Here is a 72089-nt window from a genome sequence, read left to right as displayed (position 1 = left end):
GCTCTAGGGGAAGTGTAGGGCTGGTGGGTGCTCGAGTTGAAGCTCGGGGCCCCTATTTATAGGCAGATCGACGGGGTGGCCGTGAACGGAGAATCTCCGGCGAGCGATTACGGCGGAGCAGTGGGTTGGCAGAGGGTTTGAGCGGTCGGGCAGCATCAGTGGATGTTATGGGACTCATTTTGCAGCTAAACGGAGCTGGCCCTGGCGTAATGGCGTCTGTCCACGGTGAGGTGACCGCACGGGCTCAACGGCGGCAGAGAGCGTGCTCCGCGCCCCTGCGGTTCACGACGAGAGCGGCAGCGCATTCGGGGGAGTGGAAGGCCACGCGGCGGGCTCCGGTGGTTTGGGCGGCGCTGGGTGGAGTCGGCGGCGCCGTGTCTCCCGCTGGCGTCCGCAAAGCCGCCGCCGGCGTCGGTCACGGGGCGGCGCACCTTCTGCTGCTCGTCGCCGACGCCCGCAAGATGCGAAGGCACTCGTGCGGTGCAGGGACGAGAGGGCGAGGACGAGGAGCAAGGCGACGCGATGGCACTGGCGAGATCGATGCCCGTCTCTGAAGAAAACGACAGTGAGCACTGACTAAACTCTGAAGTTAACTGAAGCTTGACAGTGACCAAGCATTGCAGGTGTTCGACAGTAGGTTTTGGTAAAGAGATAAATTTTTCTGGGGCTGTAACTTGGTGAGATGATCACTCAAAGCACCCAGGGGCTGCATGAATTTACTTGGAATCTTTGGAGAAGGTTTTGAATGAATTTCACCAAATTTGGCAAATCTGGTCCAAACTTGCAGCTGATGTAGTTTGAAATTTTTGAACTGGAGACCAGTGGATCTTCATGGTTCTAGGTTGAGGGTTCAAAGGACTAGGATGGGAAAGAAGTTTGGGGCCAAAAATCAAAACAGAAAAAGGGGTTCCTTTTTAAATCTCCAAGTGGTAGAATAGAAGACAGAAAATATTTGAATAGAATTTGAATGGAAAATAAATACATGGGGAGGTTCAACTTGCTGGATTTGATGCAAATCATGATCCAGAGGTGAGGGAAAGGTTAGGAGAGAGGATTTGCACTTATGCCATGGCAAGAAGGAATAGTTGAAAGTGGCAAAGGACTTTCCAAAAGCCATAGTGCATTCTCAAAAATATTTCAAAGGTTATATTCTCAAATGAAAAACATTTTGTCTTGAGTCCAATGAAAAGCAAGAACCTCCAAGACCAAAGGAAGATCTTGGGTGAATCCAAATAAATTTTTTGCCATAAAGAAAAATATTTGAGAGTTCTCTTGAAGAAAATTTTTAAATCACTCCCTTCAAGTCAAAAAAATTCTTTTTGAAAAATTCCAAATAAAAACTTGGGTGTCACAACGTTGCGGCGTCGGGCGCCTCCCCTTTAGAACACGAGATAGTGCGGTGGGTGAGGCGTAATGAGGAAGCTCCTTCGAAGAAGGTGTCTCTTGATTACTTACATGTGAAGCAGGGAGGAGGCCGGGATAGTCGGCGATGATGGAAACTTCCATGCCATCATAGCTCGCCTGGTAGAATACTCCATCCTCAAGCTCCACAAATATATCCAGATCCTCTTTGAATCCGGGGTCAAGGTCCCGGTTGTGATCCTCTGGCAGTGGGGCGGGGCTATGGATCCCCTCGGTAACCTTCCGCCATTCCTGTTACAAATGGATGGATTGATGCTCGTTAAAAGTGACTCAGGGAGAGAAGTGAGGAATGTGGTGGGATTAGAACTCACCCAGCTAGGAGGACTGTACATGGAAAATCCATCTCGACGCTTGAGTCGAGTGAACTCCTCTTTCTCCCCTTTTTGGACAAAGCGGCAGGGGTGTCCGGACCCTTCCGACCGCAGTGTGAGGCGTCATCTTCCCCATTATAGTGCCACATGGGAAGCCCTCTGTATTGGAGTGGCTGGACCCCCCGCACTCTGGAAGTCGCCATTACCTCGATTATTGATAGTCCAGACTGGGCAAGTGTCCTTATCTTGCTCATCAATTGACGGACTTCTGCACTATCTTCCTCCTCGAGGCTTCGAGGGCGCTACCTGTGGCGTTTCTTCAATGGAGCATTTGAAAATTCGGGAAGACCCATTTGAATTGGGTCAGGTAGAGCGATGTCCTCAATGTAGAACCATTCGGAGGGCCATTCTTCGGGCGCCTTCTTCAGCATGCCGGACAGGTATCCGGTCCCGGCTATGCGCCATACTTCAGCACCGCCCACCTCGAATATCGACCCCTCTTGGCTGCGAGGGACGAGGCAGAATATCTTCCTCCACAAATCGAAGTGGGCTTCATAGCCCAGGAAAAGCTCGCAGAGGGCAACGAAACCCGCGATGTGCAGGACAGAGGCCGGCGTCAGGTTGTGCAGTTGGAGGCCGTAATACTCCAGGAGTCCTCGGAGGAAAGGGTGGATTAGAAACCCAACGCCTCTCAACAAGTAGGGAAAGAAGCACACCCGTTCACCCCTAGCTGGATTGGGGAAAAATTTCGCCAGAACTTCGCCTGTGGAAGAGTTCAATCCTGCTCGGATAGGGACGGGATCCACGGGGGGAAGGAATCCCTGTGTTTGGAGCTTAACCAACTGCTCGTGGGATACTGAACATCTCTCCCAATCGCCTTTTTCTGAGCCATGAGGGCGGGAGGAAGAACTGCGGACGCTAGTCATGTTAGATGGTTTCCCCTGGCAAGAATCTAAGGATTTTCCGCTAGATGTGGAATGGATCAGAGATCCAATCCCTTTAAATAGAGGCCTTTCTTGCATGGCCGGGGGGGTTATGTGCAAAAAATACCCCGACCTCTCGTATTCGCTCGACACATGGAAGCAGAAGGTGTGAAGGCACAGAAGCCGATGGGTGCGACATTAAACGGAAGGACGAATACAACTCTCTAAGTCAGGTACATTGAACTAATCGAAGGAGGAACCCGCCTTGCAATGCCGAAGACAATCTGCGCGCCGGACACCTCGTCATTGAAGCCTGGTTCAGGGGCTACTGAGGGAGTCCTGGATTAAGGGGTTCTCGGGCGTCCGACCTATTGGACATTGGCCGGACTGATGGGCTAAGAAGATACAAGACCGAAGACTCTCACCCGTGTCCGGATGGGACTCTCCTTGGCGTGGATGGCAAGCTTGGTGTTCGGATATGAAGATTCCTTTCTCTGTAACCGACTTTGTACAACCCTAGTCCCCTCTAGTGTCTATATAAACTGGAGGGTTTAGTCCGTAGAGGCAATCATAATCGCATAGGCTAGACTTCTAGGGTTTTAGCCGTTACAATCTCGTGGTAGATCAACTCTTGTAATACTCATATTCATCAAGATCAATCAAGCAGGAAATAGGGTATTACCTCCATAGAGAGGGCCCCAACCTGGGTAAACATCGTGTCCCCAGTCTCCTGTTACCATCGACCTTAGACGCATAGTTCGGGACCCCCTACCCGAGATCCGCCGGTTTTGACACCGACAGCGGAGACGAGCACAGGAGCGCGGGTGACGGCGAGCACAGTGGCACGGGCGCACTAGGTGCTTGGACGCGTCGCGCCTGTGCCCGCTGTGGCGAGCTCCGGTATCGGCGAGTTCCAGGGGAGAGTTAAGGGCGTCGGGACAATGATTGTGGGGAGGTTTGGCAAGGCACGGCGAGTGGGGAAGCGAGCACGAGCTCAAGAGAGGCTCGGGCGTGACGCAGAGCGCGTCAGATGCATGCCAGAAGGCTTGGACGAACGCAGTCACCGCGTGAACTCTGGCATCACGCCACGTAGTTCCTTGAATTCCTGTCTGGCGTGTAGTCCTTAATGGTTTGGGTTGAGCCAAAGCTATGAGTTGATCACAAGTGTACTATGTGCGACTATATCTTGCTGGCAAGTTTCTGGACAGAAACTTGTGAGGTTAACTGAGAACAATCTAGAAGGAGTTTAGGGCTGATCTTTGGGGGTTAGTAGTTTCTTAGGAGGGTAATGAAGCCCTAAAAATCTCATCTTCATTAGATCAAGGAAAAATGACTTCCTGTAGAAACTACATATTCTGTCCAGAACAGAAATGATTTTCTGTATCGGAAATATTCCAAATGACTATGAAATATTTTTGCACAGGGAGGTGTGCCAAGGTCTAAGGTGTCGGATTTCGAGTTCTGGCAAAACCCTAGAGGTTCGAACACTGGGGTGCGCACGAAGATCTCTCCTCCCTCTAGCTCATGCCCTCACCGCGATCTCAAGGCTCAACGCGTCGAACTCGTAGAACAAAGGGACACAAGATTTATACTGGTTCGGGCCACCTATGTGGTGTAATACCCTACTCCAATGTGGTGTGGTGGATTGCCTCTTGGGCTGAGGATGAACAGTACAAGGGAAGAACAGCCTCCTGGGGGGAGGTGCTCTTATGCTTGGTGAGCTTGTGTGTATGAGGATGATCTGAATGGCCCCGGATTAGTTGCCTCCTACTGTGGTGGCTAGTCCTATTTATAGAGGCCCTGGTCCTCTCCCCAAATGTTAGGCGGGAACGGATCCCACAACGGCCAAATTCGAAGGGAGACAACTAGTACAAGTTATCCTGACTAAAGGTGGTCTTCGCCTGCCAAAGGCTCTAGTGGTGACGCCGTCTTGGGCGCCACGGTGACCTCCGTCCCGTCGTCCTGCTGGTCTTGGTCTTGTTGCACCAATATGGAAACCTTTTCCTGATGCCTCGGGACTCCTCGCCTGCGCTTGCCTCTTTAGCACCAAAGAGGAAACGAGGACACTGCACGCGCTAGCGCCCGCCTGGCCTTGGTCGTCATGGCTTGCATCAAAGGAACCTCGCGAGATGCCCCTTGCCTTGATCTCTCCACCCCTCGTGAGCCAGCCTGATGAGGCCGCCCTCGAGGAGGTCTTGCATCGTCCGCCTCGCGAGGGTCTTGAGTGTTTGCTGGTGAAGATGGGCCGTACGGGGACGCTGGTGGAGCCACGCCGTGGGCCGCAGGCAGGCAAGTCTGGGGACCCCTGTCCCTCTTCCCAGGAAGCCGACAATAGCCCCCAGGCCCAAGGCGCGCTCGGACTTGGCTTCGAGGCGAACCCAAGGGGCAAGTGCGGAGCACCACGGGCCCCAACAGCCTGCGGCCTCGGTTGACGTGTGGCGATCGATTGGACGTGGGCATCTCCCCTTCCCCACGCTGCCTTGGCAACTGCCCGACTCGACGAGTCCCTGCTGCATGTAGAGAAAAATCATCATTACCTGTGATCGTGGGGATCGCCAGTTCGCCTTCTCCCGCTATAAATGCGAAGGGGGGGCGGAGCCCCCATCGCTCATCTCTTCCTGCTCTGCCCACTTCTTCTCCCTTGCTTCATTGCTAGTAGCAACACCCATGGTGCCCGCGAAGAGGTTCTCAGCCACAGAGAAGGGCAAGGTCCGCCAGGAGGGGCCTGGCTCACCGCCGCCAAAGAGGGGGCGCGGCCATCCCCGTAAGCACACCGCGACCCCCGCCGTGGCCCCTCGCGGCCGCGGCGGCGCCTCTTCGCATGGTGGGAGTCATCCAGGTCGTGGCAGCCCCGTCGATGAAGGGATGCAAGCCATGGTCACGCGGCCTCCCTGGCCGTGCTTCCACTCGGCGGAGGTCCTGCCAGAGTTCGTCGTGTGGTCGGAGAACCCGGCCGGCGCGTGGCTTTAGCTCTCGCGCTTCTTCGCCAGCGAGCTGCCGGCCACGGGTCCAGGCGGGCTCTGGCTGCAGGCTGACTGCTGCTATAGCAAGGCTTCGTGGGTCATGGTGGAGGTCTTTGTTGCGGGTAACGCAGCCCTGGCCCGCAGCTGGCAGACATTTACCCTCGCGCGTGGCCTGGGCAGGCGGTGCACCCTCCACTTCAAGTACAACGGCAACGCGACCCTCTATGTGAGGGTACTCGGAGAAGACGGCCGCCGTGTCGGGTGCTGCCTCGAGGAAAACGATGGCGGCAAGGTGCTCGGGCTTGGCGACGCTCGTGACGAGGGTGAGGATGATGTTGCCCCCAGCACTGGCCGCTGCTCGTCCAGCTACGGCCACTCTTCTTCTGGCGGCAGCTCCAGCAGCCGCGCCTACGACCAGCCACCGCGCCCGCTTCGAGGGTGGTAGCAGGTCGTCTTGTCGCTGTGCCCCAGTGAAGCGCGAGGAGGGGTCTGGCTAAGCCCGGGAGAGCGCTATGGGCCCATCCTCGTGAACTGCTACGGGAGCGCGCGCCACTTTTGTTTCGTTCTTCCTTTTCTTCCTGCATTAAGAGAGAGACAAGTATGGGGCCCTGCAGGGGCGTGCAATGAACCATGATTTCCAAGTTGCTATGCTATGTTTATTGTTTCTGTGTCATGTTACAGCATCGATGTTTTATGTAGGCGCGTAGAAATGACTTAGCTTGACGCGCTCGAAGTAGTTTCCGCCTCGTGAGGCCCGCATTTTCCGGTACCTGGCGAAGCCTCCTTGGCTTGGGAGGCGTCTAGGAACTGCAAAAATTCGCTAGGAAACTCTTATTCTTCCGAGCCCTTCCGAACCCTGGTCGCAGGCGTAGCTGGCCATGAGCCAGCGCTTCACATCGTGGTATGTGAGGGGCACTGTGGCACCCCGATCCACATGGAGCAGGGGGCCTTCGCACGTCAGCCCAGGATAACACCTGACTGTCGGAGTAAATGGCCACGGGTAGCCTAACCGACTACCCCTGGCTCTTCAAAAATTATCAGGCCATTTGAGCCTTCAAGTATTCAAGGCATTGGGCCGCCTTCCCCCGGCCGGCTACCCCCGGAGCCGACTCTCAGAAGGTGACCCAGCCTCAGAAACCTCCCCCAAGATAACTACGAGATGGCCGACTCCAGGAAGCCGGCCACGGAGAACGCCGACTCCCAAGAGCCGGCCATGAAGAGCGCCGACTCCAAGAAGCCGACCAAGACCGCACCCACCAAAACTACGCCCACATAATGGTGACAAGACGGGGCGTGGCCACAGTGCGGCCCACTACCCCCGAATCCCGAAGCAGGCATGGCCACAGGACGCCGTACGGGTCGGCCATCTCCCGTCCGCTCGGCACTGTAGCCATGCTGGCCTCAACATCATCCACGACAGACGCCAGTACGGCCCACGGGCGGTGGGCCCCTTTAGCCAGAGAGAGGCACGAAGGCGGCTCAGCCTCCCCCAGTCGGCAAGGGGCGTAGCCGGCCCCCAGAAGCCGGCTACCCCCTTCCCTCGAAACATGTGCCACATTAAGGAGACAAGACGAGGTAAGGCTACAATGAGAGCCCTCGAGGCGGCACACTATAGCCACGCTTACCCCGACGAAGCCCTCGTCATCAGAGGCGAGGCTACAGTAAACAGCCGCCGACAAGACACCCAGGCGGTGGGGCCGGCCTATCGACCAGGAGGCCGGCAGCCGGCGGGACCCACCAGTCGGCGGAGAAGCCGGCGAGCGCAGGCACTGACGACTGGGACCCGCGCCCAGCCGGATTACAATTGTACCCCCGGGGGGTAGGCCTATATAAACCCCCGGGGCACCCATGCAAATGATTGGCTTCTTAGAGTTACACACACCATATAGAGAGGGAAGTGAGAGCTAGAATTGCTCTTCTTCTCCCTGGAACCAGACAGCTCAAGGAGCACTTGTAGCTACTCGTTCTGATTTAGTGATCATGCGGAGACCCCGCAGAGCAGGACTAGGGGTGTTATCTCCACGGAGAGCCCCGCACCTGGGTAAGATTCGCCGGCGAGCATGTCTTCGCCTCATCCCGTTTCTAGGCACCGGCGACGTCTTACTGGCTCCCACAATGATAAGCCACCCGTTGGCATATGTCGCACCTACCACCCGACACTGACGCACGACAGGTCCATGATACAGCATTCCAGGTACAATAATATTCATCAAATACATGTGTATATGATTACATCATTGATGAATACAATTATCTGGCATAGCCCTAAGGCTATATAAATGGCAGCAGAAGTCTATTTAAATGGCGGCGGAAGTCTTGGTTTGGGAGCATCTCACTTGGGCTGGGCTCCACAACTCACAGGACTGGCAAGGTTACGGCCTAGCATGACGGAACAAGCGAACAAGTTTGGCACGACCTACAAAACTAGCATGACATGCCAGGTCAGTACATTGAATGTACTTGCAAGACAACCAAATACATAGCATCCAAACAAACAGATGACAACGCAAGAACCAAGCGTCTGAAACAACCTACCTCATAGCAGAAACTAAGCATGGCAATGGCATATCAAACATACTTCTAACATGGCTACCACCAAGCATAACATATCAAAATATGGCATACCAAAACATGGCATAAATTCAGTCAAAGCATGGCATGGCATCATGAAACTATGCTGAAAATAAACTACCAGTCATATCCGATGCAAACATAACATGTTAACTTTATGCAACCATCTACTGTTCTACCATAGTTCTTTAAATGGAAATAACAACCTACTACTCATGCAATGCAAACAAAATGTGCACCGAGTCCCTTGGACTCTCTGACCAGTGGGTTGCCTCGCAACCAAGCGATGATCATGCACGGATGACCAACAAAACCACACTTGGTTAAACACTCACCGAGACCTTGTCTCGTGATCATACCAACTCATCATCGTGATTACTCACGACTGTCTCACAGTCCAAGTCATCACATTATTTCACATTATTCATCAACTTAGTTATATTAGGTTTATCCTCCATTTCTACCAAGACTTGATAGTGTGACCTACTACGAACTTGTGCCTATGACCGAGGACGCGGCTATCGATAGATTTAACACACACACACTCTACAGAGCTAGCGCACTGTACCCACACCACGAAACCCATGGCCTCGCACTCCCATTCAGGTGGACCAACGGCGTTCCGACAAAACCGATATATTGTCATGACACTCTCCCGGCCACTCCGACCAGCACCCCTTTTGGGTTCAGTCCTGGGTGACCCATGCCTACCAAAGGCAAACGGCTACCGTCGTGGCAAAAATGGTCCCAAACAGGGACAAAGCGCGCAAAACAACTCAGGCTCACAAGGTTCATGTCCGCCTACCTGATCAGGGTAGCGCGTGCCCATAACCTTCCCTACGTTGGAGGCACCGGCGAGAGGCATGACAATAGACCTGTTAGGGCCTTCCCATACCAAGGCAAATGTGGCTACACTAGAAAAAGCCCGATTTGGTGGCACTATAACATCCCGGTGATGACGGAGGGGGTTTGTTATTAAGTCATATTATTAACCTCTCCATCATCGATCATTATGCGAGCATTATTAAAATGAATGCGACAACTAACATGCAACATACCGATGCAGTAATAAAACATCAAGCATTTCAAATAAACAATGATACGATGCGAAACATAGCAATACCAAGTACTAGCAAAACTTATCAGTGCAACAGAATTATCATAGCATCATTACTACTAACATGAAACTAAACTAGACAGAGGCATGATATTATCAGTAACAACAACAAACTAGCATGTCAACTTATTCCATGAGAGCACAAACATGCAAGACAGATTGAGGGAGTCCTGGACTAAGGGGTCCTCGGGCGTCCGGTCTGTTATCCATGGGCCGGACTGATGGGCTGTGAAGACATGAAGACCGAAGACCATACTCGTGTCCGGATTGGACTCTCCTTGGCGTGGAAGGCAAGCTAGGCGGCCAACTGTGAAGATTCCTTCTTATGTAATCGACCCCGTGTAACCTTAGATCTCTCTGGTGTCTATATAAACCAGAGAGCATAGTCCGGATAGGACACATTCATTACCATATACACATAGGCTAGCCTTCTAGGGTTTAGCCATTACGATCTCGTGGTAGATCAACTCTTGTAATACTCATATTCATCAAGCTCAATCAAGCAAGAAGTAGGGTATTACCTCCATAGAGAGGGCCCGAACCTGGGTAAACATCGTACCCCCCGTCTCCTGTTACCATCGATCATAGATGCACAGTTTGGGACCCCCTACCTGAGATCCGCCGGTTTTGACACCGACATTGGTGCTTTCATTGAGATTTCCACTATGCCGTCGGCAAAGGATTCGATGGCCCCTTCGATCGTCAGTAATGGCGCCCTTCAGGGAGAAACCTTTCTCCCCGGACAAACCATTGTGTTCGGCGACTTCGTACTGCGGGCCAACTCGCTTGCCCATCTGGAGCAGGTCGATAGTCATGCCTCTGGCCAGCAGGTCAGATCTGGAAGCTTGAACTGCATCACAGATACTCGCGGAGACTTGATCTCCGATGGATTCAAGACTGCGGCAGTCGCTCCCCCTCTCTACGATGAACATGACTGAAATCTGTCATCGGATCACACCCAGGAGATGGATCCTGTTGCTGCGACGACCTCAGAACCGAAGCAGATCGTGCCCTTCGAGGCCACAAAGTCCGCGGCGTTGGAGCCTCATATGGACTCGACATCCTGCAATATTTGCGTCAATGGAACTCCGAACTTGTTTTCGGCTACACGTTGCAGATCAGACGCGCCTGTGGACAGTGAGCTGGATCGGTTATCGATTTTCAAATTTGACGCCGCAGACTTCTTCCAGCTCGCCTTTGGGTGACATACTAAATTCTTTAAAGAACTTATCCTTGGAGGAGGACTCACAGCCGAACTATGTTCGGGTCGAGCTAGAGACGGATGACGAGGAATTTTGCTTCCCACCCACCACCAACTTCATAGCCACTGTCGATGACTTAACCGACGTGCTTGACTATGGCTTCGAAGACAACGACGATGTCGATATGGAGCAAGGCCAAGCCCGCCATTCACCGGACGTTGGACGGCTACCTCTTTGTACGACGTGTACATGGTTGATACACCCAAAGGATCTGGCGACGACAACGAAGAGCCAGATGTGAATAAAACCTCTGAGACGCAGTCCAAGCGCCGACGCCCCAAGCGCCGTTCTAAGCCTCATCACTCAAAGGACGGCAACACCGGCACCAGAGAGAATAGTACTCCAGGCGACGCCGAAAACAATGAAGACCCTATGGGAGCTACATCCGAACAGGAGGAACATGACAACAGGCAAGACAACCCTGAGGAATAGGGCATAGAAGATGACTCGGAGGACGACGGCTACCGTCCACCCTCCAAAGAGGAGACAAGCCTCGACAATGAAGACTTCATCGTGCCTGAGGATCCTCTGGAGCAGGAGTGCTTTAAGCTTCAGCTCATAGCCACTACAGGGAGCCTGAAAAAGAAATAGTAGCAGCTTCAAGCTGAACAAGATCTGCTCGTCGACAGGTGGACTGATGTCCTGACAGCCGAAGAATACGGCCTCAGGCGCCCAACAAACAGCTTACCGAAACGCAGATTGCTACCTCAATTCGACGAGGAAGCACCAGAGCATACATCTCCCATGCGTAATGCGGAACGACCACCACGTGGTTGGGACAGGGTGGCCGACCAGCCACCCCGCGGCTGGGATAAAGCGGCAACTCAGGCCGAACAGCAGCCTGCCCCACCACCTCGTGAAAATAGATACGGAAGAGTTCGGGGTCACACATATCACCTCCGGCAAATCCTGGACAATAGAGCAGGACATACAAGATCGATCTACAGATCGCGAGGGCGTGCCTCGAGGCACGATGTCAGCTACGTATTCGGACGTGATAAATCTAACCACGCTCGGGCCGAATACCGGAGACGGACTCCGTCAGAGCTACGCCATGACGCGGCCCGATATAGAGGCGATGCACACCCTCTCTGCTTCACAAATGAAGTACTGGATCACGAATTCCTCGAGGGGTTCAAGCCTGTCAACATTGAATCATACGACAGCACAACCGATCCAGCAGTACGGATCGAGGATTTCATTCTCCATATCCATATGGCTCGAGGAGATGACCTCCATGCCATTAAATACCTCCCACTAAAGCTCAAAGGGCCAGCTCGGCATTGGCTCAATAGCCTGCCTGAAAATTCTATCAGCAGCTGGGAGCACTTGGAGGAAGCCTTCATGGACAACTTCTAGGGAACGTATGTCCGGCCACCAGATGCCGATGACTTAAGCCACATAGTTCAACAACCCGGAGAATCAACCAGAAAATTCTGGACTAGGTTCCTAACTAAAAAGAACCAGATCGTTGAATGTTCGGATGCCGAAGCCCTAGCGGCCTTTAAGGACAGCATCCGAGATGAATGGCTCGCCCGCCACCTCGGCCAAGAAAAGCCAAGGTCCATGGCAGCCCTCACGGCACTTATGAACCGCTTCTGCGCGGGAGAGGATAGTTGGCTGGCTCGCAGTACAAACACAGCCAACGAAACAGGCCCCTCCGAGGCCAAAAGCAGCATCGACAAGCTCCGGCGCAACAGACACAAACGCCGAAGCAATGGCGATAACACCGATGACACTACAGTTCACGCCGGATTCAGTGGCTCCAAGTCCGGCCAACGAAAGAAGCCCTATAAAAGGAGCAGCGGAGGACCATCCAGCTTGGAGCGCATGCTCGATCGTCCTTGCCTGATACACGGCACCCCAGACAAACCGGCCAGCCACACTAACAGAGATTGCCGGGTATTCAAACAAGCTAGCAAGATAAACAGTGGAAATAAGGAAGGGGAATCACAGAGCGAGGACGATGACGAAGAGCCCCGGCAGCCGAACACCGGAGGGCAGAAGAAATTTCCCCCTCAAGTCAAAACGGAGAACATGATATAAGCTACGTACATCCCCAAAAGGGAGCGTAAGCGAGCTCTTAAGGACGTCTACGCGCTAGAGCCAATCGCCCCAAAATTCAATCCGTGGTCATCATTCCCGATCACCTTCGATAGTCGAGATCACCCAACCAGTATCCGCCATGGCGGTTCAGCCGCACTAGTCCTCGACCCAATTATTGACGGGTTTCACCTAACACAAGTCCTGATGGACGGTGGTAGCAGCCTCAACCTGCTCTACCAAGACATAGTGCGGAAAATGGGCATTGACCCCTCACGAATCAAACCAACAAAGACTACCTTTAAAGGAGTCATACCAGGCGTAGAGGCCCGTTGTACGGGCTCAATCACGCTGGAGGTGGTCTTCAGTTCCTGGGCAATTTCCGAAGCGAAGAGTTAATCTTCGATATCGTCCCCTTCCGCAGCGGCTATCACGCACTGCTCGGACGAACGGCATTTGCTAGATTCAACGCAGTGCCACACTATGCTTATCTCAAGCTCAAGATGCCCGGTCCACGCGGGGTCATAACAGTCAATGGCAATACGGAACGCTCCCTCCGAACAACGGTGCACACCGCTGCCCTAGCAGCAGAAGCACAGAACGGCCTTCTCAAGAAGCACCATAGTACGACTGTCGAGCCCTCGGACATCATTAAGAGGTTCCGGACTATGCTGCAACAGGACGGCGCGGCTCGTCAAGAGCTCGACTAGCAATTCGGCCTCCGTCCCATCTCAACGAGGTAGTGGCATTCGCACCACGCGTACGCAATCACGCACTTGAAACCCCATGAGTACCGATGGAGGCATACCCCGCTCGCAATACACAGTACGGCTTGACCGACCCTGGGATTCGCATGCTTTTACTTTTCCTTTTTTTACGGGTTTCCTTCTCTTTTCGAGGATTACACGGACAACCCGCCAGCAGAACACAACAAGGAGGCAGGGAGCTCTGGCTTACAAGGGAATCCCCAGGTGGTCTCCACTAAACCATTGCCATAATTGCTTTTCATACTCGCATGTAGCTCGCCCTTGGTGGCGGCGTGTTAAATAGACTTACTTGCTTATCGCATTACTTGTACAAAGTACGCCGCGACGTACTAGTTACATAACAATGGTGAATACACGGTAGCGTCAGCTTATTACTTCATTTTCCCGTTTCCTCACCTCGGTATTAATTACTCATTGCACACGTACACCATGGTACGTATCACTACGCCAGGGGCTTCGTTACACCCCGCATCACGGCAATAAAAGTCCGAACACTTTTACAGTATAGTTCGGCACCCCGAACTTATAGCATTATATGCATCGGCTCCGAATCATGTCTTTGGTCAATAGTTGGGATTCCCGGCTCCTATGCTTACTACCTTACGTTCCGCTACATCGGCTAGTGTAGTAAAGGGAGAACTACTGCGATTGTGTCCCGGTTCTTCCGGATGAGCACCTCGGTAGAGAAAGCCGAAAACTGACTGTCATGATGCAGCGAGAGTCGGTCAGCTGTTCAAGAGGTTCCAAATCGTTGGAGATTTTTTCCGCTTCTTGCGAAGAATCGGTTCTTCCGATTAGGCATGTATAACGCCCCTAATTCGGCCTTCCGAACACTAGGGGCTTCGCCAACTTTATTACTTGTCAAACTCCTATGGCCAAGTGAGGGCAGTAAAGGCCGCATAGTCTGATTGCCTTGTTCGTTGTGCTAAACACCTCCTTTAATGACCAAAATGTGGAGTAAAGAGTGTTTAGATTTATCCCGAACACCCCCCATACTTTCTACATCAGGGCAGAAGCCGACGACTGGTCAACCCTCAGATTTAATAAACGGCCGCACAGGAGGTAAAATTTAGATCATAAACATTATACTACATAATATCATTGTTCCATATTACAGAAAAAGGTAATACACATGTTCTCATGAGAATATAACATCCTTCGAACATTGCTCCGCCACAAGGCGTGACCCCTCCAGAACACCGTCAAAATAGTGCTCAGGCCGACGATGCTCCTTGCCCTTCCGCGGTCCCTCGGTCATCAGTTTCTTGGCATCCAGCTTTGCCCAATGCGTCTTGACGCGGGCAAAGGCCCTACACGCACCTTCAATGCAGACCAACCGCTTCACGGCTTCGAGCCGCAGACAGGCACTCACCAGCCACTGCACAAGTTAGAAGTAGCTGCTAGGTATAGGATCGGCAGGCCACAGCCGGACTATCAGGTCCTTCATGGCTAGCTCCGCTAACCTATGCAGCTCGACCAACTGCTTTAGCTGGTCGCTGAAGGGTACCGGATGTTCGGGTCCCAGATGTTGGGACCAGAATAGCTTCTCCGTAGGCATCCCTTACTCGGCTCGGTAATACTCGGCAACATCTGATACACTATGCGACAGATCCGCAAACGCGCCTGGAAAATCCAAATTCAGGATAAGTACAAGGAACGTTTCTTCTATATACTTGCTATGCATGATGAAAGACTTACCCGCTGTAATCATCTTGGCCGCCTGAATATCCTGGAGGCCGCTCTGGGCTTCGGCTCGTGCATCCTGTGCGCTTTGGCGGACCTTCGCCAATTCGGACTCTTGCGCCTTACAATCGCGCTCGAGGGACTCAAATCTCTCTATCGCGCCCTGGAGCTGTTGCTGCGCCTCGCCAACCCGGGCCTCGTGCTTCTCGCGCGAGGCGCGTTCCTTGGCCGCTTTGTCCTTGGCCTCGGCTAGCGCCTTCTTAAGGGTCGCCACCTCGGTCGCGGCCCCTAATAAAGTTTATGACAATTTAGTCCACCCGGACTATTCATTTTGTAGAAATATACCTACAGGTTACCGCATACCTTGGTTATCCTCCAGCTGCTTCTTCACGAGGCCGAGCTCCTCCTCGGCCCGCTCCAGTTTCCGCTTCAGTCCGAAGACCTCCGCAGCATGAGCAGTGGCTGCATTAAGCAATCCCTGCTTATTCACATAGACAACTCATGTTAGACTCCTGCGATATTTCTTCTCGATCCTCTATTCGGCTTTTCTTCACGAACACCAAACAGAACATCAGGGGCTACTGTCTATACTGTGATATTTTTTACAATCACTTACCTCAAAGCCCGTTAGAAGGCTAGTGCAGGCTTCGGTCAGTCCGCTTTTGATGAACCGAACCTTCTCTATCACCGTGTCCATAAGGACACGATGTTCATCCACAATAGAGGCGCCTCGTAGTGCCTCCAGCAGATTATCCGGCGCCTCTGGTTGGACAGAGGTCACCGGGGGAACAGGCACATTCCATCCTCAAAGGGAATGCCGTTCGTTGGACTCGGGAGCCGTGTAGATCTCCGGAATGGTATCCAGCTGAGGTCCAAAGGGAACTCCGGCCCCGTCACCAGTTCCCATGGGGACTTTTTTTCCCCATTTCCGGCGGCCAAAAAATCATCCTGGGATGTCACCCCAATGATCTCCGGAATCTGCCCCCGGCCTGGGAAAGCCTTCTCCTTCGAGCCCAGCGAATCCTTAGTCGAGGACTGGGGGGAGCCATCGCGTGCCGGACTACAGTAACAAGGCTTACTATATTTCAGTACTATAAAACAGGAAGGCCGTACATTTGCGGATTCTGGTACTTACGAAGCAGCCCGAGGCTTGGTCCGGCGTGGTCGTTCCGGACTGCTATCAATATCCCACACGGAGTTATCCATTTGGGAGCCTTTAACCTTCTTGCGCGCTTTCGCCTCCGGATCCGGGGGAGCCGCCCTCTTCTTTCTCCCCACCTCAGGTGGGGAATCGTCTTCTTCTTCTTCTTCCTCTTCGTCGTCATCGGATGAAGATGAAGTCTCGTCCTCGGACGACATGTCCGGAGCGCCCTTTCGGCAAGGGCCTTTCTTGGCCCCTTTGGCCGCTTTCTTGGCTGTCTTCTCTGGCTCGTCATACGGCGCCAGAAACAACATCTTTGTCAGAAGTGGGAATTCCTCCTCCTCAGGAAGCGGAGCCGGACAGCTAATCTGCTCCGCCACCTCGATCCATGCCTGGTGAATTAGATGGAGGAGCTCAGTATCCACCCTCAAAATATGCTGGTGAAGGATATACCTCGAAAGCATGAAAAGACTTACCGAATTGGCCTGGCACTGTGAGCTAAGCCCGCGATTTTCAGTTGTGGGCGGGGGCGTCTCGCCCGCCTTGAAGAGCGCTTTCCAGATGCCTTCGTGCATTGTGCCAAAGAGCCCTCGCAGCGTCTGGTGCTCGGCGCGGTCGTACTCCCACAAATAGCAAGCCCGACGTTGACACGGAAGGATCCGGCGAATAAGCATGACCTGGATCACATTCACAAGCTTGATCTTCTTGGTTATCATGTTCTGGACGCATGTCTGGAGCCTGGTTATCTCGTCCAGGGATCCCCAGATCAGGCCCTTCTCTTGCCAGGAAGTGAGCCGCATCGGAACTCCGGATCAGAATTCGGGGGCTGCTACCCAATTGGTGTCATGCGGCTCGGTGATGTAAAACCACCCAGACTACCATCCCTTCACCGTCTCCGCGAAGGAGCCTTTGGGCCAGGTGACGTTGGGCATTTTGCCCACCATGGCGCCTTCGCACTCTGCTTGTTGATCGCTCACCACCTTCGGTTTCACGTTGAAGGTCTTCAGCCATAGGCCGAAATGAGGCAGGATGCGGAGAAAGGCCTCGCACACAATGATAAATGCTGAGATATTGAGTAGAAAGTTGGGGGCCAGATCATGGAAGTCCAACCCATTGTAAAACATCAATCCACGGACAATGGATGAAGGGGGAATCCCAGCCCGCGGACGAAATGTGTGAGGAACACAACCCTCTCATTGGGCTCGGGGGTAGGGACGATTTGCCCTTTCGCAGGGAGTCGGTGAGCAATCTCCTTAGCTAAACAGCCGGCCTCCCGGAGCGCCGTGATGTCCTTCTTCTTGACGGAAGATGCCATCCACTTGCCTCCAGCTCCGGATCCGGACATGATTGGAGTGCCTTCTAGAACGAGGAAAAACTAAAGCTTGGGCGCTAGAGCTCGAGGACGGAAGGACTGGAGATAAAGAAGGGTGTGGGAAAAGGGAGAGTATCCTTATCCCCTTATAAAGGCCGCGAATGTCAAGCGCCTCCCCACTCGTCCTAAAAACTTGCCTATTCCCAAGGGTTGTATAAACGGCACGGTTGAGTTACCCATGCCCGCATTGATGAGAATCCCGCAATAAGGGGACACAGTCTCTGCTTTGACAAGACATGCCAATAGCAACCGCGTCTCGAAACGTGGGATGGCAGAAGAAAAACGGTTCGAAATTATAACCGGACAGACGCAATGCCGTGTTGTAAAGAAACTGTCAACAGATTAGATCCGTGCAAATATTATATTCTCTCTGCGGTTGTGTGTGGTGTATAACAGGTCCGGATACAATCATCATGTCCGAAGACTATCTTGGAGTTCAGAAAAAATGGGAACCCACCTTGCAATGCCGACGACAATCTGCGCGCCGGACTCCTCTTCATTGAAGCCAGGTTCAGGGGCTACTAAGGGAGTCCTGGACTAAGGGGTCCTTGGGCGTCCGGTCTGTTATCCATGGGCCGGACTGATGGGCTGTGAAGACATGAAGACCGAAGACCATACTCATGTCCGGATTGGACTCTCCTTGGCGTGGAAGGCAAGCTAGGCGGCCAAGTGTGAAGATTCCTTCTTATGTAATCGACCCCATGTAACCCTAGATCTCTCCGGTGTCTATATAAACCGGAGAGCATAGTCCGGATAGGACACATTCATTACCATATACACATAGGCTAGGCTTCTAGGGTTTAGCCATTACGATCTCGTGGTAGATCAACTCTTGTAATACTCATATTCATCAAGATCAATCAAGCAGGAAGTAGGGTATTACCTCCATAGAGAGGGCCCGAACCTGGGTAAACATCGTGTCCCCCGTCTCCTGTTACCAATGATCCTAGACGCACAGTTCGGGACCCCCTACCCGAGATCCGCCGGTTTTCACACCGACACATATACCAAAAGCATATAGCACAAATGAAATACCAACAGGCGGAACAAACAAGAAACTACTGCAACTAAACAAACACACGAGGTGCAAGCAAAGTCAAAATGCAAGTTCGGGACTCATGATAAGAGGTTGGCTTGCCTGGGGGTCGAGGATTACTCCAAAAAAAGTGCGAAACGATTGTGAAAGGATTTACCGGAAACAGTTCTCTCTCGGAGGGGGCTGTTTACGTGCAAGGGAAAAATGGTCATTTTTTAGAATGTGCAAACATGGTGAAAATGATCCCATCAGAACGGGTTCAACGAAACAAAGACGTGGGCTTTGGAATCACCTGATTTGGAGCTACGGTTAAATAGATACGACCGTTTAACTACCAGGGACCTATCTATAACGAAAACCATTACAAACTGGCCCCAGACAGAAAAACATATCGCGCCTTTCTCAGGAATACGCTTTCCTGAGAGGAAAGCGCATTCTGGCCCGAAGAAGAGGAGGAATACATTTTCGTGTGGGGTTGACGTATTTCACAGAATACGCCTCCACTTATCCACGCCAGCGGGGCGGGGTCAACGCGGGGCCGGCTCCTGAGAGTTTGACTTGCAAGGCCCGCGCACCTCTCTCTCTCCTCCCATCTCCTTCTTCTTCTCCTTCCGACGCGGCACAGAGCAGAGGCGGGGCCAGGCGCGTCGCCGTCGATGGACAGGCCGGCTCCGGCCACCTCTGACCAGGGCGAAGAAGGTGGAGGACTCGGGGAGGGACGCCGTGTCCATCCCGCGGGGAAACGAACGCCGGGGAGGACCACAGCCGCGACGACCATTGGAGCAGAGAGCTCCGCGGCGGAGGCCTCTAGCGATTATGGGCTCCAGAGGGGGAAATGGATGGGCGGCAGGTCCGGGATGGTCGCCGGAGCAAGGCGCATCCGCCCATGGGTTGTACGGGGTGCGGGGAAGCTCGGGTGAGAGGTTGGGAGGCGAGGCAGAGGGGCGGGCTCACCAGACATCTACGCGCTCCGGCGATGGATTCGGTCAGGGCCGGGGACTGGACAAACCAGAGAGGGAGGGGAGGGGGTTGCGCTGCTCGCAGAGGGCTCGGGCTGGCTATATATAGCCGCGAGGAGAGCTCGGGAAGGAGGGGGCGAGGTGGCACACGGCATGCGACGTGTCCGTGCGCTGGCGAAGTGCACGCGCGGCCAAAGGTCACGAGGAGCGGCGGCAAGGCGACGAGGGGGACGCGGACAAGAGCCAGGAGGTCACGGAATCGAGCGGAGCTCAAGGTCAAGAGGGGGAAACGGACAGGAGGGAGGAAACGATGACGAGCTCACGGACAGGGACTGTTCGGCGATGGTGACGGATCGTCGAGGAAGCAAACGAAGGGGGCAAGGAGTCCAGAGGGAAGAGGACGTCGAGGGGGAGCTGTGTGACATGCTAGGACAAGCCAGAATCGGCCGGAGCGGCGTTGCTGTTGCCAACAGTGGCGAGACCACCGATTTGGATGGCAATGCCCCGTGGTCACCACCGACAATGCATGCTCGGGTCGTCTACATGGTGCCAAATGATGTCTACAGCATAGTCCTTCCAAGGCTCATTAAATGTGAGGGGATGTCACAGGCAGAGGTGTAGGGAGCAGAGGGAACCAAGCTCGACAAGTTTGCTGTTGCAAACTTGGCCACATCTTGGTGATCAAACCAGATAGGTTAAGGGCTAAACTTGATGTCCTGGAGGTTTAGGCTAGCAAGGACTACGGTACTGGGAAGTTGGAGGGGATTTGTGCAAGGATTTAGCATAGCTGCAGTGCAACTAGGAAATATGGCCCAGAAAACAAATGAGGAAGAAACACTCACTAGGAGTGTTGGATAGTGTCAGATGTGGGGTTCCGGCAAACCCTTAAGGTTCGAACTCTCGGGTTTGCGCGAAGTATTTTCCTCCTACCGATCCACGCCCTGGCTCTCTAAGATCTTGCGGACGAACTCGACGAACTCACAACACAGAAAGACACGAGATTTATACTGGCTCGGGCCACCATTGTGGTGTAATACCCTACTCCAGTGTGGTGGTGGTGGATTGCCTCTTGGGCGGATGAAGAACAGTACAAAGGGAAGAACAGCCTCCTGAGGTTGAGGTGTTCTTGTGGCTAGGGTTGGCTCTGACCGGATTGGATCCCCTCCCCCTACTGTGGTGGCCAGTTCTACTTATATAGGCCCTGGTCCTCTTCCCAAATATCGAGCGGGAAGGGAGCCAACAACGGCGGGCAAATTTGAAGGGGAACAGCTGTACAAGCTATACTGACAAAAGCGGTCTCCGCCTGCAAAAGGCTCTGGTGGTGACGCCGTCTTGGGCTCCACAATGACCTCCGTCTTGCCGTCCTCCTGGTCTTGGTCTCGTTGCACCGATATGGCAACCTTTGCCTGATGCCTTGGTACTCCTCGCCTGCACTGGCCTCCTTAGCACCAAAGAGGAAACAAGGACGCTACGCGCGCTGGCGCCCGCCTCGTGCCGATCGTCATGGCTCACGTCACAATAGCCTCGTGAGGTTTGCCCCGCCTTGATATCTCCGCTCCTCGTGAGCCTGCCTGGCTAGGCCACTCCTGAGGAGGTCTCGCGTCGTCCGCCTCACGAGGCTTGGCCCCTCGCGAGGGTCTTGGATGCTTTGCTGACGAGGATGGGCCATACGGGCCTGCTAGCTTAGCCACGCCGTGGGCCGCAGGCAGGCAAGTCTGGGGACCCCCGTTCCCAGAACGCCGACAGTAGCTCCCGGGCCCGAGGTGCGCTCGGGCTTGGCTTCGCGGTGAAGCCAAGGGTCAAGTAAGGAGCGCCACGGGCCCCCAAAGCCAGCAACCTCGGTTGACACGTGGCGGTTGATGGGACGTGCGCGTCTCCGCTTCCCCACGCTGCCTTTGAATCCGCCCGGCTATGCGGCCCCCGCAACCTACACAGTTATTCCTCCGCCGCCTGCGCCCTGCTTCCCCAATCTCCCTGCTTCCTCGAGACTCTACTCCTCTTCTCCAATCCGACCTGCCCTCTGCCCGCTTCGTTACCATGGCGCCGAAGCAAGCAGATAAGGGAAAGAAGCCCTTGTCTTCGCCAAGCGCTCCTTCGGCCGTCGAGCCAGCGCTGGGTCGATCCCGAGTGCTCAACGACGAGGCCATGGACAAGGTGCGTCCGATGCTTGCTTCCAGCTTCAACGAGTGTGGAGAGACGGTGGCTTGGCCTGCGTCTCGCACTCGCATGGCGCGGGTGGCCACTGAAATCCCAATCTTCATAGATGCCCTCTCGGCTGGCTTGATTCCTCCCTTCTCCGCCTTCTTCAATGCGGTGCTCGAGCATTATCAGATCCACATGCTGCATTTTGACCCTCAATCAATGACTCTTCTCGCCGTCTTCGCCTTCGTGTGCGAAGCCATGGTGGGCGTCGCCCCATCTGTGGCCCTCTTCCGCCATTTCTTCTCATTGCATCTGATCGACCCTCAGCAAAGATCGGGGTGCGTGAGTTTCCAGGCCGTGGCCGCGTCGACGGGCATGGGGATTGACTTCAAGCTTCCTTCATCCACGAGCGAGTTCCGTACACGATGGGTGTTTGTTGACGCCGGCATGTTTAGCCCCTGCTCCAAGCTCCGGCGGGGCCTGCTGTTCCAAACTCCGGCTTGGGAAATCAGAAGCTCACGAGCCCCCGACTCGCTCCTGTCTGGTACAGGTTGGGGAAGCTCAAGGAGCGAGGCGTGACCATGCCTATGGTGGTGAAGGAATTCATCAAACGCCGGGTTGCTCTGCTTCAGCGCCACTCCCGCCTGATGTGGACCTTGCTCAAGAGTCAGGACCACATGAGGTTTCAGGAGTCCGGGCTCCCTCTCGGGACGCGGCAAATAGTGCTCAAGGTCTTGACGGGCGTCCCTTTGCCGGCCGAACTGCCTAGGATGAATTGCGTACTGTATCGCTGCAAGAACAAGAATGAATTTGTAGAGAGCATGCCTCCCTTAAATGAGTGGGGGCTGCGACCGCTCGGCCTGGTGGGGCCCAACGAGAATCCTGTCATCGTGGCTCCCTTCCTCGCTGCCGGTGCCGAGCTCACCCCGAGTGAGGGTGCATGAGGCGAGCTCCGACGGAGGCGGGTGGCCCAAGTGCCGAGGAGCACATGCCGTGTGGTGATCCTGGAGCGTCGTCTTCAGGATTTCGTGATTCCTCTCATGAGGCGTCGGTTGCTGAGGTGGCGCAGCAGGCGGCTCCCGAGGCCAAGGCCCTGGGTGCCTCGCGAGGTTGTGGTGAGATGGTGCCCGCCTGTTTGCCGCAGCCGGGCACCCCTGAAGTGGTTCCTCCGAGCTCTTCCTCAGCCTCGCCCCGCGGTGGCCGCCATGTCCAGCACTTCGGTCGGCTTTGCATGGACTTCGAGGAGCTCCGCAAGAGGAAAGGGTCCCCAAGCGGCAACAGCATCTTTGGGCCACTGAAACGAAGGAAGTACATCGCCGTCGATGTGTAAGTACCGTATCGCTGTGGCTTCTTGTGTGCTGTTTCCATTTCCTGACATAAGTTCTTCAGGGCTCCTTCCGTCGAGGCGGCTACGCCTTCTGAGAAGCGGCCTCCTCATTCCTCAACTCCCCCATCGGCCCTGAGCACCTCGGTTCCACTTGCAGTCCCTGGAGCAGGGTTGCTTGGAGGAACGATCTTGCTTTCACGGTGCACCGAACCCGCGGCTTGGTCGCTCATCCGCCCTGGTCTGGTGTGGAGCTTGTCGGGCGTGCCCAAATCCCCTCCTTTGGTCATGGACAGCAGCTGGTTGGCTCCGAACTTTGGTTCCTTTGCAAGCAGTGAGCCCCAATTGGCCTGGGCTCCTTGCGAGGACTTGTTAACGTCAGGTGCAGCGCCGGCCCCCAGCCCCCTGCCGAGAGGTGGCGCGCCGCTTGATACCCCGCCCGCAGCCCCCGAGGCGGTGGACGAGGCGGGTCGTGCGTTCGAGTTCGAGCGCGGGCGGAGCGTAGTCCGCAATGAGCTCTTTCAAGAGGCAATGGGCGCAATGAGCCGACTTGGTGAAGAGCTCGCGGGTGTTGACTCACGCCTTGAGGCTGAGGGTCTTCGGCTGGTGGAGGAGCGGCGCAAGATGGGGGTGGCTATCAACCTCGGCCGCTATCAGCGTGACCTTGAGAATGCGAAGGCCGAGGCGTCCCTCCAAGTTTCCCGTGAAGCCCGCTCATGAGCTTTGGAAGAGGCTCGCGAGGCTGACCGCCGTCGCGAGGCTGCGGAGAAGCGCGTGTGGGAGCTCCAGGTTTGGAGTGCGTCCCTTGAGCAGCAGGTGGAGGCGTGCAGAGCCGCTCTTGCGTCGCTGAGGGGGATGCCCGCGGAGGAAAAGGAGGTCCGGAAGCGCGAGGAGGCGCTAGCCCTGGAAGCCGTGGAGCGCAACCTCAAGCTCGAACAATTGGAGATGAGGGAGCGTCAAGTTGTTCAAGCAGAAGATGTCATCGGGGCTCGCGAGGCCAGGGTCCAGGAGGAGGTCGATCGCCGGGTTGCCGAGGTTCGCACAGACCTGGAGGGCAGGTACAACTTGAAGCTGAAGCTCGCGGGTGCAGAGGATGCGGGCAGGGCCGCTGCTCTAAGGACCAGGTTGGATGAGGCTCGGAGGCGTGCGGAGGCCACGACCGCCGCCCTGGTTACGGCGCAGGTGGACTTTGTCGGCGTTCTGGGAACGGGGTTCCCCAGACTTGCCTGCCTGCGGCCCACCGCGTGGCCAAGCCAGCGGGCCGTACGGCCAATCTTCCTCAACAAGGCATCCAAGACCCACACGAGGGTCCAAGCTTCGCGAGGCGGACGACGCAGGACCTCCTTTGGAGTAGCCCAACCAGGCAGGCTCGCGAGGAGCGGAGATATCAAGGCAGGGCAAAACCTCACGAGGCCCTCGTGACGTGAGCCATGACGAACGGCACTACGCGGGTGCCAGCGCGCGCAGTGCCCTTATTTCCTCTTTGGTGCTAAGGAGGCCAGCGCAGGCGAAGAGTACCGAGGCATCAGGCAAAGGTTGCTATATTGGTGCAACGAGACCAAGACCAAGAGGACGGCAAGACGGAGGTGATCGTGGAGCCCAAGACAGCGTCACCACCAGAGCTTTTCGCAGGCGACGACCGCTTTTCTAAGGATAGCTTGTACTAGCTGTCCCCGTCAAATTCGCCCGCCATTGTTGGCTCCCTTCCCGCTCGATATTTGGGAAGAGGACCAGGGCCTCTATAAATAGGTCTAGCCACCACGGTAGGAGGCATCGAATCCTCACCCGCACAAGTTCGGCAAGCACAAGAGCACCTCAACCTCAGGAGGCTGTTCTTCCCTTGTACTGTTCATCATCAGCCCAAGAGGCAATCCACCACCACCACACTGGAGTAGGGTATTACACCACAATGGTGGCCCGAACCAGTATAAACCTCATGTCTCTCTGTGTTGCGAGTTCGTCGAGTTTGTCCGCGAGATCTTTGCGAGCTAGGGCGTAGATCGGTAGGAGGGAAAGACTTCGCGCGCACCCCAGTGTTCGAACCTCAAGGGTTTGCTGGAACCCCACATCCGACATTTGGCGCGCCAGGTAGGGGTGCGCCGGAGCTTGTTCTCCACCAACCAGCTCGCCGACGCTCCACAGCCATGATGTCCGGCGACTCAAGGGTCGGATCCGATCGCTGGGCAGCCTGGCCAGCCCGGGCAGCGCCGCGTGCCCATGAAGACCTCGACCCCGCACTCCAGGCGGCGTGAGCGCTGCCAAACTCCGCCGGGCGCGGATAGTGCGGCCAGGCGTCATCCACCCTCACCCCGCGTCAAGTACGAGCCGCGGCCAGAGCGGCAAGTCATGCTGCAGCAACGGCGCCGCACTCACGGTAGGAGCAAGCAAACATGCGGGCGGCACTCACGGTGGCAAGGGAGCTGATGCGATGCAGGCTAATGGAGAGCGGCCGGGATACGCTGCTGGAGCGTGTTGCCGAGCTGCTGGATGCAGCGGCGTTGGGAGCGTCGCCCTTCTGCTATCCACTTCCTCCCCAGGCCACTGCAGGGCCGCGCGGTGAGCCTCACCACATCCGTGTGCCATCGACTACGCCCGGGGGCTTCGTCAACATAAGCACGGCCAGTGGCATAGGGGGCTCCGACTCCCTCATGCCGCCTGTGACAAGCGCGAGCGCAAGCATCGCCCTTCATGGTCCCAGCAGGATGCCATGCTACAATCCTCAAGCCGCCACCCCGGGCCAAGCAACATGGAGCGTGGGGCACCATGGCGTGGTACTGTTCGGGGTGACGGCCCCGGAAGCCTACGTGCCCCGCATGATGGATCAGGGATACGCACCAGAGGACGACCTCGGCTCATTCATTGGAGAAGATTGGGGAGAGGGCGCGCTAGGAGCCGAAGCCTTCCAAGAACCAACAGAGAACCACAACGATCGTGCCGGCAACGGCAACTACAGGGTACCGCTAATCTCTCAGGAACAGGCTTATGCTAACCATGGGCTGCAGATGAATCAGGTTGCAGCGTCGATCGACAACCCTGGCATGGCGGCACCCGTCCCAACAAGGGAGACACCCTGGGGGCCGCCGAGAGGGAGCCAGGAGCAAGGCCCCTCCCCGCGGCATGCGACGCCTGGCGACACCCGGAGGTAGGCCCTCTGCCGGGGAGGCCTCGCCAATCCTTCCCCCGGCAGAGGACCTGTGGTCACCGAGGGAACCGCTGGCGTCCTCTTTCCCTCCTTTGTGTCGTCCTGGTGACCGGTCGGCTCAGAGGAGGTGGTGCAAGGCGGGCCCTCGTTTGGCGATATGAAGCAAGGCCGCTACCTACGAAGAAGGCCCAGTGCATGTGAAGCTCGCCGCCCGTGACACTCTCACGTAATAATGAGTTGGGGATGTACACGCCCCGGAGTCTCAGGTGTGCCGGCCTCAGGCCCTGGGGCTCCCTCCCACGCCTAGTGACATCACTTAGCTCCGCGCTGTTGAGAAGACTTGAAGACCAGAAGACTAGACTAGGTGCCGGACGCGGCCTTTCGCTTTGGATCTCTCTTTCTCAGTAGCTTTGCTTTCTGGATCTAGATTTGAGTTGAAGCTGAATTTTTGTTGATGCGTGCGGGGGGGGGGGCCTTTTCTCGTTTGAGCAATTTCTTGCCTTCTGGATCTCGTTTTGTCCGGGACTCATGTCCGTCGCCTTCCCCTCACGAGCTCCTCGCGAGTGGGACTGCGCGAAGCACGTGCACGCTAAGCTTGCGCTGGCACTACAACTGGTGTTCACCCCTCGTGGGACCCCTTCGAACGGGGCGACGGGCTCCGCAGGATTCTCAGAAACTCGACGCGTCGCAACCCAGCTCAAAGCTAGCACTGACTAAGGTAAACCACGACAGAGAACTCGCACCCAGATTCATGTGCTCACGAGGACACAAACTCGCATTGCATAGGAAAGTAAAAACTGCAGTTTGCTTACATGAGGGGCTCTCCCTCTCAAAATGCTCTCATAAGTTTTTCAAGGACCACGCCCGAGTTTGTGCGCAGGGAGAAATGACAGGAGAACAAGGGATCGGCCAGAAATGTCGCTCGCTGCGTCTGTAACACCCCGCATGTAACTTGCCATATTTGTAACTCCGACTCTTGCCATTTCCGGCTATGTGTTATGATTTTCCCTCCGTTGTCGAGTTTTTGTCTTTCGTTTTGTATTTTGTCATGTCATGCATTTCATATCATGTCATCATGTGCATTGCATTTGCATACGTGTTCGTCTCATGCATCCGAGCATTTTCCCTGTTGTCCGTTTTGCAATCCGGCGCTCCTATATCCTTCGGTGCACCCCTCTTGTTTTCTTTCTTGTGCGGGTGTCAAACTTTCTCGAAATGGACCGAGGCTTGTCAAGTGGCCTTAATACACTACCCGGAAACTACCGGTCAAGTTTTGTGCCATTTGGAGGTCGTTTGGTACTCCAACGGTTAACCGGGCATCCGCAAAGTCCATTTGAGTGTCCAGCAAAAACACCCCTCAAAACCAGCCCAAAACCCACCAAACTCTCTTCCATGCTCTAGGTCGTTCGATCACGATCGTGTGGGCGAAAACCGCACCTCATTTGGAGCCTGCTAGCTCCCTCTACCTATAAATATGTGAGCATCCCGAAATAACATTCGCAGTCCCCGAAACCCTAAAAATCTCCACTCCGCGGGCGGACGCGTCCAGCGCCGCCGGACGAAATCGCCACCGCGTCCGCAGCCAATCTGGAGCCGCCACGTGTCCCACCGCCGCCCGTACCGCGCCGGCCCGTCGGGGCCCGACGGCGGCCCTCCCGGCCCGCAGCTCCGCCGCCCGACGCCCGCAGGCTCCCGCGCCAGCGCCCCGCCGCCCCGCGCCGCCGCCTCGCTGCTCGCCGCCGCCATCGCCGGCGTGAAGCCCCGCTGCCCGGCGCCCGTGCACGCCCGCGCCCCGCCGCCCGCCGGCGCGCCTCCCCTCCTCCTCCGGCGACCGCGCCCACCTCTCCGGCCGCTCCTCCTCCTCACCGCGGCCTCCCGCCGGCGAGCGCCATCGGAGCCCTCGAGCATCTTCCCCGATCCAGATCTGTTGACCGAGGTTGACCCCGAGCCCCTGATATCTTTAATTCTGTGCATCTTATGGGCATGAGCTCTGCATGTGTTTTGAAGTATGCTATGCCATCTTTCCAAGGGTGCATGCCATGTATTTTTGTGATCTCTGTGGTGACTAGCACAAGCATGCAAAGTAGGCTCCGTAATGTTTCTGATTTCAGAGACTTGGTGATTTCTGTCTTTGTCTGCTGTTATTTTGTTGCCATGTAAACTTGATGCTACAGAGAGACCCATGCATATTTTGGAGATGTTCAGTAGAGATGTTTTGTATCTATTGTTGTAATTGATCCATTCCTGCCCTTGTTTGCAATTATGGAGTGCCATAGCATGTCTCAATCTTGCTCTACTTTTGCTATAAAATATTTCTGGCAGATTCTTAACATGGTATGCAATTTTGCCAAGCTTATTGTAGTTGATCCATACATGCTATGCTTTTTTTCTTGCCATGGTTAGCTTCATAAACATGCCATCTTGCTGCAGGTATGCTTGGTTTGTCATGCATTGCTCTGTAGTGAGTGCATCAAGCTCACAAAGAGGCCTACATATTATTGTTTCTACCATGCTCTGTTTTGTGCGAAGTCTGAAACCTGATAACAAAACTTGCTATGTTCACATGCTTGCCATCATATCTTCTGTTTCTTTTTGGCTTATGGTCAGTAAGGGACTTTTGTCATATGATTTTAGTAGAACACTGCCATGCCAAGCTTTGCCATGTTAAGTTCCTGTAGCATGTTGATTTCGTGCTCTGAACATGGCTATCTGATGCTGTTTTCTGCCATGTCCAGTTTTTCACTAAGTCTGTGATCCTGTTATCTTTTGCACTTTTGCCATGCTTGTTTGAGCTTGATATGTTGTGATCTAGCCGTAGCTCAGTGTTCATCTTTTGTCAAGCATCTCCTGTAGACTACTGTCATATGCTTTGTTGCTATGTTGGAGTGATGTAGCATTGTTGCTTGTTGCATTTTAAGTGCTATCATGCTGTTAATCGCAGATTCGTGTCATTCTTGTTTTGCTTGCCATTTGCAAACCGTGCATCCGTTTCCGGTGATCTTTATATCGATTTCGACCGAAATCATCTCATCTTTCCAGTGGCATGCTTGGTTTGCCAAGTTACTGCCTTGTTCATCATTTTTCCTTCCGGAGCACGCATATGCATCGCATATCATATCTTGCATATCATACATGTTTTGCATCATGTTGCTTGTGCATTCCTCGTGATTGATTGTGGTTCCGTTGCTTGTGTTCTTGTCTTGGGTAGAGCCGGGAGACGAGTTCGTGAACGAGCAACCTGTCGAGTACACTTACGAGGATCAAGCTTTTGACAACTCTGAGAACCTTGCAGGCAAGATGACCACCCCTCGAAATCACTTCTATCTTTGCTTTGCTAGTTGTTCGCTCTATTGCCATGCTGCGCTACCTATCACTTGCTAAATCATGTCTCCCATATTGCCATGTCAGCCTTTAACTATCCTTTCCTAGCAAACCGTTGTTTGGCTAAGTTACCGCTTTTGCTGAGCCCCTCTTATAGGGTTGCAAGTTGGAGGTGAAGTTGAAGTTTGTTCCATGTTGGAACATGGATATGTTGGGTTATCACAATATCTCTTATTTAATTAATGCATCTATATATTTGGTAAAGGGTGGAAGACTCGGCTTTATGCCTGGTGTTTTGTTCCACTCTTGCCGCCCTAGTTACTGTTATACCGGGATTATGTTCCTTGAGTTGCGTTCCTTACGCGGTCGGGTGATTTATGGGACCCCCTTGACAGTTCGCCTTGAATAAAACTCCTCCAGCAAGGCCCAACCTTGGTTTTACCATTTGCTACCTAAGCCTTTTCCCCCGGGTTTTCACGAGCCCGAGGGTCATCTTTATTTTAACCCCCCCCCGGGCCAGTGCTCCTTCGAGTGTTGGTCCGAACTGAGTAGACTGCGGGGCCCCCTCCTGGAAACTCGAGGTCTGGTTTTACTCGTAGGATGTCTCATCCGGTGTGCCCTGAGAACGAGATATGTGCAGCTCTTATCGGGATTTGTCAGCGCATCGGGCGGCTTTGCTGGTCTTGTTTTACCATTGTCGAAATGTCTTGTAAACCGGGATTCCGAGACTGATCGGGTCTTTCCGGGAGAAGGTTTATCCTTCGTTGACCGTGAGAGCTTATGATGGGCTAAGTTGGGACACCCCTGCAGGGTATTACTTTCGAAAGCCGTGCCCGCGGCTATGAGGCAGATGGGAATTTGTTAATGTCCGGTTGTAGAGAACTTGTCACTTGACCCAATTAAAATACATCAACTGCGTGTGTAGCCGTGATGGTCTCTTCTCGGCTGAGTCCGGGAAGTGAACACGGTCTGAGTTATGTATGACGTAAGTAGGAGTTCAGGATCACTTCTTGGTCATTGCTAGATGACGTCCATTCCTTTGCTTCTCTCCTCGCTCTCATTTGCGCATGTTAGCCACCATATATGCTTATTGCCGCTGCAACTCCACCTTTTACACCTTCCTTTCCTATAAGCTGAAATAGTCTTGATCTCGTGGGTGTGAGATTGTTGAGTCCTCGTGACTCACATATTCTACCAAAACAGTTGCAGGTGCCGACTATGCCAGTGCAGATGATGGGGTCGATCTCAAGTGGGAGTTCGACGAGGAACGTGGTCATTACTATGTGTCTTTTCCTGATGATCAGTAGTGGTGCCCAGTTGGGACGATCGGGGATCTAGCATTTGGGGTTGTCTTATTTTCATCTGGATTTTGACCGTTGTCGGTCTATATGTTTGTATTTCGGATGATGTATGAATTATATTTATGTATTGTGTGAAGTGGCGATTGTAAGCCAACTCTTTATCCCATTCTTGTTCATTACATGGGATTGTGTGAAGATGACCCTTCTTGCGACAAAACCACTATGCGGTTATGCCTCTAAGTCACGCCTCGACACGTGGGAGATATAGCCGCATCGTGGGCGTTACAGCGTCACCCGCGGATGCGTCACTCGCGTCGTCATCGTCTTCATCGGCATCATCGCCGCCATCAGCGACGCCCCGGTCGCCGTCGTCGACCACGTCGCCTTCGTCGCGATGAGAACCACCGCGTCGTCCTCAGATGTGAAGGCCCTGACCAACGCATCCACATTGTCCTCAACCCAACACGCTAGGTCGCCCCGGACGGCCGTGGGTACGGGGGCGATGGCGGCGTCAAAATCAAAGTTAGGGTCGGCATTCAGGAGGTGGCTGAAGATGCGGGAGAAAGCGCGCTCGAGCAGGGCACGACCCCTTTCCTCCACAAGCTGGCGAGCTATGGCAGATCGAGCCTCCAGGCGCGTCACCACCTCGGCGAAGAAGGTCAGGTGGCTGGCGTAATCATTCGAGTGAAGGGCCGGCGCCTCCACGTCGCAAATATGGCCCAAGGCGATATTGGCCCTGTTCCGGAGATCCTGAAGCATGGGGGTATGCTCGCGCTCCAGTGTGCATCGCCGAAGCACTTCTTCCGTGTTCTGCCTCGCGACGGCCTCAGCGTCATCAACCCGCCTCCGGAGAGAACGCAGCTCGGCGCGGGCGGAGGCCAGGTCCGCCTGCGCCGTGACCAGGGCAGCGGCCGTGGCTTCCGCACGCCTCTCGACCTCGTCCAACCTGGGCCTAAGGGCAGCAGCCCTGCCCTCATCCTTCGCGCCCGCGAGCTTCAGCTTCAAGTCGTACCTACCCTCAAGATCTTCGCGAACCTCGGCTACCCGGCGAGCAACCTCTTCCTCGACTCTGGCCTCGCGAGCCCCAACGACATCTTCCACTTGGGCAACTTGACGCTCCCTCGTCTCCAGTCGCTCGAGCTCGAGGCTGTGCTCCACGGCCTCCAGGGTCAGCGCCTCCTCGCGCTTCCGGATCTCCTCTTCCTCCGCGGGCGTCCCCCTCAGTGACGCTAGAGCGGCCCTGCGCGCCTCCACCTGCTGCTCAAGAGACGCGCTCCAAGCCTGGAGCTCCGACGCGTGCTTCTCCGCAGCCACGTGATGGCGGTCAGCCTCGCGAGCCTCTTCCAGAGCTCGCGATCGGCTTTCGCGTTCTCAAGGTCGCGCTGATAGCGACCGAAGTTGATGGCCACCTTCAGCTTGCGCCACTCCTCCACCAGCCGGAGACCCTCGGCCTCAAGGCGCGAGTCAACACCCATGAGCTCTTCACCGAGTCGGCTCATCGCGCCCATCGCCTCCTGGAAGAGCTCGTGACGAACCACGCTTTGCCCGCGCTTGAGCTCCAACGCCCGGCCCACCAAGTCCTCTACCTTGGGGGCTGCGGGCGGGGCGCCGAGCGGCACACCACCCCCGGCAGGGGCCAGGGGGCTGGTACTCCACCTGACGTCAACTCATCCTCGCGAGGAGCCCGAACCGATCGGGGCTCGCTGCTTGAAGAGGAACCAAAGATTGAAGCCAACCAGCTGCTGCCCATGAGCAAAGGAGGAGTCTTAGGCACGCCCGCCAATCTCCACACCAGGCCGTGGGGGAGGGATGGCCAAGTCGCGGGCTTGGTACGCCGTGAAGGTAGAGGCGCTCCCCCAACCGACCCCTCTCCAGGGGCGGCAGGTGGGCCAGGAACGCTCATGGTCGATGATGAAGTTGGAGAAGGAGGAGGCTGCTTCTCGGGAGTCGCAACAGCTTCGACGGGACGAGCCCTGGAGGACCAACGTCAGAATAAGGAGACTGCATGGAGGAAGCCATGATGATAAGATACTTACACGTCAATGGCGATGTACTTTCGCCGCTTCAACGGCCCGAAGATATTGCTGCCGCCAGGGGATCCTTTCCTCTTACGGAGATCCTCAAAGTCCACACAAAGACGACCGAAGCGCTAGACGTGATGACCGGTGCGCAGCGGGGCCGAAGAAGAGCTTGGAAGGATATCTTCAGGGGTGCCCGGTTGCGGCAAACAGCCGGGCATCGTTTCACCACGACCTCCCAAGGCTACTGGAGCCTTGGCCTCGGGAGTTGCATGCGGCATCTCCTCAGCAACCTACGCCTCAGGAGGGGGTGGTTGGCTCCTGAGGACGATGCCCTAGGATCCCCACTTGTCACTTGCTCCTCAGCACTCGAGCCACCAGCTCCCGCCGGAGCTCGCCCACCCGCACCGTCGCTTGGGGCGAGCTCAGCACCAGGGGCAAGGAAGGGAACCACAACGACGGGGTTCTCGCGAGGCCCCTCCAGGCCGATTGGCTGTGGCCCCCACTCATCGTAGGAAGGCATGCTCGCTGCAAACCCATCCTTGTTCTTGCAGCGATACAGCAGTCAATTCTTCCCAGGCAGTTCGGCCGGCAAAGGGACACCCGTCAGGACCTTGAGCACTGTCTCCCGCGTCCCGAGAAGGAGCCCAAACTCCTGAAACCTCATGTGGTCCTGGCTGTGAAGCAGGGTCCACATTGGGCGAGAATGGCACTGAAGCGGAGCAACCCGGCGCTTGACGAATTCCTTCACCACCATCGGCGCGGTCACGCCGCGATCCTTCAGCAACCTCTACCTGAGCCAGACGTGGGCAAGGCCGGGGCTCGAGAGCCACTGTTGGCTCTAGCCGGGGTTAGGAACAGCGGGCCCCGGCGGAGCCTGAAGCAGAGGACTAAGCACGCCGGCATCGACGAACACCCATCGTGTCCGAAATTCGCTCGAGGATGGAGGAAGCTCGAAGTCGATCCCCTCGCCCGCCGTCGCAGCCACGGCGTGGAAGCTCACGCATCCCGACCTTTGTTGGGGGTCGGTCAGATGCAATGAGAAGAAATGGCGAAGGAGGGCCACCGAAGGGGCAATGCTAGCCATGGCCTCACACACGAAGGCGAAGACGGCGAGAAGAGTCACAGACTGAGGATCGAGATGTAGCATGTGGATCTGGTAATGCTCAAGCACCGCATTGAAGAAGGCGGAGAAAGGAGGAATCAGGCCAGCCCAGAGGGCATCTATGAAGATTGGGACATCGGTGGCCGCCTGAGCCGTGCGGGTGCGAGACGCGGGCCAAGCCACCGTCTTCCCCCACTCGTTGAAGCTGGAGGCAAGCATCGGGTGCACCTTGTCCATGGCCTCGTCGTTGAGCACCCAAGACTGGCCGAGCGCCGGCGCAAAGGACAAAGGCGCAGCTGGCAGAGGCAGAGGCCCCTTCCCTTTTTAGCTTGTTTCGGCGCCATGGCGATGGAGCAGGCGGAGCGCAAGTCATATTGGAGAAGAGGAACAGAGCCTCGAGGAAGCAGGGGGATTGGGGAAGCAAGGCGCAGGTGACGGGGAATAACTGTGTAGGCCGCGGGGGCCGCACAGCTCGGCGGATTCAAAGGCAGCGTGGGGAAGCGGAGACGCCCACGTCCAATCAACCGCAACGCGTCAACCGAGGCCGCATGCTTTTAGGGCCCGCGGTGCTCCGAACTTGACCCTTGGCTTCGCCGCGAAGCCAAGCCCGAGCGCACCTCAGGCCCGGGGGCTACTGTCGGTGTTCTGGGAACGGGGGTCCCTAGACTTGCCTGCCTGCGGCCCACCGCGTGGCCAAGCCAGCGGGCCGTACGACCCATCTTCCTCAACAAGGCATCCATGACCCTTGCGAGGGTCCAAGCTTCGCGAGGCGGACTACGCAGGACCTCCTCTGGAGTAGCCTAACCAGGCAGGCTCGCGAGGAGGGGAGATATCAAGGCAGGGCAAAACCTCACGAGGCCCTCGTGACGTGAGCCATGACGAATGGCACCAGGCGGGCGCCATCGCGCGCAGTGTCCTTATTTCCTCTTTGGTGCTAAGGTTGCCAGCGCAGGCGAAGAGTACCGAGGCATCAGGTAAAGGTTGCTATATTGGTGCAACGAGACCAAGACCAGGAGAACGGCAAGACGAAGGTCATCGTGGAGCCCAAGACGGCGTCACCACCAGAGCTTTTCGAAGGCGAAGACCGCTGTTGTCAGGATAGCTTGTACTAGCTGTCCCCCTTCAAATTTGCCCGTCATTGTTGGCTCCCTTCCCGCTCGATATTTGGGAAGAGGACCAGGGCCTCTATAAATAGGTCTAGCCACCACAGTAGGAGGCATCGAATCCTCACCCGCACAAGTTCGACAAGCACAAGAGCACCTCAACCTCAGGAGGCTGTTCTTCCCTTGTACTGTTCATCATCAGCCCAAGAGGCAATCCACCACCACCACACTGGAGTAGGGTATTACACCACAACGGTGGCCCGAACTAGTATAAACCTCGTGTCTCTCTGTGTTGCGAGTTCGTCGAGTTCGTCCGCGAGATCTTTGCGAGCTAGGGCGTAGATCGGTAGGAGGGAAAGACTTCGCGCACACCCCAGTGTTCGAACCTCAAGGGTTTGCCGGAACCCCACATCCAACAGACTTGGCCTCCGCCAGCGCCGAGCTGCTTTCTCTTCGGAAGCGGGTTGACGACGCTGAGGCCGTCGCACGGCAAAACAGGGAGGAAGTGCTCCAACGACGAACACTGGAGCGCGAGCATGCCCCCATGCTTCAGGATCTCCGGAACTGGGCCAATACCGCCCTGGGCCATATTTGCGACGAGGATGCACCGGCCCCTCACTCGAATGACTGTGTCAGCCACCTGACCTTCTTCACCGAGGTGGTGACGCGCCTGGAGGCCCGATCTGACAGAGCTCGCCAGCTTGTGGAGGAGAGGGGTCGTGGCCTGCTTGAGCGCGCTTTCTCCCGTGTCTTCAGCCACCTTCTGAATGCCAACCCCAACATTGATTTCGACGCCACCATCGCCCCTGTACGCCCGGCCGTCCGGGGCGACCTGGCGCGTTGGGTTGAGGACAATGTGGATGCGTTGGTCAGGGCCTTCACTTCGGAGGATGTCGTGGTGGTGGTCGTCGCAGACGAAGGCGACGTGGTTGACGACGGCGATGGGGGCGTCGCTGAAGGCGGCGACTGTGTCGACGAAGATGATGACGACGCAAGCGACGCGTCCGAGGGTGATGTAGCGAGTGACATTTCTGGCTGATCCCATGTTCTCCTGTCGTTTTACCCTGTACGCAAAACTCGGGCGTGGCCCTTGGAGAACTTGTAAGAGCATTTTGAGAGGGGGAGCCCCTCATGTAGCAAGTTGCAGCCTTTACTTTCCTATGCGGTATTGAGTATGTGCCCTCGTGAACTTGTGAATCCAGGGGCAAGTTTTCCATCATGGTTTACCTTAGTAAGCGCCAGCTTTGAGCTGGGTTGCGAGGCGACGAGTTTTTGAGAATCCTGCGGAGCTTGTTGCACCATCAGAAGGTGCCCCACAAGAGGTGAGCACCAGTTGCAGTGCTAGCGCGCGTGCGCTTCGTACAGTCCTGCTTGCGAGGAGCTCGTGAGGGGAAGGCGACGGACATAAGTCCCAGACAAAACGAGATCCAGAAAGCAAGAAATTGCTTGAACGAGAAAAGGCACCCCCCACGCGCATCGATAAAAATTCAACTTCAACTTAAATCCAAATCCAGGAAGCAAGGCTACAGAAAAAGAGACTCGAAACGAAAGGCCGCGTCCGGCGCCTAGTCTAGTCCTCTGGTCTTCAAGTCTTCATACCAGCGCGGAGCTAAGTGCTGCCACTTGGCGTGGGAGGGAGCCCTAGGGCCTGAGGCCGGCACCCCTGAGACTCCAGGGCGTGTACAGCCCCAACTCATTATTACGTGAGAGTGTCACGGGCGGCGAGCTTCACAGGCACCGGGCCTTCTTCACAGGTACCGGCCTTGCTTCATATCGCCAGACGAGGGCCCCGCCTTGCGCCACCCTCGACCACCTTTGTGCCGACCGGCAACTTGGACGACGCAAAGGGGGGATAGGGGACACCAGCGGCGCCCTCGGCGACGACGAGTCCTCTGCCTGGGGAAGGGTCGTCGAAGCCTCCCCGGCAGAGGGCCTACCTCCGGGTGTCCCCTGGCTTCGCGCGCTGTGGGGAGGGGCCTGGCTCCCGAGCCCTCTCCTGCAGCCCCCAACGCGATCCCCCTGCTGGCAGGATGGCCGCCGAGCTGGGGCCGCCGACCGTTTTGTGATCTGTTCCTCCTGCGACTCATGGTTAGCGTAAGCTTGCTCCTGAGGGATTAGGGGTACCCTGTAGTGGTCGTTGCACATGCGGTCGTGGTGGTTCCCCGGCGGCTCCTGGAAGGCTTCGACTCCTAGCGCCCCTTCTTCCCAATCTTCTTCAACGAACGAGCTGGGGTCGTCCTCCGGTGTGTACTCCTGGTCCATCATGCGAGGCACGTAGGCCTCCGGGGCTGTTACCCCGAACACCTCGCCGTAGTGCCCCACACTCCATGTTGCCCGACCCATCGTGCCGTCCTGAGGATAGTAGCGCGGCATCTCGCCGGGACCATGGGGGGCGACGCTTGTGCCCGTGCTTGTCACGGGCGGTATGGGGGCGGCGGAGCCCCCGGTGCCGCCGGCCGCGCTGGTGTTGACGAAGCCCCCATGCGCGCCCGAAGGCGCGTGGTTGCGGTGAGGCCCGGCACGTGGCCCCATAACAGCCTGAGAAGGGGGCCAATAGCAGAAAGGCGGCGCTCCCAAGGCCGCCGCGTCCAGCAGCTCGGCAGCGCGTTCCAATAGCGCGTCCCGGCCGCTCTCCATCAGTCGGCACCGCAGCAGCTCCCTTGCCACGGTGAGTGCTGCTCGCATGTTAGCCTGCTCTCGATGCGAGTGCGGCGCCGTTGCCGCGGCGTGGCTTGCGGCCCTTACAACGGCTCGTACCTGTCGTGGAGTGAGGGCGGACGACGCCTGGCCGCGCCACCCGCGTCCCGCAGCGTTGGACAGCGCCCGCGCCACCTGGGGCGCGGGGTCGAGATCTTCATGAGCAGGCGTTGTCGCCCGGTCCGGCCAGGCTGCCGAGCGGTTGGAGTCAGCTCTTGGGTCGTCGGACATCTTGACCGTGGTGCGTCGGCAAGTCGATTGTCGAGGAAGAAGCTCCGGCGCTCCCCTACCTGGCGCGCCAAATGTCGGATGTTGGGTTCCGGCAAACCCTTAAGGTTCGATCTCTGGGGTGCGCACGAAGTCTTTTCCTCCTACCGATCCACGCCCTGGCTCTCTAAGATCTTGCGGACGAACTCGACGAACTCACAACACAGAAAGACACGAGATTTATACTGGTTCGGGCCACGGTTTTGGTGTAATACCCTACTCCAGTGTGGTGGTGGTGGATTGCCTCTTGGGCGGATGAAGAATAGTACAAAGGGAAGAACAGCCTCTTGAGGTTGAGGTGTTCTTGTGGCTAGGGTAGGCTCTTGATCGGATTGGATCCCCTCCCACTACTGTGGTGGCCAGTTCTACTTATATAGGCCGTGGTCCTCTTCCCAAATATTGAGCAGGAAGGGAGCCAACAATGGCGGGCAAATTTGAAGGGGAACAGCTAGTACAAGCTATCCTGACAAAAGCGGTCTCCGCCTGCAAAAGGCTTTGGTGGTGACGCCGTCTTGGGCTCCATGATGACCTCCGTCTTGCCGTCCTCCTGGTCTTGGTCTCGTTGCACCGATATGGCAACCTTTGCCTGATGCCTCGGTACTCCTCGCCTGCGCTGGCCTCCTTAGCACCAAAGAGGAAACAAGGACGCTGCGCGCGCTGGCGCCCGCCTGGTGCCGATCGTCTGGCTCACGTCAAAATAGCCTCGTGAGGTTTGCCCCGCCTTGATATCTTCGCTCCTCGTGAGCCTGCCTGGCAGGCCACTCCTGAGGAGGTCTCACGTCGTCCGCCTCGCGAGGCTTCGCCCCTCGCGAGGGTCTTGGATGCTTTGCTGATGAGGATGGGCCGTACGGGCCTGCTAGCTTAGCCACGCCGTGGGCCGCAGGCAGGCAAGTCTGGGGACCCCCGTTCCTAGAACACCGACCGATAGGGCTGAAACTTGGCAAAGCTTCCTGATTTGGTCATATTTAGGTGCTGCAAAAAGATCATACCAAATGGAGTTTCCAAATTGGTACTTGTTTCACAAGCAGCACATCTGACCAGAAACTTTGGAAAAATCCAGGAAAATATTGGCTACATGAAATGAGCCAAACTTTGTTGGGGATAGGTTATATGGATAGGAGAAGGCTTAGGAATATTTTCTGCCATAATGGAGCAAGATAAAATAGACTTGCTTCACATACTGAAAATTTGGACAGAATGAAAGAATTGCTCCCGTGCTCACATAGTTCAATGGAATCAGCTGAATTTTGGTGGAGAATGATGATATGGCCATTAGAGACTACTGGAAAAGTTTCAGCTCATTTTGATCATCTATGATGGTACTTCCTTCACAGACAAGCAATCTGAGCAGAAACTTTGAAAAATTGCATAGGGAGCTAGGGTAAATGGACTGAGCTCATCTTTGGTATCCATGGGTGATTTATCAAGGTGAATCAACCTGCCAAATTGCAGCTCAATTGGAATTAGGAATAAGGCACTTCCTTTGCAAAAATTTCAGAGAAGGCGGAAACTTGCATTGGATCGTGTGCCCAAATTTTGATCTTTGGAGGATGGGTTTGGATGGAAATGATGTAGATATAGCAAGTACAAGCTCCACAAATTATTTGGGAATTTTCCTTGCTATAAAAATGGTAGCTCATTTGGAAACTGGCAGGAATGCAATATTGGCTTAAAATAAGAAAAGGCAATTTTCCTTATTTAATTGTGTCCAATATATTTGCCAGAGCTTGGATTAGACATAGAGATCAACTCCACCAATTCTCATGAATTTAGGAGATGGCTAGCTATGCCTTTGGATTTTATTCCTCAGAAAGGCAAGAAAAGGAATAAATTATAATTCAAAAATATTGCATAAGACTTAGCAATATTTTTGCATATCCAAGGAGTAGAAGGATAGGAGGGTCTCTGGGAACAGATGGGATGATCAACTGATCAAGGAAAATGATGGCTCCTTTGTAATCACAAAGGCCAGATTCAAATTGCAAAAATTTGGAATTAGGGTTTGAGAGGATTTGAAGATTTTGAAAATGAGTGCCGGGAAGGAATAACAGCTCAAAAATTGATAACCCAATTTTGGGGCTGTTACAGGCATTGATTGAAAGAGGTGCGCCAACTTGCGAGCTCGAGCAAGGGTGCCTCGCGAAGAACAGGAAAAACACTCACGAGGGCACCTGTCCAGCCCCCTCGCGAGGCATGCGAGGGAGAGTACGGGTCAAAACAAGGAATCGAGGGAAAAATGGAGGCAAAAGGAGATGGAACCAAATCGGCAAGGAACACCAGAAAGAAAATTTTCATTAAAGAGGGGCAAGCCAACTACGGAAAGCAAATGAAAAGCCGCGTCTGGCACCTAGTCTAGTCTTCTCACCAGCGCGGAGCTAAGTGCTGCCACTAGGATGTGGGAGGGAGCCCCCGAGGCCCGAGGGCGGCACTCCTGAGACTCCGGGGCGTGTACAACCGCACTCATTATTACGTGAGAGTGTCACGAGCGGAGACCTTCACAGGCACTGGGCCTTGCTTCACTGGCGTTGGGCCTTGCTTCATGGGTAGAACTTTCGGAGGTGCTGGATGTTCCATGCATTCTGGATGGGGACCCCGTCCTGCGTATCCAGCCGCACGACGCTAGGCCTGGAGACGTGGGAGACCCTAAACGGGCCCTCCCACATGGGCGAGAGCTTGTGCAGCCCTTCCCTGGAGAGCACCCGCCTTAGGACGAGGTCGCCCACCTCGAGCGTCCTAGAGCGGATGATGCGGCAGTGATACCGCCGCAGCGCCTGCTGATATCTTGCCGCTCATAGCGTGGCTTCACGGCGGCGTTCCTCCCCCAGCACAAGGTACATCCCCCGCATGGCGTCCTACTGCATCTCATCAAACGCCAGGACCCGCGCGGAGCGATGCCTAACCTCATGTGGGAAAACCGCTTCTGCTCCGTAGACGAGGAAGAACGGGGTCTCGCCCGTTAGCTTGGTGGCGGTGGTGCGGATGGACCACAGCACAGACTGGAGCTCGTCATGCCAGCCCCTGCCGCTGGCCTCGAGCCTCTTCTTGAAGGTCCTGGTCTTGAGGCCTCTCAGGACCTCCGTGTTGGCACGTTCGGCTTGGTCGTTGCTCCTAGGGTGTGCCATCGAAGCATAGCAGATCTGCGTTCCAAGGTTAGCACAATATCTCTTGAAGAGATTGCTAGTGAACTATGAGCCGTTTTCGGTGATGATGCGATTAGGGACCCGGAACCGGCTTACAAGACCCTTGATGAACTTGACCGCAAACCCGGCCGGGATGGCGCGGACAGCTTCTTCCTCTGCCCATTTGGTGAATTTGTCGATGGCGACGTAGAGGTAGCGGTAGCCCCCAGGCGCTCGAGGGAATGGGCCCAATATATCTAGCCCCCAGAGTGCGAATGGCCACAAGAGCGGGATGGTCTGGAGGCCCTGAGCCGACTGATGGATCTGCTTGGCGTGGAATTGACAGGCCTCAAAGGACTTCACCAGCTCGGTTGCGTCGTTGAGCGCCGTAGGCCAGTAGAACCCGCTGCGGAATGCCTTGCCGACGAGGGTTCGTGAAGACGAGTGGTGCCCGCAGTCTCCACCGTGTATGTCGGCGAGCAACTCTTTCCCCTCTTCCCTGGAGATACAATGTAGGGAAACGTCATTCGTCCACTTCCTGTATAACTCACCATCCTGGATGCGGTACGCCATGGCCTGTCAGGCCACGCGCTCTGCGTCCTCCTCTTTCTCCGGCAGTGCCCCTTGCGTCAGGTATTCCTTGAACTCCTTGGTCCAGCACCCCTCCTGAGGCTCGAGTGCCAAGAGTAGGCGCGCTCCCGAGGTCAGGCCGCAAGCCGGGGCTCCCAAAGCAGGTGGCTGGGGGAGCTCCTCCCGAGGCGGCGCCGACCTCGAAAGCAGAGGTGCTGCCGAAGGCTTGAAGAGCCGCTCCTCGAAGACGCCAGGATCTTGGGGTAGTCGCTTGGATGCTCTCTTGGCGATGTTGTCGGCCTCGTTGTTGGTGCCACGGGGCACGTGCTGCAATTCTAGGCCCAAGAACTGCACTTCCATCTTGCATACCTCTGCGAGGTATGCCTCCATGTCTCTTCCCTCGGCTCGTACACCTTGTTGGAGAAGTTGATGAGAAGTTTCGAGTCGCCCCTGATGGTGAGGTGCTTCAACCCCAGGGCCACCGCAATCTTAAGGCCAGCTATGAGGCCTTCGTACTCCACTATGTTGTGGGAGACCTTCTCGCCTTGCTGGAAGCAAAGCTGCACGGCATAGTATAGCTTGTCCTGAGTGGGCGAGATGAGCATTGCTCTAGCCCCCGCGCCCTGGCGCGCAAATGCTCTAACCCAGCTGTCTGGCACTTCACTTCCCGGCGAGAGGGATTGATCCTCGCCTACTTCAAGTTCCGGGGCATCCGTCCATTCTGCCACGAAGTCGGCGAGCGCGGCTCCCTTGATGACCCTGGTTGTGCTGAACTCCAGCTGGAATGCCTGCGGCTTGATATTCCACTCGACGACTCTTCCAACAGCGTTGGGGCTCCTGAGTACCCTCTCAAGTGGGTAAGCCGAGACGACCTTGATTGGGTGCCCTTGAAAGTAGTGTCATAGCTTGCGCGTGGCCACCAAGAGCGCGAGCAAGAGCTTCTGAGGCATGGCGTACCGCGCCCTTGCATCCCGCAGTACCGTGCTGACGAAATACACTGGTTGCTCGACAAGGCCGGGCGCGTCGACAAGGCCTATGTCTGCCGGAGGTTGAGGCGCCTCTTGAGGCGACAGAACCCCCGGAGCCTGGTCACTCATTGGGGCCTCTGTAGGCCTAAGGGCACCGTCTTGCTGAGCCTGGTCATCCGTTGTCGCTGCTGCAGACTTTGCGGTGCCCCCCGGGTTTTGTATCGCCCCGGCTGGGGGCGCGGCTTGGCGCGCCGCATCCTTGGCCTGGCGCTCTTCCCGGACCGCCACCACAGCTGCGCTGGCGGAGTAAGGAGTGGCGCGAGGTAAAGCACCAGGGATTCGAGAGGGTGGGGCGCCACCATCACCGGAGGGCTGGTCAGGTATCTCTTGAGGTCTTGAAACGCTTGGTCGGCCTCTGGGGTCCACTCAAATGGGCCCTTCTTCTTCATCAGCTTGAAGAACGGTAGGGCGCGCTCTCCCAGCTTGGAGATGAAGCGCCCCAGCGAAGTCACGCAGCCGGCAAGCTTCTGCATCTCCTTGAGGGTTTGTGGTGGGCTCATGTCTTCGATCGCCTTGACCTTCTTCGGGTTGGCCTCGATCCCCCTGTGGGACACAAGGAAGCCCAGCAGCTTGCCGGAAGGGACACCAAATACGCACTTCTCTGGGTTGAGTCGCAAGTCCACCTAGCGGAGGCTCGCGAAGGTTTCTTCCAGGTCCTGAATCAATGTGCTCGTCTCCCGAGACATTACCACAATGTCGTCGACGCAGGCTTCAGCGTTCCTCCCGAGCTGCTGACCTAGGGCAATGTGCATCAGTCGTTGGAAGGTTGCGCCTGCGTTGCGCAGCCCGAACGGCATGCAAGTGTAGCAGCACACCCCGCACGGGGTCAGGAAGGCCGTCTTCTCCACATCCTCTACCGCCATCTTGATCCGGTGATAGCCTGAAAACGCATCCAGGAAGCATAGCAGGTCGCACTCGGCGGTGGAGTCAACGATCTGGTCGATGCGTGGAAGCGGGAACGGATCTGTCGGATTTCGGGTTCCGGCAAAACCGTTGAGGTTCGAACACTGGGGTGCGCATGAAGATCTCTCTCTCTCCCCAGACCGCTCTCGCAACGATCGCAAGGCCTAGCTCGACGAACCCAAAGAACGAGAGACACAAGAGTTTATACTGGTTCGGGCCACCGATGTGGTGTAATACCCTACTCCAGTGTGGTGTGGTGGATTGCCTCTAGGGCTGAGGATGAACAGTTACAAGGGAAGAACAGCCGGTGCTCTTGTGCTTGGTGAACTTGTGTGGTTGAGGATGATCTGAATGATCCGTCCCTTGCTACAATGGTGGCTAGTCCTATTTATAGAGGCCCTGGTCCTCTCCCCAAATATTGAGCGGGAAGGGATCCAACAAAGGCCAAATTCGAAGGGAGACAACTAGTACAAGTTATCCTGAATAAAGGTGGTCTTCGCCTGCCAAAGGCTCTGGTGGTGATGCCGTCTTGGGCTCCACGGTGACCTCTGTCCTGTCGTCCTCCTGGTCTTGGTCTCGTTGCACCGATATGGAAACCTTTGACTGATGCCTCGGGACTCCTCGCCTGTGCTTGCCTCTTTAGCACCAAAGAGGAAACAAGGACACTGCACGCTGGCGCCCGCCTGGCCACGGTCGTCATGGCTTGCGTCACAGGAACCTCGTGAGGTGTCCCTGACGGTGTCAAAACCGGCGGATCTCAGGTAGGGGGTCCCGAACTGTGCGTCTAGGATCGATGGTAACAGGAGACAGGGGACACGATGTTTACCCAGGTTCGGGCCCTCTCTATGGAGGTAATACCCTACTTCCTGCTTGATTGATATGATGAATATGAGTATTACAAGAGTTGATCTACCACGAGATCGTAATGGCTAAACCCTAGACGTCTAGCCTATATGACTATAGTAATGTGTCTCCTTTTTGGACTAACCCCTCCAGTTTATATAGACACCGGGGGGATCTAGGGTTTACATGGAGTCAGTTACATAAGAAGGAATCTACATAGTCGGTTGCCAAGCTTGCCTTCCACGCCAAGCAGAGTCCAATCCGGACACGGGTACAGTCTTCGGTCTTCATGTCTTCACAGCCCGTCAGTCGGGCCCAATGGATAATAGGACGGACGCCCGAGGACCCCTTAGTCCAGGACTCCCTCAGTAGCCCCCGAACCAGTCTTGAATAGCGAGGTGTTCGGCACACAAATTGTCTTCGGCATTGCAAGGCGGGTTCGTCCTTTAATGATCTCTAAGTAAAGTATTCGGCCATTGATCCAATGTTGCTCCCCTCGGCTTCTGCGTGTTAAATAACTTCGTCTTCCACGCGTCGAGCAAAGGTGGAAGGTAAGGGTATTTTTGCAGATAACACCCCGTCCATGCAAGGAAGAGCGCCTATTAAAGAGATTGGATCCAAGATCCATTGGGCACCATGCAGAGAAAATCCCCGGAGACTGGTTAAGAGAAACCATTCCAGATGGCTAGCGTCCCCAGCTCCTCCACCCGTTCCGGCCCAGAGAAAGGCGAGTGGGAGAGGTGTTCAGTGTCCCACAGCCAATTGACAAAGCTGCAAACGTAGGGATTTCTTCCTCCTGCAGATCTAGTCCCTGTTCGAGCGGGGCTAGACTTCTTCAACGGTGAGACTCAGGCAGAGGACTTTCCCAATCCATCCGAGGGAGAGCGAGTATGTTTCATCCCCTACCTGCTAAGAGGCGTTGGATTTCTGTAACACCCCAAAAATTTTATTGGGTTTTATTAATTTTCTTTTTATGGGAAGGAGGTTATTTAAATTTAAAAAAAAACTTCTCCTTCTCAAAACCTTTAACGCAAGTATTTTATGTTTCTTTCTCAACTTTTACTTTGGTCTTGAGGGTTTTTCATTTTATGTTGACTCAACACAACTACTTTCTTTGGGAAAGTTTTTGAAATCCTTTCTTTTAAAAATAACCCTATGACTTATGGATTGATCCTTCCCCTTTCAAAAAAATTATCTCTTGCCATGACCTAGGTTGTAATCTCCCTCCCAAGAGCCATCCTTCCACTTTGTGTCAAGTCAAGCTTCAAATCCAGCAAGTTAAACTCCCCCTTGGATTTATTTCCATTTATTTTAAATCAAAAATCTTTTCTGTCTTCTATTTTGGCCCTTAGAGATTTACAAAGGGACCACTAGAATTCCTTTGAGTTTTCATTCCAAACAAGTTTCCCTGTCTAGTCCTTAGAACCCTCAATCAAGATCCATGAAGATCCACTGGTCCACAGTTCAAAATTTGCAAAATTTGCTTGCTGCAAGTTTGGACCAGATTTGTCATTTTTGGTCAAATTCATTATTTTTCTTCTCCAAAAATCCTGAGAAAAATCATGAGGCCTCCAGATGCATCAAGAGACCTCTCCAAAAAAGATCAGCTCCAGAAAAATTTCCCACATGCCAGAATCATTTCATCGAACAGGTGGCATGCACTGTTTCTGTGCAGGTTCAGTGTTCAGTGTTCAGTTTCAGTCATCGGTGTCGTTTTCTTCAGAACCGCGGTGTCCATCTCGCAAGTACTCACGCTGGCCTCTTACTCCCAGCTCCTCCTTCTGGTCCACCGCGCCGGACGGTCGCCTGGACGGGCGCGAGCGTCGGCGGTGAGCTGGCAGGAGGAACACCGCCCCCGTGAGCGGCGGCAGCAGCACTCGCTGCGGCTGCCAGAGAGGCGCAGCGAGGGACGGCGCCGTCCAGCACCGCCCACACCACTAGGAGCCTCCGCGTGGCCGTCCTCTTCTCTGGACGTGCTGCAGCACCATCGCCGTGGGCTGAGTGGCGCAGAGCACGTCCACTGTCGCCGACGAGCCCGTGAGGCCGTTCCGTCGAGGGCTGGAGTATCGCCCAAGTCCGACCAAGATTAACTGTGAAACGGAGTCAGTGAACCAATCCGCTGCTGCCCAGCCCCCTAAACCTCTCGTCCGACCACTGACTTGCCGTAATCCTCACCGGAGAATCACGTTCACGGCAACCGCCTCGGATCGGCTATAAAAGGAGGCCCCGAGCTCGATCTCGACCAAGCACAATCACTCCACCTCACCAGAACCACGCCCAGTCACTGGGGAGACCTCGGGGAGGCCTTCTTCCCCGACCCCGGCCGCCCCGACCCGCTTCGGGATCCGGCAAGATTTGCTCAAGTGCGTGCACCCCCGCCTCTCAAACCATGCCAGTAGCCTCCTAGTGCAACCACTTCTCCAACCCGCGCCCTAATTTGAAGGTTGCAGCTCCCGTCGGAGAGTATCATCCTCGCCCGAACCACCATCCGCCGGAGTTGAGGCCACCGTCGACGTGGTGCTCGCCGACGACCAAGTCCACCACCCACCGACGCGGAAGGACACCATGAACCCGTAGGTACCCTCCGATCCCCCTGCCTCGCCGTGGATCAACGCCGGCGACCACCGCGAGCCTCGGCGCCGGCGAGCTCTGTTTCAAAGTTTGAACCTGACGGGTGGGACCCCCTCGTCAGCCTCTTCTTTTCTGTTTTGAAACGTTTTCTGAAAACGCCTTCGGGCAGAGTACACTTTCCTTCTGGGCTGGCGTATTTCCAACCGAAACGTTTTCTACCTTTTCAAACTAGCCCCTGGGTCTTTTTTGTTTCATCACAGATTAGTCCTTGGACTAAAACCTTTATATCTTTTAAACAAAAGATGTTTTTTAGTTGTTTCTTTTTCTGTCAGTTTTATATTTTTGTCTAGCTTTTTATAATATTTATTTGAAAAATATTTGGAACAAATTTTATGCACACTTGGTATTTACGTTAGTACGCGTTCTCTTTATACCATAGATACCGGAGGAGGTGACGGAGCCACGAACTTCGCCGAGCTAGACTCCGACTACTCCGAACCAGGCAAGCACGTTTGAACCTTTGATATGATAAGTGTTTTGCATGTTTGCTTGAATATTTAGTTCATGGCACATTTATAAGAGCATCAGTGAGTGTTATATTGCATGCAAGGCAACTACTAGTATGTTTTGAAACTTGATGTGATCTTTTGATGGGTGATAACACAATCATGTGGTGACATGAAAGGTGTTAACATGGTATTGTTGAAGCATGCCAGTCTTATGTCAACCGTTAAGCTCGCGTGTTAATGTGGATCAAGCCAAGTTACCGTCCGTTCCCTCTTGTGCTACCACATGTTTTCTGCAAGAATACGGTTTAGTAAGCTGCAAACCTCTTTCCTCGTACACACCAAAGAGAGGGGCCGGGATGAGGGTTCCATGGCCCTGGATTAAAGCCAGTCATCGGTCAGGGGGCATGGGTGTTTCCGGTTGGGACCGAGAGGGGGGCACCCCTTAGAGCGCGCGATATAAATTTGATCCCATGCTATGCGAGGTTGTAGCCTCCCCGTCTTAAGGTTTTTCTTGAACGTTGCCTAGGTTGATTCCTGGCAGCGGAATGTGGAATGGGTGTGTACTGGTTAGATGTGTTTCTCCTAAAATACCGTAAACGGAACTAGTCCCTTGGGACTACTGAAATCCGTTGGTTGTGGTTAAAAGTACAAACTCTGCAGAGTCAAAACCTTCCGAGTAATCGTGTCCATGGTCAAGGATCTTGGTCAACCCATACATATCAGTATCAGTCTCAATGTCCGTCTCAGCGTCAGTCTCTGTGTCAGTCTCAGTGAAAATCCCCGGTGAATAAACATGAGTGGTAATCCAGGTTGAATGTTATTCCTGTGGATGGACTAACCAGTTTATTATTACGTACATGAGTATTCCCTTGAGATGATTCAAATTCATGAGCTGCTTGAACCCAAATTATGAAATATGAGCCCTTTATGTGCTGTCGCTCAGACGTCCGACTGTGGCACTATTGTTATTCACTTTTGATATAAGCCCTTTATGTGATGTCGCCCCGACGTCCGACTGTGGCACTATTGTTATTTACTTTTGATATAAGCCATTTATGTGATGTCGCTCAGACGTCCGACTTTGGCACTATTGTTATTTACTTTTGATATAAGCCCTTTATGTGATGTTGCCCCGACGTCCGACGGTGGCACTATTGTTATTTACTTTTGATATAAGCCCTTTATGTGATGTCGCCCCGACGTCCGACTGTGGCACTCTTGCTATTTACTTTTGATATAAGCCCTTTATGTGACGTCGCTCAGACGTCCGATTCTGGCACGCACTGTCATTTATATTCCAATATAAGCCCTTTATGTGGTGTCGCCCTGACGCCCGATTGCGGCATTGTTAATTTATTTCTACCCTTCGAGCCGTCGCTTCAGACACCCGATCGGTCTTCAGTTATTTCATTGGGATTTCGGGAGGACTACCACCTGACTTCCTTTTTATTTATCATGCAGTGCGATTTTATTATCTGAGTGCGCATTACTAATCTGCTCATGTGCATCATGTTTGCATTTGTTATATCTTATGTCCAAACTGTCTTGCGAGTACTTTCATAGTACTCACCTGGCTTGTTGATTTGGCTAGATGTTGACAAAGGCGATCTTATGGATGAAGAGTTCGATAGCGAGTCCGACGCTTAGAGGAGTCCCAGTCAGTCCCGTGCGATCCTGGAATTGGTCACTTGTATTATATATGCTTCCGCTAATCAGAATAAAAGTCATCGAGCCTCACTCCGGCGCTCGATGAGTTGTAAGATTTAGGAGTCATGTCATCCACCTCATTGTGACATATCTACCACCACTTTTATTACAAGTCAGTAGTTATGCCACCATACCCCTTGTGTCATATCCGCCTTTATGTATAATATCGGCATGCTTGTAATAAATTGTTGAGCAACCTCAGCTCAACCCTGTACAATATTTAGTACTTCTAGATTTCTGTATCAAGAATTTGCCTACCAGTAAGAAGGATTCTTCTATACTGGTCCAATAAAAGGGTCGGTTTCTCAATAAATGTTTTATTGGAAAACCGGTCCTGACAAACTTGGTATCAGAGCCAGGCTGACTGTAGGAAGCCACTAGGTGCGATCGCTAATCGGTTATTAGCGTTTTTAATGCCTTTCAACTTTTCGCTAGTGTAGCGATTTTCTGTTGGTCATCATAAATTTATGACTTGACTATTCGGAATTTTTGTCTACTTTTGTAGATCGCTGGCGACGACTGCGAGTCACAGGTGTTCGCCAATGTGCCTGAGGGGTTTATCAAGCTTCTCGCCTTCATCACCAAGCTCGCGATCGGGCCATCGACTCGTCCAGAGTTCACACTCTACCAGCACAAGATCAGCGACAACGTGTCTATGCACCAGGCCGCGGTGCAATTCAAGGGAGGACGTTCTGCGCCTCGCCACTTCCATTTTGTGGGAAGGGCCATGCCTACGGAGAGGCACGCCTTGCAGATGGCTGCCCGTGAGGCGATAGCTCGTCTTCGGGATGTTCTTCCTACGATGAAGACTCGTCGCTACCGCTACCTCCCATGCCATGTGCCATATACTTGTCACTATGCATTCACTTGCCCTAGGGGAGAGAGATGAGGCTATTGAGATGCTTGTTGAATATCTCAAAGCTCTTGAGGCAGCTTTTGACAACCTCGTGGATGACCTTGTGGCTGCCCGTATGGACTCAGTTCAGGGCTGTTCCGCCAACAGGAGGGAGCTTCTCCACACGGCACCACCACTGACTTTCGTCTCGTCCTTAGCATCATATGCACCTGCCATTTTAGCCACCGCTCGCCGCCTGCCTACCACTGAGGAGTTTGACCAAGTCATTGCTCCTACTCCGATCAGAACTGCACCACCTGCCGCACCCACACCAACTCCTCAACTCAGTACTTCGCGCCTGGAGCCTATTAGTGAGGAGGAGGTTGAGTCTCCTGCACCACTGGGTCTTACCCTCGGCATGCCGAAGGAAATTTTCACCATCTCCGACTGAGTGCGACTAGCAGCCGTGCGATGTGCCAGCTTGTATGATATGTTTATATGTATATAGGTTTGGTGAGAAGTAGTTTGTGTGCGCATCATGTAGGAACTCGGGGAAGTGCACTAGCCTAAATAACATGTCAGGAATGTGTACGCGCATCCTGAGTGATGTATTATATAATTACGACTCGCGTGTAAGATATGTACTGAGCAGTCCCTCTCCATGCGCAATCAAGTATTTTTTTTTCTTGAAAAATCTGGGAGTCTTCTAAATTCCGCCTTTACAAAATTATTCTTTTTGCCACTCGAGTTTTCTCATGAGTTTTTGCAAAAAATACCGCAGAGTGGAAAATGCCTCGTCCCTGGACTCGTTCCATGCCTAGCCCGCCGGAAGAAAATTATGATACCCAGACAAGCAACAACTTCACACAGGGGCAGTCAAGTCAGCAAGGCAGTGAAGCAGCATTTTCTCAAGTATGCCGCCTTTATGAGCAAAGCCAGCAGCAGCACCAAGAAATCATGAATCATGTTATCAATATGAGAAATCACCGTGAACTATACCAGCCGCATTCCAAATTGTCTGAACTACAAAAGACACGTCCCCCAACGTTCGCTCACACTGATAGGCCGCTTGAGGCCGATGATTGGCTTCGAGACATTGAAAGGAAATTAATTATTGCACAATGTTCGGACCATGAGAAGGTACTCTATGCACCTCACTACCTCACTGGAGCAGCTGCATCATGGTGGGAAAATTTTCTACACATGCACCCAAATGAAAATAACATCACCTGGGAAGAATTTAAAGAAGGTTTTCGTGGGGCGCACATTCCCCGAAGCATTATGAACATCAAGAAAAGGGAGTTTGATGACCTCAAGCAGAGAAACATGACAGTGACTGAGTACAATAGTCAGTATACTCAATTATCTCGTTATGCCAACGAAGAACATAGGACCGAAAATAAAAAGATGGAGAAATTTTTGGATGGTCTGGCACCAGCACTTAAATGCCAGCTGGTCGTACACACCTTTCCAGATTTCAAAACACTTGTGGACAAGGCTATTACATTGGAAAATGAACGCCGCAGCTTGGAGGATATTCACAAATGCAAAAGGGACAAGACTACTCATGCTCGCAACAACCGGAAAAAGACTGATTTTCAGAAAAATGGAGCGAACAAATCCACGACCAATGTCCCAAGCCCAACCAAATATTTTCATGCAAGGGACAAGGATTTTACGTATCGCCCAGGTGTTACTTGCTATGCTTGTGGAGAGGAGGGACACTATGCCAAACAGTGCCCAAAACCAAGGAACTCGGCCCCCAAGCCGAACCACAGTGGAAATAATCCAGCTCCCAAGTGTAACAACTTCAACCCCAATAACAATCACAAGAAGGGTCACCTGAACCATGTGACCAAGGAGGAAGCACAGAATGCCCCAGATATCGTACTCGGTACGTTCGCTGTCAACACAATGCCTGCCACGGTTTTGTTTGATTCTGGAGCTTCTCACTCGTTCATTTCGAAGAGTTTTGTTTTGCAACATGATTTTTTGACACTTCCTTTGGAAAAATCCATGATCATCAAGTCCCCCAGGAATAAGCAAATCACTCAGAGTTACTGCCAAGGTGTGATTATTGAATTTGAAAGACTAAAGTTTCAGGCGAATCTCATCGTGTTGGAAAATAAAGGACTGGATGTTATCCTAGGAATGGACTGGTTAACCACCAACAAGGGATTTATCGACTGCTTCAATCGCACTGTAATTCTCACTCATCATCACGGCAAGACAATAAAAGTTGCAGCTCAAGAAAGACCAAGGTCACAACAACCAAAGTTGAACAAGGTGGACATTTCAGAGTTAAGAAAAGTTCCAGTGGTGTGTGAGTTCCCTGACGTATTTCCCGAAGAACTACCAGGCATGCCACCAGACCGGGAAATAGAGTTCAGCATTGAACTAGCACCTGGAACCACCCCCATTTACAAGAAACCTTATAGAATGGCACCCTCCGAGTTGGTAGAATTAAAGAAGCAAATAAAAGAATTACTGGACAAAGGATTTATACAAGCCAGCTCCTCACCTAGTGGTTCACCAGTATTATTTGCAAAGAAAAAGGATGGGACACTAAGATTATGTATTGACAATCGAGCACTCAACATGGTCACCATCAAAAACAAATATCTGATGCCACGGATAAATGATTTATTTGACCAGCTCGCGCAAGCCAAGGTTTTCTCAAAAATTGATTTAAGATCGGGGTATCATCAATTAAAGGTACGAATAGAAGATATCCCTAAGACAGCATTCACCTCCAGATACGGATTATATGAGTTCACAGTAATGCCGTTTGGACTGACAAACGCCCCCGCATATTTTTTCCACCTCATGAACAAAGTGTTTATGAAATTTATGGACAAATTTGTTGTGGTGTTCATTGATGATATTCTGGTATACTCTAAGACACCAGAAGAACATACTGAACATCTTCGAATTGTAGTGGGAGAATTAAGGAAACATAAATTATACGCCAAATTCAGCAAATGTGAATTTTGGTTAAGACAGGTTGGTTTCCTAGGCCATGTATTGACCCAAGAAGGCGTTGCCGTGCACCCGGAAAAAGTCAAGGCCGTACTTGGCTGGAAACTACCGGCCAACGTAACAGATGTACGAAGTTTCCTAGGAATGGCTGGATATTACCGAAGGTTTATTGAGGGATTCTCCACCATAGCAAAACCAATGACACAGTTACTCAAGAAGGACAAGAAATTTGTATGGACTGAAGCGTGCGAGAAAAGTTTCCAAGAACTCAAAAGGAAATTAACAACAGCACCAGATTGGTTGTGCCAGACATACACAAAAGTTTTGAAGTGTATTGTGATGCATCCCGGAAAGGCCTCGGGTGCGTATTGATGCAGGACGGCAAAGTTGTCGCATATGGTTCCAGGCAACTATGGAAGCATGAAGAAAATTACCCTACTCATGACTTGGAGTTGGCGGCAGTCATCCATGCACTCATAGAGTGGAGGCACTTTTTGCTGGGAAATCATTGTGAAATATATACGGATCATAAAAGCCTTAAATATATTTTCACGCAACCAGAACTCAATTTACGGCAACGACGCTGGTTGGAATTAGTCAAGGATTATGATGTCGGCATTCACTACCATCCAGGAAAAGCGAATGTAGTGGCAGATGCTCTTAGTCGGAACCCCAGCTCGGGGAACGACAATCTACAGAAGTTGAGGCCTGAATTTCAGCAGGAGTTCACCAAACTCAACTTGGTAATGGTCACTGAGGGCAACGTGTCAAGTTTGGAATTACAGCCCACCCTGATGGAACAGATTAAGAAGGCTCAGCATGGACATCCCAGCATCGAAGGTATAAAAAGAAAAGTGAGTCTTGGCAAAGCTTCAGAATTTGTCATAGACGATGAGGGAGTATTATGGCACAGGGACAGACTCTGCGTACCAAACATTGAGGACCTCAAACAGCAAATTCTAACCCAAGGCCACACCGCTCCATATTCAATCCACCCTGGAGGAACCAAAATGTATAAAGACATTCAGGAAAAGTTTTGGTGGCACGATATGAAGAGGGATATAGCCACCTTCGTTGCATGTTGTGATTCGTGTCAGCGCATTAAAGCTGAGCACCAAAAACCAGCAGGGCTACTGCAGCCAAACAGGATACCTTAGTGGAAATGGGACGAAATTGGAATGGATTTTATTGTCGAACTACCTCGGTCACAACACGGGAATGATGCCATATGGGTCATCATAGATAGATTAACCAAGGTAGCACATTTCATTCCCGTAAAGACAACATACTCCACTCAGAAGCTTGCTAAACTTTATCTCTCCCGTATAGTTTGTCTGCATGGAGTCCCAAAGACTATGATATCCGACCGGGGCACTCAATTCGTCTCTAGATTTTGGGATCATTTACAACAAGCTCTGGGAACTCAACTAGCATTCAGTACAGCATACCAGCCCTAGACTGATGGACAAACTGAACGCGTGAACCAAATTCTAGAGGACATGCTGAGAGCATGGGTTCTCACCTATGGAACTAGTTGGGAGGAAAGCTTGCCATATGCTGAGTTCGCATACAACAACAGCTACCAAGCCAGTCTACAAATGGCACCTTTTGAAGCATTGTATGGGCGGACATGTCGTACCCCATTAAATTGGTCAGAAACAGGTGACAGTCGTATCTTCGGCCCAAACATGCGCAAGGAAGCTGAGGAGAAAGTTAGACAAATCAGGGACCGACTCAAGACAGCTCAAAGCCGACAAAAGAGCTATTACGATCGAAAACATCGTGAAGTCAGCTTTGAACCCGGTGAATATGTGTACCTATGAGTGTCCCCTATGAGGGGCCTGCAACGGTTCAAAGTTAAAGGAAAGCTAGCCCCAAGATTTATTGGACCCTTCTGTGTGGTTGCACGAAGAGGCACAGTAGCCTACCAGCTAGACCTACCCAAAGAGCTGTCAGACGTCCACGACGTGTTCCACGTCTCACAGTTACGGAAATGTGTAAGCAACCCAGAAAAACATGTATCTCATGAGAGCATTGACGTGCAACCAGACCTCACCTACAGGGAACGTCCAATAAAAATATTAGAAGAGTCCGAAAGGAGGACCCGTCAGAAAACAATTAAGTTTTTCAGGGTTCAGTGGAGCAATCACACCGAGGATGAAGCAACATGGGAAAGAGAGGATTTCCTTCAGGCAGAGTACCCACACCTATTTGAGGATTAGCTGAAATCTCAGGGACGAGATTTTTCCTAAGGGGGTAGGTGTTGTAACACCCCAAAAATTTTATTGGGTTTTATTAATTTTCTTTTTATGGGAAGGAGGTTATTTAATTTTTTTTAAAACTTCTCCTTCTCAAAACCTTTAAGGCAAGTATTTTATGTTTCTTTCTCAACTTTTACTTTGGTCTTGAGGGTTTTTCATTTTTTGTTGACTCAACACAACTACTTTCTTTGGGAAAGTTTTTGAAATCCTTTCTTTTAAAAATAACCCTATGACTTATGGATTGATCCTTCCCAAGAGCCATCCTTCCACTTTGTGTCAAGTCAAGCTTCAAATCCAGCAAGTTAAACTCCCCCTTGGATTTATTTCCATTTATTTTAAATCAAAATCTTTTCTGTCTTCTATTTTGGCCCTTAGAGATTTACAAAGGGACCACTAGAATTCCTTTGACCAAGATCCATGAAGATCCACTAGTCCACAGTTCAAAATTTTCAAAATTTGCATGCTGCAAGTTTGGACCAGATTTTTCATTTTTGGTGAAATTCATTATTTTTCTTCTCCAAAAATTCTGAGAAAAATCATGAGGCCTCCAGATGCATCAAGAGACCTCTCCACCAAAGATCAGCTCCAGAAAAATTTCCCACATGCCAGAATCATTTCATCGAACAGGTGGCATGCACTGTTTCTGTGCAGGTTCAGTGTTCAGTGTTCAGTTTCAGTCATCGGTGTCGTTTTCTTCAGAACCGCAGCGTCCATCTCGCCAGTACTCGCGCTGGCCTCTTGCTCCCAGCTCCTCCTTCTTGTCCACCGCGCCGCACGGTCGCCTGGACGGGCGCGAGCATCGGTGGTGAGCTGGCAGGAGGAACACCGCCCCCGTGAGCGGCGGCAGCAGCACTCGCTGCGGCTTCCAGAGAGGCGCAGCTAGGGACGGCGCCGTCCAGCACCGCCCACACCACCAGGAGCCTCCGCGTGGCCGTCCTCTTCTCTGGACACGCTGCAGCATCGTCGCCGTGGCCTGAGTGGCGCAGAGCACGCCCACTGTCGCCGACGAGCCCGTGAGGCTGTTCCGTCGAGGGGTGGAGTATCGCCCAAGTCCGACCGAGATTAACTTTGAAACGGAGTCAGTGAACCAATCCGCTGCTGCCCAGCCCCCTAAACCTCTCGTCCGACCACTGACTTGCCGTAATCCTCACCGGAGAATCACGTTCACGGCAACCGCCTCGGATCGGCTATAAAAGGAGGCCCCGAGCTCGATCTCGACCAAGCACCATCACTCCACCTCACCAGAACCACGCCCAGTCACTGGGGAGACCTCGGGGAGGCCTTCTTCCCTGACCCCGGCCGCCCCGACCTGCTTCGGGATCCAGCAAGATTTGCTCAAGTGCGTGCACCCCCGCCTCTCAAACCATGCCAGTAGCCTCCTAGTGCAACCACTTCTCTAACCCGCGCCCTAATTTGAAGGTTGCAGCTCCCGTCGGAGAGTATGATCCTCGCCCGAACCACCATCCGCCGGAGTTGAGGCCACCGTCGACGTGGTGCTCGCCGACGATCAAGTCCACCACCCACCGACGCGGAAGGATGCCGTGAACCCGTAGGTACCCTCCGACCCCCTGCCTCGCCGTGGATCAACGCCGGCGACCACCGCGAGCATCGGCGCCGGCGAGCTCTATTTCAAAGTTTGAACCTGATGGGTGGGACCCCCTCGTCAGCCTCTTCTTTTCTGTTTTGAAACGTTTTTTGAAAACGCCTTCGTGCAGAGTACGCTCTCCTTCTGGGCTGGCGTATTTCCAACCGAAACGTTTTCTACCTTTTCAAACTAGCCCCTGGGTCTTTTCTGTTTCATCACAGATAAGTCCTTGGACTAAAACCTTTATATCTTTTAAACAAAAGATGCTTTTTAGTTGTTTCTTTTTCTGTCAGTTTTATATTTTTGTCTAGTTTTTTATAATATTTATTTGGAAAATATTTGGAACAACTTTTATGCACACTTGGTATTTACGTTAGTACGCGTTCTCTTTATACCGTAGATACCGGAGGAGGTGACGGAGCCGCGAACTTCGCCGAGCTAGACTCTGACTACTCCGAACCAGGCAAGCACGTTTGAACCTTTGATATGATAAGTGTTTTGCATGTTTCCTTGAATAGTTAGTTCATGGCACGTTTATAAGAGCATAAGTGAGTGTTATATTGCATGCAAGGCAACTACCAGTATGTTTCGAAATTTGATGTGATCTTTTGATGCGTGATAACACAATCATGTGGTGACATGAAAGGTGTTAAGATGGTATTGTTGAAGCATGCCAGTCTTATGTCAACCGTTAAGCTCCCGTGTTAATGTGGATCAAGCCAAGTTACCGTCCGTTCCCTCTTGTGCTACCACATGTTTTCTGCAAGAATACGGTTTAGTAAGCTGCAAACCTCTTTCCTCGTACACACCAAAGAGAGGGGCCGGGATGAGGGTTCCATGGCCCTGGATTAAAGCCAGTCATCCGGTCATGGGGCATGGGTGTTTCCGGTTGGGACCGAGATGGGGGCACCCCTTAGAGCGCGCGATATAAATTTGATCCCATGCTACGCGAGGTTGTAGCCTCCTCGTCTTAAGGTTTTGCTTGAACATTGCCTAGGGTGATTCCTGGCAGCGGAATGTGGAATGGGTGTGTACCGGTTAGATGGGTTTCTCCTAAAATACCGTAAACGGAACTATTCCCTTGGGACAACTGAAATCCGTTGGCTCTGGTTAAAAGTACAAACTCTGCAGAGTCAAAACCTTCTGAGTAATCGTGTCCATGGTCAAGGATCTTGGTCAACCCATACATATCAGTATCAGTCTCAATGTCCGTCTCAGCGTCAGTCTCTGTGTCAGTCTCGGTGAAAATCCCCGGTGAATAAACATGAGTGGTAATCCAGGTTGAATGTTATTCCTGTGGATGGACTAACCAGTTTATTATTGCGTACATGAGTATTCCCTTGAGATGATTTAAATTCATGAGCTGCTTGAACCCAAATAATGAAATATGAGCCCTTTATGTGATGTCGCTCAGACGTCCGACTGTGGCACTATTGTTATTCACTTTTTTATATAAGCCCTTTATGTGATGTCGCCCCGACGTCCGACTGTGGCACTATTGTTATTTACTTTTTTATATAAGCCCTTTATGTGATGTCGCCCCGACGTCCGACTGTGGCACTATTGTTATTTACTTTTGATATAAGCCCTTTATGTGATGTCGCTCAGACGTCCGACTATGGCACTATTGTTATTCACTTTTGATATAAGCCCTTTATGTGATACCGCCCCGACGTCCGACTGTGGCACTATTGCTATTTACTTTTGATATAAGCCCTTTATGTGATGTCGCCCCGACGTCCGACTGTGGCACTCTTGCTATTTACTTTTGATATAAGCCCTTTATGTGATGTCGCTCAGACGTCCGATTGTGGCACGCACTGTCATTTATATTCCAATATAAGCCCTTTATGTGGTGTCGCCCTGACGCCCGAATGCGGCATTGTTAATTTATTTCTACCCTTCGAGGCGTCGCTTCAGACACCCGATCGGTCTTCAGTTATTTCATTGGGATTTCAGGAGGACTACCACCTGACTTCCTTTTTATTTATCATGCAGTGCGATTTTATTATCTGAGTGCGCATTACTAATCTGCTCATGTGCATCATGTTTGCATTTGTTATATCTTATGTCCAAACTGTCTTGCGAGTACTTTCATAGTACTCACCTGGCTTGTTGATTTGGCCAGATGTTGACGAAGGCGATCTTATGGATGAAGAGTTCTATAGCGAGTCCGACGCCTAGAGGAGTCCCAGTCAGTCCCATGCGATCATGGAATTGGTCACTTGTATTATATACGCTTCCGCTACACAGAATAAAAGTCATCGAGCCTCACTCCGGCGCTCGATGAGTTGTAAGATTTAGGAGTCATGTCATCCACCTCATTGTGACATATCCACCACCACTTTTATTACGAGTCAGTAGTTATGCCACCATAGCCCTTGTGTCATATCCGCCTTTATGTATAATATCGGCATGCTTGTAATAAATTGTTGAGCAACCTCAGCTCAACCCTGTACAATATTTAGTACTTATGGATTTCTGTATCAAGAATTTGTCTACCAGTAAGAAGGATTCTTTGATACTGGTCCGATAAAAGGGTCGGTTTCTCAATAAATGTTTTATTGGAAAACCGGTCCTGACAATTTCCCATCCATCCGTTCCTCCGAGGGCTTCTGGAATACTATGGCTTCCAGCTGCACAACTTCACCCCTGCCTCCATTCTGCATATTGCGGGTTATGTCGCTTTATGCGAATTATTCCTGGGCATTGAAGCCCATTTTGAGCTGTGGAGGAAATTGTTCTGTCTTGTCCCGCGCAATCATGAGGGGTCAATATTTGAAGTGGGGGGAGCCGAAGTGTGGCGTATCGCCGATACCGGATATCTGTCCGGCATGCCAAGGAAGGCATCTGAAGAATGGCCTTCCGAATGGTTCTATATTGAGGACATCGCACTTCCTGGCCCGGTTCGAAAGGGTCTTCCTGAATTCACGAGTGTTCCGTTGAAGAAGCGCCACAGTTGGCGTCCCCGGAGTCTTGAAGAGGATGACAGCGCGGAAGTTCGTCATCTCCTGAGCAAGATAAAGATGATCGCTTAGTCCGGACTCACAATAGTCGAAGTTATGGCGATTTCCATAGTGCGAGGGGTTCAGCCGCTTCAATACAGAGGGCTGCCAATGTGGCACTATAACGGAGAGGATGACGCCTCCCGCTGTGGCCGGAAAGGCCCGGACACCTCCGCCACTCTGGCCAAGATATTGGCCGAGCTGTTTAAAGGAGATGAAGAGGTATTTCTTCGCATTAAGCGTAGAGATGGGTATTCTATGTATAATCCTCCCAGTTGGGTAAGCCTCAACCCCTCTGTTTCACTCATTTCACTTCCGTATTATTTTTGATAAATTTCAAATCCGTCTGTTATGACAGCACTGGCGGAAGGTCACCGAAGGACTTTATAGTCCCGCCCCACAGCCGGAGAACCACAACCGGGAGCTCGACCCCGGGCTTGAAGAGGATCCGGACATATTCGTGATACTCGCGGAGGGGGTATTTTACCAGGCGAGGTATGACGGCACAGAAGTGGCCATCACCGCCAACTACCCTGGCATTCTTCCTGCTTCACATGTAAGTGATCCAGAAACACCTTCTCTAAAATGGTGCTTTTATTCTGCCTTACCCATCACACTGTATCGTGCTCCACAGGGGAGGCGTTCGGCGATTCCGAAGAGATCGGTTCCTGCGCCGGGCAAGCCTTCGAAGAGGAAGGCCCGGGAAAACGCAGTCGGGCCTTCATTCAGGAGGTACGGAAAAATATGTTTTTCAGCGACCGCACCCGACTGTGACTTGTGCATTTGTTTGGTTACAGGAAAAAGGTTCAACGAGCTATATCTGGGGGCCTGGCCGGCCGCGCTCCCAACAACCAGGATTTAGATCCAGTCGGGGAGACGGGGGCCGATGTAGGAACAACGCCGGACTGCCCTTCGGCCAAGGGTTCGGACAATATGTCCGTCACCAACTCGGAGGTAGAGAGCGCCATGAATCATCGGCGCTGCAGGGCTGTTTTACGAGACCCCAATTTCTCAGACGAGGCATTCAATGCCTTTAGCTCGGGCGACGCATACATCCGGGCTGCTCGAGACGGGATTAGAAAAGCCACGAGGCAATATCTGACAGATGTGCAGGTAAGTTTTCTTTGTCCAAAAAAGGATAACCATATGCCCGTAGCCCCCGAGCCTGAAAGCAGTTGGCACAACTGATTTAAGGATCGTTGAACAACCAGGTCCTTGCAGAGAAGAATGTCCTGCTAGCCCAAGAGCTGGAGCAGTGTCGGGCGCAGCTAAAAGCTGCTACCGCCGAACTGGAAAACGTCAAGAACAATAATTGTGTACCAAATGTGCTAACGCTGCTGCTGATCGCATAATAGGGTCGTCTGATCAACTTGAAGAGAAGTTGAAGATCGCCCAAGAGGGAAAAAAAGAGGCGAAAAGGCAACACGCCGCAGGCGAGCTTGTGCTGACCCTTGTCAGAGACGAGAAAAACAAGCTACAGGATTGCAACACTGCATTGGGTGAAGAGTTGAAAGATGTTCGAGCCCAGCTAGCCGATTCCGTGAAGGAGAACAAAAAGCTACGGGGTGGTATCTTCAGTATGTGTCCGAACTTTTTTTGAAGTAGCTCAGAGATAAATGGGACTGATATAGTCATGTTTGCAGCTATTTTGACGGGCCGTCCTGAAGAGGAGGTGTCCGGATCATCAAGTGATCTGCTGCAAAGGCTGTCACAAGTGCACGAGCATGCTCGGCTAGCCATGCGGAGCATGGCCAAGGCCTTATGGTCGTCCGCCTCCCCTCCAGGAAGTATGGAGGAGCTTGTAGAGCTGTTCAAGGGAGCGCGGCGGCGTATCCGACAATGGAAGATATCGGCCTGCCGAGAGGGTGCACGAGAGGCCTGGGCCAAGGTGAAAACGCGATATACCAAGCTGGATCCGAATCACATGCCCCGGGTTGGACCGCTAGGGTCAAGTGGGGAAGAAATTCCCGTTAGTTTAGTATATGACCAAGTAGAGGTGGCCGCCAGATATTCCCAACAGGATTGTAAGTTGGACCGCCTGTTGGACGTTATAGAGCAGGAAGTGTTTGAGTCCAAGTGACTATGTACTTTCCTTACCTTATGTAATTCTAGCTGAATTGTATAGCATTTGTCATGGCAGACCTTTTTGCTTCAACCTCCGGACCCAAGTGTGCGGAGTGTTTCCGAATACCCTCACGGCTGAAGAGGCCGGGGTATGCCTGGAAAACTAGGCGTAGGGGTCATAGTTGCTTGAACAGACAAGTTGTATTCTGCTAGTTATGTTATATTACATTGAGATCGTAAGAAACATCTTCCAGAGAGAATAGTTCCGTTAAGGGTTCCTTTCCCTGGGTGTGCATGTATTAATGTACATGTCCGAATTGTGATGGAAAAATCACAGTGTATGTAACTTCTGGGGGTTACCAATGGAGTAATTACAAAAACATCTTTAATTCACTGACTGAATATTCCCTTAAGAATGCTAGCTTTCGGCTTCATCCAGTCTAAGGTACTACACATCCGGATGACCCGACAGTAACAATCGCAGAGGTGCTCCCTTTATGCCCTAGCCAAACTAATGGGAACGTAGGGCATAAGCACAGGAGCCAGGCAACCCAGCTTGGCCAAAACTTAAGTCATATCGATGCATATGGTGGCGAAGAAAAGGTACATATGGAAGAACTCATATGTGAAGAGCTTGATGCTCGAGGAATAATGATAAAAAGCTTCTGTCCCAGAAGCCCCCAGGTATAATGGACATACATATTTTAAATATGTATGTTTTAGGGGTGTGCGGTAAGGAGTTCAGCGCTAGGCATAGAATCTTCGGAGTCTGGCCGCGTTCCAGGGGTTCGGCTCGAGGCGATTGTCGGATGCATCACGAAGATGGTACGCTCCTCCAGTGAGAACTTCGTCACTTATGAAGGGACCCTCCCATTTGGGCTTGAGTTTGTCCTTTTTCTTCTCCGGCAGGCGTAGAACGAGTTCGCCAACATTGTAAGTCTTGGCCCGTAGTTCTCTGCTTTGGTATCTTCGAGCTTGCTGTTGGTAGAATGCTGAACGGGCTTTTGCGACATCGCGTTCCTCCTCCAGGGTATCTAGGCTGTCCTGCCGATCAAGCTCGGCTTCTCTCTCTTCGTACATACGCACTCGAGGTGAGTCGTGAATAATATCGCAGGGCAATACAGCCTCTGCGCCATACACCATGAAGAAATGTGTGTATCCGGTAGTACGGTTGGGCGTGGTCCGCAGCCCCCAGAGTACGGAGTCGAGCTCCTCCACCCAGTGCTTGTTTGATTCTTTCAAAGATCGCACTAGTCTGGGCTTGATGCCGCTCATAATAAGACCATTGGCTTGTTCGACTTGACCGTTGGTTTGTGGGTAGTAGACGGAGGCGTAATCGAGTTTAATACCCAGATTAGTACACCAGGTTTTTACCTCATCGGCTGTGAAATTAGAGTCGTTGTCGGTGATGATGCTGTGTGGGACAGCATAACGGTGCACAACACTGGATATGAAGTCAATCACCGGGCCGGACTTAGCCGTTTTGACCGGTTTAGCCTCTATCCACTTAGTGAATTTGTCCACCATAACCAGCAGATATATTTTCTTATGGCTTCCCCCTTTAAGGGGTCCAACCATATCAAGGCCCCAGACCGTGAAAGCCCAAGTAATGGGGATAGTTTGCAAGGCAGTTGGGAGCATGTGGCTTTGGTTGGCGACGAGCTAGCATCCGACGCAGCATTGGACAAGGTCATGCGCGTCTGCTCGGGCTATCGGCCAATAAAACCCAGTGCGGAAGGCCTTGCTAACGAGGGCCCGAGCTCCGCCGTGGTGTCCGCCGAGGCCAGCGTGAATTTCCGCTAAAAGCTGCCGCCCCTCTTCTTCGGAGATACATCTTTGAAGTACTCCGGTAGTGCTTTTCTTGTAGAGATTTCCGTCGTGAACCTTGTAGGCCTTCGAATGCCTGACAATGCGGCGAGCCTCATTCTGGTCGTCGGGAAGCTCCTTCCTATTAATGTAGGCCAAGAAGGGTTCGATCCATTGTCACGACTGGTTTTCCAATAAAAATATTTATTGAGAAACCGATCCCTTTTACGGACCAGTAGAGAAGAATCCTCCTCAGTGGTAGACAAATTCTTGATCACAGAAGAAAACCAGGAGTACTAAATATAATACAAGGTTGAGCGGAGACAACTCAACGATTTATTACAAGCACGCCGATAATACATAAAGGCGGATAGGGTGGCATAACTACTGACTCACAAACAAAGCGGTGGTGGATATGTCACAGTGGAGTGGGTGACATGACTCCTGAATCTAACAACTCTACGAGCGTCGGAGTGAGGCTCGAGGATTCTTATTGTGGGTGGCGGAAGCGTATATAATACAAGTGACCAATATCCAGGATCGCACGGGACTGACTGGGACTCCTCTAGGCGTCGGACTCACTATCAAACTCTTCATCCATGAGGTCGCCTTCGTCAACATCTGGCCAAATCAACAAGCCAGGTGAGTACTATGAAAGTACTCGCAAGACAGTTCAGACATAAGATATAACAAATGTAAACATGATGCATATGAACAGATTAATAATGCGCACTCAGATAATAATATAACTGTGCATGGGAAATAAAAAAGGAAGTCGGGCGGTAGTCCTCCCGAAATCCCAACATAAAACTGAAGGCCAATCGAGTGTCTGAATGACTCCTCAGAAGGATACAAAATAAAATAATAATGCCGCAGTCGGGCGTCAATGCGACACCACATAAAGGGCTTATAATGGAATATAAAAGACAGTGCGTGCCACAGTCGGACGTCTGAGCGACATCACATAAAGGGCTTATATCAAAAGTAAATGACGAGCGTGCCACAGTCGGACGTCTGGGCGACATCACATAAAGGGTTTATATCAAAAGTAAATGACAAGAGTGCCACAGTCGGACGTCTGAGCGACATCACATAAAGGGCTTATATCAAAAGTAAATAACGAACGTGCCACAGTCGGACGTCTGAGCGACATCACATAAAGGGCTTATATTACATAACTTGGTATTTCAGCAGCTCATGAACTTGAATCATATCAAGGGAACATTCAGGTACGAGATAAATAAATGGTTAGTCCATCCACAGGAATAGTAGTTCAACCAGGTTTACCACTCAAATTTGTTCACTGGGGATTTACCACTCAAATTGACATAGGAACTAACATGGATATGAATAAGTTGGCCACGGTCCTTGACCATGGACCCGATGACTCGGAAGGATTTGACTCTGCAGAGTTTGTACTCTTAACCACAGCCAACGGATTTCAGTAGCCACAAGGGACTAGTTCCGTTTACGGTGTTTTGGGAGCAACACATCTAACCAGTACACACCCATTCAACATTCCGATGCCAGGAATCACCCTCGGCAACGTTCAAGAAAAACCTTGAGACGGGGAGGCTACAACCTCGCGTAGCATGGGATCAAATTTATACCGCGCGCTCTAAGGGATGCCCCCTCTCGGCCCCAACCGGAAACACCCATGCCCCCTGACCGGATGACTGGCTTTAATCCAGGGCCATGGAACCCTCATCCCGGCCCCTCTATTTGGTGTGTACAAGGAAAGAGGTTAACAACTTACTAAACTGTATTCTTTGCAGAAGACATGTGGCAGCACGAAAGAGGAAGGACGGTAACATAACTCAGTTCATGTTAACGTCGGAGTTTATCGGATGACGTAAGGCTGGCATGCTACAACAATACCATCTTACTACCTTTCATGTCACCACATGATCAGGTCATCTCTCATCAAAGATCACAGTAACTTCGGAATACACGGTTAGTTGCCTTACATGCAACGTAATACTCACCGATGCTCATATGCCATGCACACACCATTCAAGCAAACACGCAAAACACCTATCATATCAAAGGTTCAAACATGCTTGCCTGGTTCGGAGAAGTCGGAGTCTAGTTCGGCGAAGTTCGCGGCTCCGTCACCTCCTCCGGAACCTACGGTATAACGAAACCGTATACTAACATGAAAATCGTTGCATGAATAAAAATTGTTCCAAAAATATTCCAAATAAATACTATAAAAAACTAGACAAAAATATAAGACTGACAGAAAAAGAATCAATCAAAAATCATCTTTTATTAAAAAGATATAAGGGTTTTAGTCCAAGGACTGATCTGTGATGAAACTGAAAAGATCCAGGGACTTGTTTGAGAAAACAGAAAACGGTTCGGAATGAAATGCGCCAGCCCAAAGAGAAAACGCATTCTGCCCGAAGGCGCTATCAGAAAACGGTTCGAGGGGGGGAAAGAAGAGAGGCTGACGGGGGGGTCCCACCCGTCAGGTTTAAAACTCCAACGGAGCTCGCCGGCGCCCGAAGGCTGCGGTGGTCGCCGGCGTTGAACCACGGCAAGGCAGAGAGATCGGAGGGTACCAAGAGGTTCAGGGTGTTCTTCCGCGTCGGTGGGTGGTGGACTTGGCCGTCGGAGAGCACCACGTCGATGGCGACACTTTCTCCGGCGGACGGTGGTTCGGGCGATGGTGGAGTACTTCGGTGGGTGCTGCAAACTCCAAATTGATGCACGGGTCAGAAGAGTGGATGCACTAGGAGGCTACTGGCAAGAGCTGAGGGGTAGGGGTGCACGCACGGGAGTGAATCGAGCTGGATCCCGAAGCATGTCGAGGCGGCCGGAGTTGGGGAAGAAGACTCCCTCGGGGCTCTTCCAGTGGCTTGGCGTGGTACTGGTGGTGTGTGGAGGTGGTGCGGGTTCGAGTTCAAGCTCGGGGCCTCCTTTTATAGGCGATCCGAGGGGGTGGCCGTGAACGGGATAGCTCCGGCGAGCGATTACGGCGAGGCAGAGGTTGGGCAGGGGGCTTTGGGGGCTAGGCACCATCAGGAAGGATTACTGGTGTCGTTCCCCTGCTAAACCTCGGTCGGGCTAGGCGTAATGCGCCGATCCTCGATGGGACGGCCCTACGGGCACGGTGGCGGTAGGGAGCGCGCTCCGCGCCTACCAGTTCATGACGACGGACTGCAGCATTCACGGGTGAGTGGATGGCCACGCGGTGGCCTCTGGTGGCTTGGGCGGCGCTGGACGGTGCCGTCCAACGCTGCGCCTCACTGGCGGCCACAATGGGCGCTGCTGCCATCGCTCACGGGGTGGCGCACCTCCTCCTGCTCGTCGCCGACGCCCGCAAACCTCCAGGCGATCGTGCGGCGCAGGGATAAGAAGGGAGCACAGGGCGCAAGGCGCCACCGCGGCTACTGGCGAGATTGAGAAAGGTTTCTGAAGAAAACGGCAGTGCTCACTGAAACTGTAACTCTGAATATCTGAACTTGACAGTGACAGTGCCCTTCAGGTGTTCGACGCAATGATTTGGCATGAAGAAAAAAATTTCTGGAGCTGGGGCTTGGTGAGGTGACCTCTCAATGCATCCAGAAGCTACCTGAATTTTCTCAGATTTTTAGGAGGAGAAATCAAATGAATTTCATCAAATTTGGCAAATATGGTCCAAACTTGCAGCAAGCACAATTTGAAATATTTGAACTGGAGACCAGTGGATCTTCATGGATCCTGGTTGAGGGCTATAAGGACTAGCCGGGGAAACTTGTTTGGAGGCCAAACTCAAAGTAAAAATGGTAGTTCCTTTGTGAACCTCCAAGGATCAAAATAGAAGGCAGAAATTATTTTTGATAAGAATTAAATGGAAGAAAATTCATGGGGAGGTTCAACTTGCTGGATTTGAAGTATAACTTGACACAAAGATGGGGAATGGCTTTTGGGATGGGATTTCCACTTAGGTCATGGCAAGAGGAGATTTTGAAAAGGGGAAAAGATCACTCCAAATGCCATAGGGCTATTTAAAAGATTTTCAAAAGCTTAATTTTCCAAATGAAAAACATTTGGTTTTGAGTCCACATAAGAAGGAAAAACCTCCAAGACCAAAAATCAAGTCTTGGGTGAATCCAAACAAGACACTTGTCATAAAAGAAAGTTTTTGAGAGGGAGAGTCCTTTAGAAGAAAATTTTAAATAACATCCCTCAAATCAAGATAAAAGTTTGAAAAAGCCAGCTAAAATTTTTGGGTGTCACATCCATGGGGCAATGACTGCCATAATGAGATGGGCCGACGGTGTTATTTCGGTGGCTGAGCCCCCAGCACTGTCTGTATGTTCGGGATTTGAGGTTGTGTTCGGGTATGTACTGTTGTCGCCGCCCTCCCCTTGCCACACCAGGATGGCATGAAAAGCCTTTCCAGGAAGATGTTAGGTGGGACGGGGTCGCGCTTAGCGCCGATGCGATCAAGGACGTCCGCCGCTTGATTGCTTTCTCGGGCAACGTGATGAAATTCAAGCCCCTCGAACCGAGCCAACATTTTTAATACGGCATTGCGATAAGCTGCCATCATTGGATCTTTGGCGTCAAAGTCGCCGTTTCTTTGAGATATCGTGAGGTTCGAGTCCCCGCGCACCTCCAGGCGTTGTATGCCCATGGATACGGCCATCCGAAGACCATGCAGTAGGGCCTCATATTCGGCTGCGTTGTTGGAGTCTGTGTATAATATTTGGAGTACATACTGGACGAAGTCTCTAGTGGGGGGATGTTAATACGACTCCCGCTCCTAGTCCTGCCAACATTTTGGAGCCGTCAAAATACATGACCCAATTGTAGTATGCGCCATACTCTTTAGGGAGTTCGGCCTCTGTCCATTCGGCGATGAAATCGGCCAGTACTTGAGATGTGATGGCTCAACGTGGCTTTTATGTTATGTCGAATCGAAGTAGCTCTATGGCCCATTTGGTGATTCGTCCCGTGGCATCGCGGTTGTTTATTATGTCATTGAGTGGGTCCTCAGAAGCCACTATGATTGCACACTCCTGGAAGTAGTGTCATAGCTTGCGGGATGCCATGAAGACCGCGTCTGCTATCTTTTGGTAGTGGGGGTACCGGGATTTGCATGGTGTGAGGACAGTCGATACGTAGTATACTAGTTTTTGAAGTGGGAATTTGTGTCCATCCTGTTCTCGCTTGATGACGAGCATGGCGCTCACCACCTGATGTGTTTCCGATATGTATAGCAACATGGGTTCACCCTCGTTTGGTGCGGCCAGGATTGGATTGCTTCCTAGGAGGGTCTTTATTTCCTCCAGTCCGGCAGTCGCCGCGTCTGTCCATTCAAAGTTATCAATGCGCCGTAAGAGGCGATAGAGTGGTAGTGCCTTTTCTCCTAATCTGGAGATAAGGCGGCTTAGTGCCGCCATGCATCCCGCTAGTTTTTGGACCTGTTTGAGGTCTGTTGGTGTAGCCAACTGGGACAGAGCTCGGATTTTAGCCGGGTTTGCTTCGATTCCTCTATTGGAAACAATGAAGCCCAGCAATTTTCCAGCGGGGACGCCAAAGACACACTTTTCCAAGTTGAGCTTCATGTCATATGCCCGGAGGTTGTCAAACGTACGTCGTAAGTCGTCTATTAGTGTTTCGACATGCCTAGTTTTGATGACGACGTCATTCACGTAAGCTTCTACCATTTTGCCGATATGTTTCTCCAGGCATGTTTGAATCATGCGTTGGTATGTCGCGCCGGCGTTCTTGAGCCCGAAGGGCATGGTGTTCAAGCAAAATGGCCCGTACGGGGTAATAAATGCTATTTCAGCTTGGTCGGATTCCTTCATTTTGATTTGATGGTATCCGGAATATGCATTGAGGAAACACAGTGAGTCGTGTCCTGCGGTGGCGTTAATGATTTGACAATGTGGGGAAGGGGAAAGGGATCCTTAGGGAAAGCCTTGTTGAGATCCTTGAAATCGACACACAGGCGCCAGGATTTATCCTTCTTTGGTACCATCACCAGGTTTGCCAGCCAGTCCGGATGCTTGATTTCTCTAATGAATCCGGCCTCGATAAGCTTGGCCAGCTCCTCCCCCATGGCTTGTCGCTTGGGTTCGGAAAAGCGTCGTAGTGTTTGCTTGACTGGTTTAAATCCCTTTAGTATATTGAGGCTATGTTCGGCCAACTTGCATGGGATCCCTGGCATGTCCCAGTTTTCGCGCAGGAATTCTCGTAGTGCGGCGTCAACTGTTCAGTTCAGTTGAGCTCCGATAGATGCTGTCTTCTTGGGGTCCGTTGGGTGGACCTGGAATTTGACAATTTCTTCTGCTGGTTTGAAGGAGGTGGATTTGGGGCGCTTGTCGAGGATCACATCGTCCCTGTCCACCGTGGAGCGTAGTGCGGTTATTTCTTCGGCCGCGAGGGCTTCAGATAGCGCCTCCAGGGCCAGGGATGCGGTTTTGTTTTCAGCGCGGAGTGCTATGTCCGAATCACTGACGAGAGTGATTATAACGTTTGGTCCGGGCATTTTGAGCTTCATATACCCATAGTGAGGTATAGCTTGGAAGCCTGTAAAAGCATCCCGCCCCAACAGGGCGTGATATCCGCTGCTGAAAGGGGCCACTTGGAAAGTTATTTCTTCGGACCGACAGTTCTCCGGCGTGCCGAATACTACGTCAAGTGTGATTTTGCCCGTGCACCGCGCCTCCCGACTGGGAATAATTCCTCGGAAGGTTGTGTTACTTTGCTTGATGCAGCTCCTGTCTATTTCCATTTTATGGAGTGTGTCCTCATAAATGAGGTTTAGTCTGCTGCCGTCGTCCATGAGGACCTTGGTGAGTCGAAACCCGTCCACGATGGGACTGAGGACTAATGCGGCTGGCGCTCATACTGTTCTGTACTTTGGTTCGTCACCGGCGTTGAATGTTATAGCCGTGTCGTTCCATGGGTTTATTGCAGCAATTTGGCAGACTTCGTCGAGCTCGCGAAGTGCCCTTTTGCACTTGTTGTTTGAAGCGAATGTCTCAAAGACCATCAATACTCTTGAGTCGTCGTCTTCTAGGGGATGCTGTTCTGGGGCGTCCTTGATAAGGATGTCCTCGCCGCTCTTGGCTACCTGTCGTAGTATCCAACATGCTCTAAGGCTGTGGGTTGCCATGGTATCTGGTGTTTTATGTATTTTGCATGGGCCATCGAGCCACCCCTCCAGAACGGTGACGTGCCGTATAGCGGCTTTGTGTTTCTTGACTGTTGGACCGGGCGTGCCACGAGGGTGTGCCCTTTTCGCCTGGACGGGGAGTTGGGTTGGGACTGACGGTTCCGAGCGAGCTATGATGGCGTTCTCCATCACGCTATACTTTTGTATGATGGTTGCTAAGTCAGCGAATTTCAGTATGCAGCGGCGATTGATGGCGTTGAGGATTCCTTCATCCGCGCAATTTTTGCAGAACGATGATATTGCGTCCTCGTCACGGCAATCTTTTACCTTGTCCTTGACAAGCAGGAATCTGGCCCAGAAGTGGTGGACCGTTTCCTGAGACTGATGTTTTATGCTCATGAGAGCGTCTATGTCCGGGTGGGTGGGTGGAATTATATCCAACCCCGACCTGACTGATTATCCGGAGTTTGACGACCTTCTGGGCTTAACAGTCCGGGTTCCGAAATATCTTCTGATTGTTTGGGAACGCCGTACGATGCTATGTTCGGAGGGCTGGTCGCATCCTTTCGCGGGTAAGTATCCAGCTATTCATGAACGGCGATCTGAACATAGTCCATCTTTGATATAGAAGAGGACTCGCCGTCCTGCTCCATGACTACTGCAATCTGGTGGGTGGCCGGTGGAGTTTTGGTTTCTCCCTGATCGATTTTAGGCCTGATCCGATCGTAATTTGTGGCGATTCCCAAAGCGGCAATGCGATCTAGGAGCTTGTTTAAGGACGAAAACTCAGCCAGATCCATCTGCTTAGAGTGCTCGGAATTGCTGCGAAGTGGGTTTTCGATGGCCCGAGAGGTCATCGTCGGCTCAACGGCCCAACGGGCGATCATAGTAAAGTCGCCCAGCCGGAGGGTTTGGCCCGGGGCCAGAGCTACCCCGGCGGTGATGTTGTCTTTAAGGACAAGGCGAGCCATCAAGCCTTTCATTGACGGCACAGTGGAACTCTCAATGAAAGCACCAATGTCGGTGTCAAAACCGGCGGATCTCGGGTAGGGGGTCCCGAACTGTGCGTCTAGGATCGATGGTAACAGGAGACGGGGGACAAGATGTTTACCCAGGTTCGGGCCCTCTCTATGGAGGTAATATTGTACTTCCTGCTTGATTGATCTTGATGAATATGAGTATTACAAGAGTTGATCT

Source organism: Aegilops tauschii, chromosome 3 (assembly GCF_002575655.3).
Source record: "Aegilops tauschii subsp. strangulata cultivar AL8/78 chromosome 3, Aet v6.0, whole genome shotgun sequence".
Classification (NCBI taxonomy): domain Eukaryota; kingdom Viridiplantae; phylum Streptophyta; class Magnoliopsida; order Poales; family Poaceae; genus Aegilops; species Aegilops tauschii.
This window is presented reverse-complemented; position numbering follows the sequence as displayed.